This window comes from Nuphar pumila, chromosome 11 (assembly GCF_984573655.1).
Source record: "Nuphar pumila chromosome 11, dmNupPumi1.hap1.1, whole genome shotgun sequence".
Taxonomy (NCBI): Eukaryota; Viridiplantae; Streptophyta; class Magnoliopsida; order Nymphaeales; family Nymphaeaceae; genus Nuphar; species Nuphar pumila.
The window spans coordinates 105,220,946-105,293,034 of record NC_143259.1 but is presented as its reverse complement, the minus strand read 5'-3'; the positions used below and the strand labels follow the sequence as shown (position 1 = coordinate 105,293,034).

Here is a 72,089-nt window from a genome sequence, read left to right as displayed (position 1 = left end):
TTTGGATTTGGGCTCTAAGATTTTCCTGGTTTGGTTGATTCCCTTCTAATGTTAATAGCATGCCTCGTTAATCAGTTTGGGTCAATTGAATACCTTGGTGTATGCTGATCAGTTAATAGAATTGTATACCCTGTGACATTCTGATTATCATACCCCCTTATACTAGCATACCCTGTTATCCTCTGATTAGATACAGTTGAACTTTATTGCAACAATATGGCCTGCTTTCGCCATATTCATTTTTATTGCACCATTATGAATTGCTTTCACAGCTCTGATTTTCTTGAAACAGTAGGAATTGACTTCACTTGATTAACGTAACATTGACTATTGGTTTTTGTATTAGGTTACACCAGATCGTTTACTTTTCCCTAATTATGAATATTTGAGATACCTTCTCTTGAATGTCTTGTTCTGTTAATATGTTATTGCAAAGTTTGTTTGGTGGAGGTGCATACATGATATGAATGCGTGCAGTGATGTCTTCTTTTAAATTGTTGTAATTTTGAAAAGATTTTTATATGTAAAACATGTGAAAACCAGACATCAAATAATAAAAACCGGTTCTCACTAGTGGATGAGACCGGGTCAAACTCAGGGAACGGGAATATTTCGTATTCAAACACACAATTCTAAACTATTCTTTATTGCCGAATTATTAAATGGAAAATGTTTGAGAAAAGTAAAAACAACTATCTATTACAACAAATGAATACCCTTCGCAGAGGGCGTAAAATGCAATATTTACAAACCCAGAATCAAATTCCTAATTCTAAACTGAAAAGTAAAAAGAAGCTTTTATTCTTGCACCATTCTGTCACATAATCGCTTTCGCTCCAGTCCTGTGCTATCCTGCACAAATCAAATGAACACGAGCAGTACCAGAGATAGAAGTAAAAAAACAATATTAAACTAGCTCAACACTAAAAACATTGAAAGATATCATCAACAGAATGCAATGACAATTAAAACTATATTAACTAAAACAATTAACTAAATTTCAATTCACTAATACTTAACTACATGAGATCTAACCATTTCAATTAACTAAAAGTGAAAACAATTAACCACTAACACTTCATTAACACAACATGAACATAAACTATTAAAAAACACAGGAAATTAGTGATTTGACAAGAAAACAAGAAAATGAACTGCAAAACAATATGTAAAACAGGAATTTAATTGAATGAAGAAGACAAGAAATCAATGTATTAAAAAAAACAGTATATGAATGTACTAAAAAAATAGAAAAATGAAATGTAAAAAACAGGAAATGAAGGAAATAATAAAAACTGGAAAATGACTAAAAAGCATCATGAACTACAAAACAGGAAATGGAAAAAAAACTAGAAAACAGGAAATGAATTTCAGAAAATAAAAAAAACAGAAATTTAACAAATCAAATTTTAATGCAATGCAAGACATTTATGAATGAAAAAAACAGAAACTTAATGCAATAAAAAAACTGTAAAATTACTAAAAATTCATAATAAAACAAAACATGAAATGGAAAACAAGGAATTGGAAATGGAAGAAACATGAATTGAACTAAAAACTGGAAAATGAATTAAATGAAAGCATAGAATGAATGTAAAAGCAAAAACAGGAAATTACAGATTTCAGGAAAATAAGAACATGCTGCAAACAGGAAATTCAAAACAGGAAATTTTAGAAAACAGAAACAGACGATGAATGAAAGAGACAGAAATTAAAACAAGAATATGAAATAAGAAACATGAATGAAGAACAGAACATGTATGAAAGAAAAAAAAACAGTAACTCGATTGAATGAAATTATATCAGACAGAAATCAATCCGGCAATCAAATGATTTGAAGTTTAATCATCAAGCACAATTCCAACGATTCATTCCAGACTTACAACAGATCAGAATTTAAACACACAATCTGACATCACACCATCGATCACCAGATTCCATATAAAAAAAAACTCAGTAACAGGAAATAGAAATGAAAATCGACTGTATCTACGATATTATGATAAAAATGAAAATCAAAACACACAATTGCTGAATTAAAGCAAACTGAAAATCAAATCAACGGAAAAAAAATCAATAGAATACAAACAGGAAAACGGAGAATCAAGATTTGAATAAAAACTGGAAGATAGAGAAAAAAACAGGAAGACAGGAAATCAGCATCCGATGTATATTTTTTTCTTTCATTTTTTTTTTGAAACAAAAACACGACCGATTGATAAGACAAAGAAGAAGAAACAGATGATGAATTTGAAGAATAAGAAGAAGAAGAAGATACAAACTTACCAGAGGGATTAGAAGAGAAATTGGTTTCCAGCTTTCACGCCGTCGCCGGACTGAAGAGTGTCCACCACCACCGCCGGCTGGAGATTGAACAGAGAAAGAGGGAGAAGGGGAAGGGGAAGGAAGGGCAAGAAATGGCCGACGATGGTGGAGAAGGGTGAGAAGAGAGGGAAGAGAGGGAAAGAAGAAAGGCTTCAGACGAAAATGGGTGAAGACGAGTTGTTATTTCGTTTTTTCTTGGTTTTAAAAAGCCCAAACCGGCTTGAACCGGTTTGTAACAATTTTTTCAGTTTTTTTCAAAAGACCCAAACCGTGTAAACCAGTTTGTTTTATTTTTTTCAAAAATCTAAAAAACTATTTAAAGAGTTTTTATTTGCTAAAAACCTCAAAACGAAATTAGTTTATTCTAACCTAATTCTAATTATTATTATTATTATTTTTTTATTTTTTATTAAAAGCTAAAACTACTACGTAAATACAAACATTAAAATATGTACTAAAATGCAAAATAAAACTACTTTTTCAAGCATTTTCTAATTTTCAATCCTTTTAGCTCATTTACTGAAAACTAACATAAAATCGGGTTTTTGAAACATTTTTTTATAAAATCATGCATATTTTAATGTTAATTAACTCTGAAATATATGCATGATCAAATACCCCCGTGCTTATATTTTGCTAGTCCTCGAGCAAACTAGAAAAATGCAAGAAATCAAACTATCACCTAACTCACTTTCGTAGGAATCACGGTTGCATTTAGCTCATGCAATAAGCCCTTTCAACCCCTGGGTTACCCCAGTGGACGAGTAAGGTCTCGTGAGGGTTAGCAGTGATGCTACCCACAAACATCTCTGTCCTGTATGCAAAATATTACACATCCTCATAAGTAGTAGGTAATTAAAGACTTTGTTTTCACAAATATTTTATGTTACAAAAAAAATCAAAACATAATTAGAGTCTTTCATATACCACCACAGAAAAAGAATTTCTTTCACTTTTCTAAATATCACAATTATTTATGTTTTATTCTTAGAAAATCCAATAAAAACATATTATTATTTACTTATCCTCACTCATATGTTTTCTGCACAGGTTTTCTCAATCACACTTCTAAGCATTGAACTTTCCTTTCTTTTTAAGCTCTTTTCTTGAATTTTTATTTTTTTCACACTTATTCATTTTGCGTATTCATTCTTCTCTTATAGCTTGCGTGTGGTCTGCTTTTATGTCTTGTGCAATGTCAATATCTTCTATACTTTTTCAATGCATACCAAAAGATATCAACTAAGACATAAAAGTGACTTCCTTCATTCACCTTTGCAACGTGAGAGTCAAACATTTCAACTTGTATCTGTTCTCAGCTACTTAGGATCATGAAGTTTTCCACTATCCTTTTCGAAATGGAATCCAAAAGTTTCAACTTACATCTAAGTCTCATCTACTCAGGATTGTGAAATTATCCAAACAACCTAACGCATGCTCTTTTTTCACTTTTTGAGCTCATTTTTTACGCTTTTGTTCATTTGCTTAGTTTTTCAAAAATAAAACTGTGCATATTCATATTTGCGATTCAAAATAAATTCTAACATGTATCTATCATCATTTCTTCGAAATTCGCATAAACAACCATAATTTTTAGATCTATGTCAGAAAAATTTTTCGTGGGGCTTAAAAATCCTCTAAAAACATCAGATTTGAAATAACATTCATATAAGTTCAAACTCTTTCTTTAAAAACCTACTTTTCATGAGAGATGTGTAAACATGTGCAAGAACGTAAACAGAAATATCAAGGTGTGCAAACTACACCCTCCCCCATGCTTGAATGACACTGTCCCAGTGGCACTCCCCTATGCTTATATGAAACTACGTGAATGCACATGAGAGGAAATAAATGAGGGGAAAGAGTAGAAACGACTTAATATGAATTTAAAATGCATGTTCTATGAATGTAATGAATGCAATGTGTACATGACAAAACATGAAACTCATAGAAAAAGATAGAAAACGAAAAATAAAACCAAAGAAAATCTACAAATCCTAACAACGAATGTAATACTGTACAAAATATGGGTGGCCTCCCATAAAGCGCTAAGTTTCACGTCCCCAGCCAGACGGATCCCTGGAAAAACCTTCATCGTCCATGAGATCAATGGACATGAAGTCAGGCTCTATAAAGAAAAGAGTGTCATCTGTGACACTACGCACTGTGTTTCCATCCCGTCTACCTCTAAATGTGGTATCCTGACTCTGTAGACAAGAAGGATGAAGATTAGTCTCATCTGAGATACTGGTCAAGAAATGAGAGTCTAGGACCGACCGACTATCAATTAATGCAACTTCAGACAAGTGGTGAATATGATCTAGCTTGACTTAGTCAAGCACCTTCTGCATCTGTACCTTTTGCTTACTAAAAACAATCGGTGATCCTAAAGGTTGAGAGAACGGGGCTTTATATGAAGACTGTAACAACTGAGGGCCTTGCCCCTTTTGCTGAGGTATAATGGAAATCGAGTCGTCAGTGGAAATGATATGAGTCTCATGAGTCGATTCCTGAATGAGATGATACCCCTTCCCGCTCTGAAGGGATGTAACAGATTTGACTTGCACAAGGTGTGAAGCAGTGGGTTGCAAGTCAAACGACACGGAATCCTCTCCCTTGGATGTGACAACAGACTGACTATGAAGGTTTCCCTGGCTTTGTCTACTCAATGTCTGAGCTAACTGTCCCATTTGAGTCTCTAGCTTCGCTATTGACTGCGTATGGGAGCAAAGAGTGGCCTTGATATCAGAAAAGGCCTCTAACATCTTCTCCTGAAATGATGAACTCGGAATGGGCTCCTGAGGAGAAGGTAGACTAGACTGGGAATGAACCTATGGAAATATGGGATGCGAGTAACCTTGTGAAGGGTTACTGCGTCTATACTGTGTCTGGGAGGGCTGATGGGATGAGGGTATGGACTGGTTTCGCCAACCTGGGTTATATGATGGTGCAAATGAAGCAGGCATGGGTTTAGCGAAACCTTGGGCAGCATTCACCTGCTCCTGAACGAATTGGGGATATAGCGGCGCTGCCGGACAATCCGAAACACAATGTGCAGGGCTAGCACATAGCTCACACACTCTTCCTACTGGACTTCGCGAAGAATTGGCTAGGAGTTGATCTAACTTCCTAGTCAACTGGTCACCCTTGGTACGCAAATCTAACTCGGACCCTACTTCGAAAATCCCTATTTTCCTAGGACCACTAGACAGAGATGTAGTCCTATCGAGCCGTGAAGACAAAGCAAGATGCATCGTGTTTTCACTCAAGGTCTCGAATAGAGACCACGCCTCATCTTCACTCTTGAGCATAAAAGTGCCCCCACAAGATGAATCAACCATTTGACGGTGCTTCTCAGTAAGCCCGTCATAGAAATACTGCACCAACTGCCAACGAGGCACCTGGTGATGGGGACACTTGCGAAGAAGATCTTTTAATCTCTCCCAAGACTCATGAAATTGTTCTCCCTTAATTTGAGAAAAACTGGTTATAGCTTTACGAAACTGATTCGTTTTACCAATTGGGAAGTACTTTTTGAGAAATTCGCACTGCATTCCTTCCCAAGTGGTAATCTGAACCGTCTCAAGAGCTTTTAGCCAGTGCTTGGCTTTATCCTTGAGAGAGAACGGAAACAAAGTTAACTTCATAGCATCATCTCCAATGTTATTGATTCGCACTGTCGAGCAAATCTCAAGGAATTTATCGAGATGACGATACAGGTCCTCATTGCTAAGGCCATAAAACGAAGGTAACATTTGAATCACACTGGCCTTTATCTCAAAATGGCTCGCTCCTACATCAGGTCTCGTGATGCAGGAGGCGGGAGTATACGTATTTGGCATGAAGTACTCCCTCAAAGGACGGATCAAATGATGATCGTCAGCCATTGCGTACACCTTGGAGTAGACCGGTGTAGCACATGTCCTAACTTTGGGTTTTCTAACTAACTAACGCACTAAGCGGCCAAACCACGCAAACCACAAAGCGAGTGAACTAAAAACAACAAAAACTAAACAAACACCACGCAGTTACACATAACAGAGATTATGCATTAAAAATATGAAATCTATGTGTACGGTACCAATCGTATACAGTCACCTCTAAGGGAATCCTAGTAGGTAGGCTGTGCAGAAAAGTAAGCTCGTCTCTACGATATGCACACACGTGGTTCTAAACCTAAATGCAAACAAACACTAGGCAATAAAGTGAATACTAATATTACGCAGTTCCCCGGCAACGACGCCAAGAATTTGATGTTTTCTTTTAAATCGTTGTAATTTTGAAAAGATTTTTATATGTAAAACATGTGAAAACCAGACATCAAATAATAAAAACCGGTTCTCACTAGTGGATGAGACCGGGTCGAACTCAGGGAACGGGAATATTTCGTATTCAAACACACAATTCTAAACTATTCTTTATTGCCGAATTATTAAATGGAAAATGTTCGAGAAAAGTAAAAACAACTATCTATTACAACAAATGAATACCCTTCGTAGAGGGCGTAAAATGCAATATTTACAAACCCATAATCAAATTCCTAATTCTAAACTGAAAAGTAAAAAGAAGCTTCTATTCTTACACCATTCTGTGTCACGTAATCGCTTCAGCTCCAGTCCTGTGCTATCCTGCACAAATCAAATGAACACGAGCAGTACCAGAGATAGAAGTAAAAAAACAATATTAAACTAGCTCAACACTAAAAACACTGAAAGATATCATCAACAGAATGCAATGACAATTAAAACTATATTAACTAAAACAATTAACTAAATTTCAATTCACTAATATTTAACCACATGAGATCTAACCATTTCAATTAACTAAAAGTGAAAACAATTAACCACTAACACTTCATTAACACAACATGAACATAAACTATTGAAAAACACAGGAAATTAGTGATTTGACAAGAAAACAAGAAAATGAACTGCAAAACAATATGTAAAACAGGAATTTAATTGAATGAAGAAGACAAGAAATCAATGTATTAAAAAAACAGTATATGAATGTACTAAAAAAATAGAAAAATGAAATGTAAAAAACAGGAAATGAAGGAAATAATAAAAACTGGAAAATGACTAAAAAGCATCATGAACTACAAAACATGAAATGGAAAAAAAACTGGAAAACAGGAAATGAATTTCAGAAAATAAAAAAAAATAGAAATTTAACAAATCGAATTTTAATGCAATGCAAGACATTTATGAATGAAAAAAACAGAAACTTAATGCAATAAAAAAACTGTAAAATTACTAAAAATTCAGGAAAAAACAAAACATGAAATGGAAAACTGGAAAACAAGGAATTGGAAATGGAAGAAACAAGAATTGAACTAAAAACTGGAAAATGAATTAAATGAAAGCATAGAATGAATGTAAAAGCAAAAACAGGAAATTACAGATTTCAGGAAAATAAGAACATGCTGCAAACAGGAAATTCAAAATAGGAAATTTTAGAAAACAGAAACAGACGATGAATGAAAGAGACAGAAATTAAAACAAGAATATGAAATAAGAAACAGGAATGAAGAACAAAACATGTATGAAAGAAAAAAAAAACAGTAACTCGATTGAATGAAATTATATCAGACAGAAATCAATCCGGCAATCAAATGATTTGAAGTTTAATCATCAAGCACAATTCCAGCGATTCATTCCAGACTTACAATAGATCAGAATTTAAACACACAATCTGACATCACACCATCGATCACCAGATTCCATATAAAAAAAAAACTCAGTAACAGGAAATAGAAATGAAAATCGACTGTATCTATGATATTATGATAAAAATGAAAATCAAAACACACAATTGCTGAATTAAAGCAAACTGAAAATCAAATCAACGGAAAAAAAAATCAATAGAATACAAACAGGAAAACGAAGAATCAAGATTTGAATAAAAACTGGAAGATAGAGAAAAAAACAGGAAGACAGGAAATCAGCATCCGATGTATATTTTTTTCTTTTATTTTTTTTTTTAAACAAAAACACGACCGATTGATAAGACAAAGAAGAAGAAACAGATGATGAATTTGAAGAATAAGAAGAAGAAGATACAAACTTACCAGAGGGATTAAAAGAGAAATTGGCCTCCACCTTTCACGTCGTCGCCGGACTGAAGAGTGTCCATCACCACCGTCGGCTGGAGATTGAACAGAGAAAGAGTGAGAAGGGGAAGGAAGGGCAAGAAATGGCCGGCGATGGTGGAGAAGGGTGAGAAGAGAGGGAAAGAAGAAAGGCTTCAGACGAAAATGGGTGAAGACGAGTTGTTATTTCGTTTTTTCTTGGTTTTAAAAAGCCCAAACCGGCTTGAACCGGTTTGTAACAATTTTTTCAGTTTTTTTCAAAAGACCCAAACTGTGTAAACCGGTTTGTTTTAGTTTTTTCAAAAATCTAAAAAACTATTTAAAGAGTTTTTATTTGCTAAAAACCTCAAAACGAAATTAGTTTATTCTAACCTAATTCTAATTATTATTATTATTTTTTTTTTATTATTAAAAGCTAAAACTACTATGTAAATACAAACATTAAAATATGTACTAAAATGCAAAATAAAACTACTTTTTCAAGCATTTTCTAATTTTCAATCATTTTAGCTCATTTACTGAAAACTAACATAAAATTGGGTTTTTGAAACATTTTTTCATAAAATCATGCATATTTTAATGTTAATTAACTCTGAAATATATGCATGATCATGCAACCCTTAAATATCAATTTCTAGATCCGGTTTATGTGCATGTGTGTGGATGATAACTCATGTTATGAATGGAAGGTTTCATGTATCTATATTATGGGACATGTTTAATTATCATGCATGTATGATTTGGTTTCAAGTGCATGTGCATATATGGGATCAAAGTGTATTGGCATGTATAATCATGCATAAATATTCTCATGTACTTATGAAATTTTGGATGAATGCGAGTGCGTTAAGTGAATACATGAAAGCACTTGCACATGGATGTTGAACACATGTATTTGGCAATTTGGCCCAGTGTTAGGAATAAAACACTATTTTGGTTTTGTTATGGGATGCATCAATGGCCTAAATGGACCATCATCGGCCTGGAGAGCCGTGGGTTTGGTTTCCTTTCACACATGTTTTTAACTGCATCACTTAAACCACATAAGATGGTTTAACACATAACTACACTATTCTAGTTGTTTATATAGGCTGGAGTCCCGTAAGGGTCCCCGCAAGGGAGGATGCGGGTTTTCACTTTACTTTTGCATATGGTGTTGCAAACTTAAAGAATTAACAGTAATAAAAATATAATAAATAAGAACAGTGTAATATACATTCTGGGATATCTCATCTGGAGTATGAGAATCTTAGAGATCCGGTCTTGGGGAGACTGTGAGGATACAAAAACTCTGTGTGCTATAATTTTGTCCCCTGAACCCGATATTGAGGTTCTTTCTCGTGCCCACGGTTTTAGGGAGAGTCCGCCACTTTACCCGGGAGTGGTGTGTTTAACACAACTGTTGTTTATGGTACCAAGGAAGTGGCACTTGTGGGCGTGTGGTGTCCCTTGTGTCCCCGACATTAGATGTGAAGGTCTAATGTTCCGAAGGTGATTCAGTCAAGGGCTAAGTTGGAACCCAGTAATAAAATACAAATTGTGTGTTAAGCTACCGTGGGAACCTACTTGACCTCGGGGATTGTACCCGTTTTGGTGTATCCGCGGGCCACAGTAATTAAAAAGAGGAACTTAAAGTTGTGTGCATTTAATAGGGCATGCATATAGAAAGATGGAACTTAAATGAAAGATAACAAAAAGGAATCATGCATTGCACATAATCATGCATCTTCCTGCTATGCACTAGATCATGCATAATTGAATTGTTCTCTAATTCATGGTAGAATGGTGGGTGTATGTTAATTACTTCCTTTCGAGCATACTGAAAGATCTTATTACTTAGTTCTTGTCTATGCTCATGCCTTACTGTTTCTTTCTGCTTAGCATATGTAACTGGTTGCATGAATGATTATTTAAATTCTGTAAATTTTTATATCTGCACTCACTCAAATCATTATATGAAATCTTATCCATGTTCTTTGTCTCACCTGGTTTCTTTAGAAGTAGCCGTGCTAAGAATTTCGGTTCTGACACCCTACTTTGTTGGTTTTTCACAAGATATGGTGAACAATGAGGTTGGACTAGCTACTGGGGATGGATGAGAGTCATACTTGGGTTTGACAGCTTCAGCAGGGGACAGAATGACTCTTTCTTCAATCCTTCTTGCTTTTTCAATTGTTGCTTTATTTCCAGTCGAAAAAAAACATTGTCTCAACAATTTACTTTTATTCATAAATAAAGAAATTGTTTTAGTTCTTATGGATGATGGTTGCAAGTTCGTTTGTGGTGTTTGGGCTATCTAGTGGAAATTGGAACTGTGAGGACCCCGGATCTCTGAGGAGGTTTCCACATTGAAAAAAAAATATTCCGCATTTTTAAAGGGTATAATTTGGGGTCGTTACACTGCGCCCTTTTCTCTCTTTTGGCAAGGGCATCGCCCCTGCCTTCACTATTTTTTGACAGGCAGGGGCTTCGCCCCCTACCTGTTTGTGTATTCATCAGGCAGGGGCAAAGCCGCTGCCTCTTTTCATGTTTATCAGGTAGGGGCGAAGCCCCTGCCTCCTCTTCGTTGTTGACAGGCAGGGGCTTTGCCCCTGCCTCTCTTTTACTTTGTCATGCAGGGGTGCAACCCTACCTGCCCTCGCTTTTTTAGGGCAGGGGTGCAACCCCGTGCCTCCTTGTAATTTGCTGAAAGCAGGTCAGCAGGGGCTCGCAGCCTCTGCCCCTGCTTTTTGAGCTGATAGCAGGTGCGCAAGGGCACAATGCATCTGCTTCCTTCACATCAGGTCAGCAGTAGTGCCCCTGATCTTCTATTTTTGGTGTTAGCTTGCTAAGACTGTCGCTTTTGTAGCTTGTACGACGGATCCCGCTCGCGCTCCGCGATCCGAGCCATCAATCGTTTACATCGGTAGGAGCCAACAAGCTTGCAACTCCCCAAGGTAGGGGAAGATTGCACGGAGGACTTGGATAATTGAATTGAGTTCAATTAACTAAAAAGGATAATTAAATAAATAAATAAATAAATAAATATATATATATATATATACGAGTACCCATTTAACTCAAGGACGCGGTTTTGCGATCCTTGTCCTTTACTTTCTGTCATGTCTTTCCTTTGTCATCGCACTTTGTGCCCAGGCTCTTGCTTTTACAAATGTTTTGTTACTGCCTTGCTATTGCAGATGGCGCTCAGGTTTTCGTTGATTGCATGTGTGTGAACACTCCAAATTTGCAATGATCACAATGTGCTATAAAAGAATCCTCGTGGAGGATGCAAGAGGCATTTACCACTCTTCCTCTTGCGGCAAGAGTTGAGTCGGGAGCTAGCGATACATTCTCGTCTAAGGAGAGGGATCCCTAAAAGGGATCTTGACTTTTTGAGTGAGCAGTTCTGCGTAGTAGACTTGAGATTTTAGAAAGCTATGCAAAAGCATAAAAGACTACCCAAATCGAAGTATTTGAAAGAATGTCATTGGTTGGTTCTGTTCGTCTATCCGATATATCTCGGGTAACCCCGAATTGGGGCTTGAGCAAGCTTCTTAGCGGGGGTTTTGTTGAGAATCATATCCCATCTATCGAGGCTGGTATCGAGTCATACGAGGCATGTAGATACCATGATAGCGAATGAGATTCTAGAAAATCACATGCCAAATATGGCACAAGCTGTTGGTTGTTTTAAAAGATAAAGAATGTCAAAAGTAAAGTTTGAGAAATATTACATCTTTGTGAAACACTTCTGTTGAGGCTCCTATTGAGGAGCTATACCCATTTCATCCTAGAGTATTTGTAGTCATGCACTACACACTAGTACTGCGATGATCGATTGAGACGGTCGTGCGACCTCGAATAGTGCTAAATGCATAATGCTGTAAACATATAAAGATGGCATCGCCTTCACAGGTAAGATGCTCATTAGGTCAAAAGACCAGAGCATATAGAATGAGTCGTCAGTTAATTTACCCCTGATGCACTAATTCGCCCTTGTGTTTCTGTCAAGGGAGAGGATGTATCGGTACAAAACTCCAATAGACAGGCTGTTAACAACCACCCCACGGACAAAGATCCGGTCTTCTCAGTCATTGGAGTTAGGGGAAGGGACTACCAGACATTATCCTAGGTGGTAGATCTCATGGACTTCTGAAGAAGTTGGATGTATTCGTTGCCAAAGTACCTGCCTTTGGGGAATCCTCTCTCGGCTAAAGTCATCCCCTTAGGAGCGGACTCAACTAGCTATTCGGGTTATTAAAAATACATAGAATAACATACGCCCAAACTAGTCTCAGTTGTTTCTACGTTTTGCTTGTGCGTACCCACAGGCCAGTAATATCGAAACATAAAGTCTGTTCACACTGGTTGATGGGTCATGAGATTTGCTTATTGCGTGATAGTTCACAGCTTACGATCAAATGAATCGTCATGTTGCGTTTGACAGTTGCACTGCTTACTTGCTTTGAACTGCTTACCTGCTCTGAACTGCCTACCTGTTTTAAACAGCTTACCTGTTTAACTGCATATCTACTTTAAACTGCTTAGCATATTGAATTAAATATACTTAATTTAGTTTCCTATAGTCTCTCTTGTGCACCTACTAGTTTTTTGCGAAACTAACTCATTCTATGGGTATAGGTGATGATTAGGTACACTACGGACGATGGCAAGATGACTTCAAGATTTCTTCTTCCTGCTCTTAGCTCGCATCCTGGATGTTTTTGGGGTTTTGTAACGGATTTTCCTTGGGATATTCAAATTTTGTACTATTTGGGAACTTCTTTTAATGGAAGTGGCTTTTCCAAGTGTTTTGCAAGTAGCATGGATTGTGAGTTTTGGTTCTTTTAGCTAACATGCTCAAAGTTGTCAGCTTGTCTTTCTGAATTTAACAAAAGAATAGTCTTCCGCTGATTTCATAAAAAACTCTGAAAAGAAATTTTTTCTAGTCTCTAGCCTGTTTTCTGAAAGGTTCGCAAATTTAAAATTTTGGGGCGTTACATTTATCGAGTATGGGTTCTTTTTTTTCTATTACTTAACACATGGGGTGTGCGAGGCGTGGATCGACCGTGTCTGTGACCCGTGATCCAGCTGCAGTTTGGATCCGCGACTCAACAGTTGTTTGGGTCTGCAAGTTGGATCCATATGGGTCCAACTGTGGATCCAAATATATTTTATTGTTATATTATTTATTATTTTATTTTAATTTTCTAATACATGTGTATGATATTATATATATATGGACCCCCAATTGATATGGATCCTGGATCCAAAAATTTTCTCTTTATTGCACGATTGAAAGTATGGATCCAAATGATGTAATTTGGATCTAAACCTTCAGTAGATGAATATGGCTCCAAAGTAAACTATTATGGATTCTAATTGAGGTTTTTCTTAAGACCCATTTTAAAATTCGTGGATCCCTACATTTCATCCAGGATCCAATATCAATTCTAACCCGGATATTGAGGATCCAAAATCAGAGGTCCAAACAAGAGATTGAATTTTACTGTTAGATATCCACATGATATATTTGTGATCCAATATCTACGATTCAAATAGAATATTAGGGATTTGACATTGAAGATCCAAACAGGATATCCGAAATTCAAATACAAATAAGCAAATAAACAATAAAAATAACCTCGTACCAACTTAACGACCTAAATTTCAAGTTTATTTATCTGATAAAATTCATGGGTATTACAAAAGCACTCACGTCAAACAAGGTATTAGCTTAGTTTTCCACCTAGGGTCGTATGACTAAGACCTCTCTGCCTATATAGAAAGGCATTACCCTCATATGAAGCTACGTACATGCTTTAAGCTAAGAAATGCATATTCGGTCCTCATGTCATTATCTTTCACTGGACTTTTTTGAAAAACTTAATGTCAGAGTCAATCTTTTGTATTTTAAAATCAGTGTGTCTGCTTCTTTGTTATCGATCAAGCTTCACACACTTAACAATAAAGAGGGGGCATCTGTTGATACACTAATTTTGACAAATCATTTTTTGAAAACAAGGTGTTTCATGTCATTTTTAAATCAAAATAAGGTTTAAGTAAATTTTTGACCTCCAAAATGATATACTCAAGGGTTTTAGCCAAAAGATGAATTAAACTAGAGAATCTTAACTTTCAAATGAGATAAAAATTAGGTTGATCCCACATTGGAGTAAAGAGTTATGATAAAAAACAATGTGACATGTCTGACCAAAATTCTGTTTTTAGATAGACCCCATTTAGGTCCCTTTTTTACCATAAAAACTATATAATTTATTTTTTCACTTAAAATATGAAATAGAGTTGATGATGTTAGCTTTTTAATGCATCAAACCATGTCTCGATTTGTCTCTCAAATAGAAAGTTATGAACAAAGCAATTTAACATGTCATAATGGATCTGAAGTACGACACAATTTGAAATGTAAAGATCTAAAATTCTTATATCTAATACATAGGAAGCCTCTAGAAGCCCTATTCATGCCCTTAGATTAATATATTCTTAGAAAACCCTAGAACTCACCTAGACGCTTTCTTCCTTATCTTAGAGATAAGCCTTCTTAATCTTTTAGGGGTTGCTATCACCATAGATTCATTGAACTTGATCATTTTCAGGTTGCTTAGCCCATAAGCTAGGTAATTGAAATCAATAGGATTCAACCTATTAGCAAGAGCCAATCAGAAAGAGACTTCAAAACTTTCAACTGATAGAATTTTCATATCATTAAAATCTGAATCTAGATCTTTGGACAAAAAAACTCTAGGATCAAGACTTAAATTCATTTCAAAATCTATAAATAGGGACTCACTAATCTATTCCAACCATCTGTAAGTAGAGTAAGAAAGCCCTATTGCATTGACAACCAAACTCAACCTGGGCGTCCTCACCCTGTTAAACCTACTTTCCAACATAGATCTAGATCACCTATCTTAGAATCCATTGTGCTAGATTCGAACCTTCCTGAGCCCATGCCTTGTGGAGGTGGTGTTGAATTCATCTCTCATCGGAGTCAATGTCTTAGGAGGGCTACCTAAGCCCGTGGTGAGTCCACTTTTTTCTCATTTTTAATTAATTTATTTAGAGTATGTTTGTCTCTAATTTTGTATATTTGTCTTTGTTTCATGTTTTTTTTAGTGTTAGCAGTGAACCACACCATCAACCTTATATTTTTCATAGAATTCAAGTATGAGGTAAGGGCCACCTTGCAAGACATGGCCCAACTATCAAGGATTTCACATCCCTAGTGTAGTTGATCCTTGCTCAGTGGATAAACAAACTGAGGTTGTTAATCACACATTGGGTAATTTGCTTTGGAGTTTAGTAGAGGACTATGGGATCTTTTTTTTACTGCAAGCTGAATTTGCTTATAATAATGTTGTGAACCCGTCCATTAGAAGGTTCAACCTTCTAAATTGTTTGAGTGTTTCCCTCACCCATATTTTGGATCTGGCTCATTTGCCTAGGTTGTGCAATCCTGTACTTGTGACTTCAGACATTGTGGGTTACTTGCAGGAGATTCACTCCCAATGCAAAGCAACGAGAAGAGTTATGCTCAACAAAAATCCCATGTGGATAAGGGTCAATGATATGTTAGTTTTGAAGTTGATGATTTAGTCTTAGACTTATGAGCAGAAAAAATTCTTGTAAGAACATAAAGAAAATTGAGTCCATGTAAGTATGGTTCTTTTAAAATCCTCCAAAAATTAGGGAACAATGCATATGTACTTGAGTTGCCTGATGATTGGTATATCTCGCCAATATTTAATGTTTCTGATATGTATTCCTACCATGACCCAATTGATCAATCGAATATGAATTCCTTCTAGCAAGGGGAGAATGACGCATAGTGGACCTGCGATATTGGTGACCCTGATTCTATAGTTTTGGGTTCGAACTATAACTTTATTGATTTGATCCCCAAAGTGGATCCTTCTATGGATGTAGAGCCTAGTGATGGTGAGTGTCTTGTGCGTAGATCCAATAGGTTGACAAAGGGGCAAAGAAATAGAGCATTTAGTCTTTCACCTCTCTAGTTGGATCTAAACCTAGCATGGTTAAATGGGCTCATGCAAAGTGTCCATCAAGTGATCCAGATTTTCATATGTTCTTCCGATCCGGATCTAGTTCTACTATAGAGAAGAACTATTTATTTGTTCTTTTGAGATGGGAGAATAGTTTAGAGATAGAAAAAACCTTATTTGTTGCTTTCTTGCATCTCTCATATTACAATATGAATCTTACAAAACTAATCAGACCCATACCCATATGCATCAAGATGTAGATTATGTAATTACACCTGATCCACTTACGTTATGTCCATTAGGAGATCCATTGCGTAGCAAAATGAGAAGCTTCACAACTTGTTCCGATTCAAGTATATTTGACAAATTAAAAACGACAAAAACCATAATGTTTTCAAAGAGATTATACTGGAATACCCAATCGAAGATAAGGAATTCTGGATTTTATATGCCTCTTTTTTTTTTCCCCTTAATTCATACCATCCCAATCAAACAAAAATGGAACTAGATACCGGTCCATTTAGGACTCCCCTTTCCAACCCATGCTGGATCCAATATGATCTGGTTTGGTAATAACGAAGGAGGTCCTTTTTAAGAGTTAGGATCAGATTAGTTATATGGAGTCGGGTATGGCTTATGGGATTTCAAACTAGACCGTGAACGACCATAAGGAGGTCCTTTTTAAGAGTTCGGATCAGATTCAATGTAAAAAACATAAAGCGAAACCGCCCTTCTTCCTCCCTAAAAACTGGCAGTTCGTGCTGTCCTTGACCGACAGAGAGAAGGACAGTTTTGTAATTTAATCGCATAAGAAACGATGCCATCAGATTCAGGTCTCTCTCTCTCTCTCTCTAGGGTTTCCATCTCCACCAAAATCGTCAGGTCTCTCTCTCTCTCTCTCTGATTTAATGATGTGGTTTTTCTCCCATTTGTAAAATGTCTTTTTTTGGGCGTTGTTGTGTGAATCGATCGCTCACTGGTACTCATGAATCTCCTTATTTTCATTGATTTCTGAAACGGGCAGGTGGGTTTCTCTTATTATTTTTTCAGTTGGGCAGGACGAAGTGCACTGAATTAGATTCAGAGTTTCATCCGATTTGTGTTTTTGCTATTAGAAGTATACCATATTTACTGTTTTGTACTTTTGGTGTTTTTTAACTAATGATTGTGTATGTGATATCGCATTAAATGGTATTCTATTGAGAAAATTGAAAGAATATATCGAATTGGGTGGTTATCTTGGCAACCCATTTAGAATCCAGACCTCGGGGGATGCAAAGTGAGAAAGTTATAGGGTCTAGGATTAGTATGTGGGAAAAATTTAAAGGGGGAATCCAACTGGGGAGTGGGATCTTGGCATGTTTCTCAGGTTAGGTAAAGCCGATGACAGAGAACTCGGCTGGAGTGGTCTCAATCACAACTGCAAAACTTGTATTGGGCTTTAGTTGGCTCTAGTTGCATGTCTTGCACATGTTCTCTGATTGACGGATGTACATTGAAGGTCAATGCCCAAGAGAGAATGTTTGATTAGAGTTTTCAGTAATTCGGTTTACATTATCAAATAGTGAATTCTGATAATTTGTAAAGAAAATGTTTTGCAATGTGCGCTCATGCTTGTTCATTTGCAGAAGCACATTCTGCCCATATCGAGTTTGACAGGCTTGACAAGAGTTGGGTGGTTGACGATCAGTTACCTTAAGTCATAAGTTGTTGTGCAGATAATTTTCCATATGTTTAGTTGAAATGATCATGTTCTTAAATTGATGCAGCTTCATGGATGTACTTATCGTGGTCCTTGGTCTTGTCGAGAACTTTACTTATTAGAAAGCTGAACGTTTGTGAATACTAGGCAAATTCATGCGCTGAACAGCTTTTGGTAAAAAGAGATTAGTTGTGCTACGAAGGGCGTTATTTCATTTACTATTGGATAAGAGGTTAACCAGAAACTCAACATTGTTAACTGGCCGTGTCAAATTCTAATGGAATCAAGAATTTAAGGGTTTCACAGGAGACTGCTTTGGATAGATAGAACCATTGCTTCATCCATCTTGCCTTTAGAAACTGTCTCAAGTGAAATGAAGAAACATGTAGGGCAATAGTAGTTGAATGACATGATAAGTAATATTGCTGCCATATATGCATTTGCACATGAAGACACATACATGCATCACAATAAATGGCATCATAGATATGGTTAAGATAGTTCATGAAAGATTGGGGAGAAAGGACTATGAAAGCCAAAATGAAATTCATGTCATGTTTGGCTTGTTGAATGCGTTTTTATTACAATGGCTGCATTGAGTTTCATAATTTTTTACGAAGATCCTTACAAAATACTGAGAATCCTATAAACCACCTGGAAAGATTGAGGAATACTTAATTTTTCCAATTATTACCTGTTTTTCCATAGTGGCATGAAATATGTAAGTGAATGTTCGAAAAAAAAAAGAATACAAGATGATTACATATTCCTTTAAAATAATAGCATACTTAAAATGACATGATGTAATTATCATACACTGGGGAATGAGACATGGTGGTAGGATCACCTATAATTGTATGCTGATGATGAACCTGGTGACTAACATTGGATTTGAAGAACTGGAGTTTCACAAGCTTGAGCTTTGATACAGTATAACTTGGAAAGAATTTTGCGAAAGTGAAACTGGTTATCTTTTCATGTATTACAGTTTATAAGTGGTATATATAGTGCATGCCCATTGCTGCAATATTCCATGATGAAATGGATGGTAAATGACTGAATGCATGTTGGTATGTAAATAATCAGCAGCAGCAAATAGTCAAACAAGCAAACATTTCCAGATTTGTTTCTTAATGTATCAGTAGGAAAAAACAGGAATCATAAGAATAAGCATATATGTTTACTGGTCCAATTTAACTTAATCAATTAGTTGACATGTTGGTTAACTATATTCTGAAACAAAAAAATTCATTTCAGTCAAATGCAATTATTCAACATTTGGAATGCAAGTTTCACATTTCATCGCAAAAGAATCATAATTGATTATGGCATGCTACTCAATGAAAACAATCTACGAAATGAATGTATTCACTAGCAAAATTGATTGCATGACATTAACTTCGATTTGGATTGTCAATCAGGTCGTATGTCACCTGAATTTCACCTAACATTTTTCTGTTTTTAGCCAGAAATGCTCTGGTCATCTGGCCTTCTTAGATTAGATAGCCAAATTTAATTAGGTTCAACCAATAATTATGCGTTTAGAAGTTTCTTATGAGCGTATGTTCCTTGCTCTGATTTGGAACCATCCTAAGTAGAGCTTTAATGAATTGTTGGGTCCACCGTCACACCTGGATCTGCCAAATGCTTGCCCTGATTTGCTCCCTAATTTTGTTGCAGTTATTTATAAATTTCATACAGGAAACTGCATTCATGACCTTCAAAATTTTAGATTAATATCTGGTATAAGCAAACCTCATTAGTCCCCTGCAGTTTTTGACCCTATTATGCGTGAATGCCAACCAAATCATCCTTGCATAGGATTTTGCATCATCTTCCTCATATATTTTCTCCTTGTCATCTATCATCTTATGCCTTTTCTTTTGCTTTAATTAACACTGTTTTCTCTATTTGCAACACAATATTTTAAACCTAAAAGCTGGTTCATTTTTGCATGTATTAAATATTTTGAGATTTGACTTAACTTTTAGACATGTGATGTTCTATAGTTGATATCTTTTTGCAAGCCTATGAAATCATTAGTGTTTTTCATCTCATAATAATCAACCTGCTTATTATCATAACTGCATCTAGTTTATCTGAAATTTACATTACTTTCCTTCTTCACTGGCCTAAAGTTATGCATGATGGGTACCAATCTGTTGAGCAACAACCCCCCATTGGTGTGGACCAAATAAAAATATAAAATGATATATTTGTATCGCATGGTGATACATTTTATAAGATCCAATGATATAGCAACTTAAGTTTGTTCAGCTAAAATATTTAGTTAATGGTACTTATCGCACAATGTAAATAATGGCTATAGCTGCTCCGATTACACAATAATTGGAATTGATTTTATATTGGTCTCACCCTACAACACAAAGGGAATTCTATTTTCTTACAAAATTATGGGATTCTATATTGCAAGTTTAGGTTACAAGCAAGACCCAAACATTCTTGTTATAATGCAGTAACTTAGAAGTGTCACCACTATATCATTCCTTCCAGACTTTGTACAAGGAACCAAAATTGTTAATAAAACAAGAATTATGGTCCATGCTTATTCACTGATTGGGCTACATGCTTAATAGAAAGATGTAATTTAATGATTTGGCAGGACCAACATATAATCAAGTGTTATTTACATCAACTTGTACTTTTTCCAGATAAAGAGAAAATCACACCTTTAAAGTTTGCCCTTCTCCTTCACTTAGCAACGACAAATTGTTTTTTCATTCTGGGCTTTATGAATGCCAAGTTTGTCGCTGTCCACTTCATTATGCCAAGTTTGTCGCTGTCCCTCCGACGCCTCACGCAGCCACGCTACATCGGAAAACCGCACCGCCAATCGCTAGGGTTCCGTCGTTGAGAGGCACAGAAAGGAGAAAGGGAAAGGTAAAGTCGGGTAGGGGGGGGTGCAGGGTGTCTTGTTAAAAACCTCCAAAAAAAAAAGACAAAGCATAAAACAAAAGTTAATTTTGCGAGAATTTAAAAATAACGCGATTTTTTTGCGATAAATAGTGGCAAAAGATATTTTTGCGAGAAATTTAAATTCTCGCAAAACAACGAAGTTTTTATCGCTTCCTTAATTTCTCACGATTTTTTCACAAAAAAATCATATTTCTCGCATTATTTGTCACTGTGGTTCGGATTCTGGTTTCATCTTCACATTGGACTTGGATTCAATTTACATTATAACCTAATCCAAGTCACAGTCCGAGTCTGATTCCAACTCCAAATCCAACTTGTTTACATCCCTACTTAACCTATTTTAATTGGGATCTCATTTTTTTTTCGTTTGCAAAGATTATGTTAGTTGATATTTTAGCTCATTGTTGTTAGTATCGTTATGAATCGGCTGATTCAGGTCAACTCATATCATATCCGCCCAAAATCGATTCTCTATCAGCTGATTCGGCTTATTTTTTAATATTTATAGAAGTGTTTAAAATAGTTATATATATAATTTTATTGACATGTGGCATCTGCTAGTCAAAATTGGTTAATTTAGCTCCATTCGGTCCACAGTCTGAATCGGCCAATTCTCTAAATCGTTTTGAAAATCGATTCAAGCTCAACACCGATTCTGACAACATTGATTTCGATTCAAACTCATAACATGTTTAGAAATATGAAACGGGGGCTTTGAGAGATGCAAGCCGCCATTTTTCAATTTTTCATTATATATGGGTTGAACCTTCTCTAGCCCATTTCTCTCCATCATCTCGAGGCATGAAACTCTGTTGGCCAATGTTATCAGTATCGGTGTATCGACAGAACTTTGATATGCTACAGTCCTGAATCAGTTATTTTTTAATAAATATAAAAAATACCAAAATATTTTTTAATATTATTTTAATGTTTTAACACATATCACATTATAATTGACACATAATATTTTATTATTATTTTTGGGCTGATACAGAATGATTCAGTTGAATATCGGTATCAGCCCATACACCTGAATCTGTGGCCTAACCATTCAGGGCCGATACTGACAACATTGGTGCTGGCTATAGTTCTTTTCTCTTTTTATACCTGGATTACGAATAGGGTTGTCAATTGGTTGTACTCAGACCAGATCTTAGGATCTTAGTCTTAGTCCAACTTTGCAGAGATAGTCTTGAGTTATTTCATAGGCACCTGTCATGGATAGACATTGTAAATAATATTTTAATATTATTTTAATGTCAGGCATATTACTGTTTTTTATGCAGATCATTTCTTCTCTTGAGTAAATGATTGAGGCCAAACCGTCTCCTCTACAATCTCTATTTAGTTTTCCATGGCATGAAACTCTTTGAAGTATTCCTTTCATACCTGCAGTTCAATGTTTGGGGTGAACACTTATAAAGTGTTCGCCCCTTAATAGGGTGGGGGCCATCACTATGCGGTGGCCTCTGTCGCTTTTGGCCCTGAACATTGGATCTACTTCGACACCCCTCCCATTTTGGCCGCATGCCAAGGGATAAACAACTCAAACATTGAATTCATGCCATCCTTGAGCTTGAAGGCCTTAAGGGTATGTTTGATGGCTTGTCCAGGGTTGGACGAAATGAACAAAAAGAACGAAACAGAACATTAGTTTTGTTTGTTCCGTAACAACTGTTCAAAGTTCAACGTTTGTTTGGACCGTACTCAAATAATATGTTTCAAATGTCCGTTGTTTGATGACGATGTGCGAACAACTTGGACAGTCATATAATATGAGTTGACCTGAATCAGCCGATTCATAACGATACTGACAACAATGAGCTAGAATATCAACTAACATAATCTTTGCAAACGAAAAAAAATGAGATCCCAATTAAAACAGGTTAAGTAGGGATGTAAACAAGTTGGATTTGGAGTTGGACTCGGACTCGGACTCGGACTCGGACTCGGACTGTGACTTGGATTAGGTTATAATGTAAACTGAATCCAAGTCCAATGTGAAGATGAAACCAGAATCCGAACCACTGTGACAAATAATGCGAGAAATATGATTTTTTTGTGAAAAAATTGTGAGAAATTAAGGAAGCGATAAAAACTTCGTTGTTTTGCGAGAATTTAAATTTCTCGCAAAAATATCTTTTGCCACTATTTATCGCAAAAAATTCGCGCTATTTTTTAAATTCTCGCGAAATTAACTTTTGCTTTATGCTTTGTCTTTTTTTTGGGGGTTTTTAACAAGACACCCTGCACCCCCCCCTACCCGACTTTCCCTTTCCCTTTCTCCTTTCTGTGCCTCTCAACGACGGAACCCTAGCGGTTGGCGGTGCGGTTTTCCGGTGTAGCGTGGCTGCGTGAGGCGTCAGAGGGTGGAAGCGGTGCGGTAACTGATGAGTAAGTCCCAACTCTCTCTCTCTCTCTCTCTCTTTCTCTCTGTTATTACTGTCATTAATTTGGTGAAGAACCACCAGAAACAAAGCATTATCTCATTTAAGTTGTTAGTTAGTATGAGAATGATGGGGCCTTCGCCCTTTATGGATCTTCAGTTCATGACCAGTTTTAGTTTTGCCTAGAAGGATACGATAGGAACGAAAACATTGGTGATTTTCTTGCTATTGTTAAAGGCTATTTTCTTTTCCAAAAAAAATGGGATGATTTGGATCATAGTATTATGCAGAAAAACGTTTTTTGACGCACCTACTTGTCCACAAAAACAAGATGAGTTGTGAAAATTTACATAACATGAAGAAGAGTTATGATATGACAGGTTTTGGGTAAATGTAGGTGGCTCTTGCCTTGCTAGTTGCAACCATGGTTTGCAATTTGAAAAGACTCAACCACTTGCAAAAGTTTTGTGGAAGACTTGCATGAATGGGACAAGATGTTAATCTCTCTCTCTCTCTCTTTAGCTTAAGTGGGGCTTTCAAAATTGTGAATGGTTGCTTCCTATTTTGCTTCTAATTTGTGTGGGTTTTGTTCTAACATTTTGGTCATTTCTTTTTATCGTTTTTCCTTTGCCCACTGTCATTTTGATGGTTGTTATTTGATGTTTAATGGTTGATAGTTGATACTTAGATATGATATTGGAATTGAAAATATCAAGGTTTTAAAACCCGTGACTCGGGACTCGACTCGTTCTTTATTGACTCGTGACTCGGCGGGTCAACTCGGTGACTCGGACCGGGTTTTGTTAACTTTTGATTTTAAAAGAAAAACAGTATATAATTTGTCTCAAACCATGTTTTTCAGTAAACAAGAGATGATAAACTCATATATAGGCTCTATGATGCAACATTATGGTGGGCTTGATGAAGATATTACTAGTAAGATGAGTTCGATGGATTAAATATTGACAAGCTAGTGGAGTGTTATGTGATGGACGAGCACTTTTATGATTGCAAGAATGTTTCCAAGATTGTTGTAATACCAACATTCTTACATGGTGCCCAGTTTTGAGAGAATTCCTGTTATAGAGATGTGTATAGTAGGATGAATGTATAAAATAACAAAGGACAGAAATGAATGCATTAGAAGACACTTAAGAGTACTGTCAATAACAGAAAAAGAAGGTTGTTGCTTAGGATGGTTTGGACATGTTCCACAGAGACTTGTCACAACATTGGAAGAAATGGAGAAACAAACCTCCTAAAGCCAATCTTCCAGTGTTACTCTATGCATAATATCTATTGTTAGCATGCATTTAATTCTCAAGTTTGCATTTCTAAGTTATCTTTTCAGACTAGTCATCTTATCTTATTCTTAATGCTTATACTAATTAGGGCCAGTTTATATGATTTGAATCATCAAACTTAGTAAACTAGTCAGAATGATGTACGTAGTTTTTCTTCCACAAGAATTACACAATTTTACAATCTAAATGTAGGAGATGCTATTTCTGAGGGGATTTGGTTATGCAAAATTGAAGATGATTGAGCAGAACTCCCATAATACCATTAGCTCGGTATCATTTTTTTATTCTGAAATACCCAAAAAATCAAATTTCAAACATCCCAGAACTCGCCCGAGTCAGCCCCGAGTCTTGGCAAACCGAGTTTGCCTTGCCGGGTTGACTCGCTGGAGGGCCGAGCCGAGCTGAGTCAGCCGAGTCAGCCGAGTTGACTCGACGAGTTTTAAAACCTTGGAAAATATAATTTATATTTCTTTATATGTAAAATTTAATAGTGTAATCAATTTGTTTTCATTTTATTTTGATTTTTTTTTGAGAAGTTATGTATTTTTTCCCGATAAAAACTTGAGAAAAATATTTTTTTTGAAAATCTCACGAGAAATTCATAGTTGAAAAATTGCCGTTTTAAATTTTTGTCACTATGATCCGAACCGATGTCCGATCAAATATGTTGTTTGGAAATATTCGACACTATTCAGTCTCCCAAAACCCTAGGCGCAACCTGGTCTCTGCCCTGCTTTCTCTCTCTCTCTCTAAAACACCAATTCTGCAGCTTCGCTCCTGGGCAGGGCCTCCAACGCATCCCTTGCCATTGGCTTGGGTCAGGTCCTCTCTCTCTCTTTCTGTGCTCAGGTCGGATCAGGGCCTCAGGCATGCCACTGCGCATTGCGTCCGCCATCCGAAGTTCGGTGTCCTTCTTCTTGTGCTTTTTAAGGGTTTGGGGTTTATTTGTGTTCTCTTTTTTCCAATTAGCATTTAGATTTTTTATTTTGGTTTTTCAAATGAGATGAATGTTTAATTAGGCATTTCTGAGTTTTTTCTTTTCAATCATCATTAAACATTATTTCATTTTAGTTAAAAACTTAGAATTTTAGTTTTCTTTTTTCAATTAGCATATATGTGAATGATGTTTGTTAGAACTTGGGAGTTAGGTTTTTGATTTATTTATGTTTTAAATAGCATGAATATTTAACTAGGTTTTAGGATTTTTTGCGTTCTTTTCCAATTACCATTTAGGTTTTTTAAATGAGATAAATATTTAATTAGGTATTTTTGTTTTTTTTTCCAGCCATTAAGCATTGGTTCCACATGCTTGATTTTAGTTATAACTTTAGTTTTTTTTCAATTAGCCTACGTACTAATGATGTTTGTTAGGATTTAGTTTTTTGATTTAGTTTTTTTTAAATAGCATGAATGTTTAATTAGGTTTTAGGATTTTTTGTGTTTTTTTTTCAATTAGTATTTAAATTTTTTATTTTGGTTTTTTAAATGAGATGAATATTTAATTAGGTATTTTTGTGTTCTTTTAATCAAAATTAAACATGATTCTGCATGCTTGATTTTAGTTAGAATTTTAAGGGTTTTATGTTTTCTATATTAGCCTATATATAAATGATGTTTGTTAGGATTTAAGGTTCTGATTTGGTTTTTGTAAAATGGAATAAATGTTTAGTTATGATTTTAGTTTTTTTTTTGTTTTTCAATTACTATTAGGCATGCATTCACGAATAATCAATAATGAATGCTTGATTTTTGGTTAAAATATTATTTTTTAATAATTAGCATAAATGGATAATTTATGATGTCTGTAAGTGTAAAGCCCGTTAAAAAAAAATCGTGCCGGACTCGTGTCAGACACGCGTCGAGGCTTGGTCCGCCGTGTCAGGCCCGGTTATGAGTCTGACCCGGACCCGAGCTTGACCCGGACCTGGGTTCTCGAAGCTTTGAGAACCTGCGTCTTTTAAAAGACGCAGGCGCCTCAGGCGAGGGGCAAAAGCCCTCGCCCCTTCTCTCTCCTCTTCGCCACTCCCGCCTGCGACCGACGCCGTCGACGGCCTCCAAGCTCCGGTGACCACCCACCTTCGCCGACCCCTTCCGTTCCCGACCTGTTCGGCCGCCACTGTCGCTGCTCTTCTTCCGTCCAGTCGTCGGCTGCGCCAGAGCCCCCTCCGTCTGTCGGCGACCGTCGCCACCATCTCCCTCGCTCTCCAGAAGCCTCCATCTGCCGACGGCCTTGTTTCCCTGCGACCATCGACGGCTGCCGTCGGCGACAGCCTCGTCGGTCTTCCCTCTTTTCTCTCGTGTTGGGCCGGCACCACCCAACATCGGAGCAGCCTCGACGCCGGCTACGCCTTGTCGGAACCCTGTCCTAGGCTCCCCTTCTTCTACGGCCTCCGACGACGGTGTTGTCGGCATCCTCACCCCGATCGTCGTCCATCACACCGGAAACCCCCGACTCTCAGGTAAACCCTCCCCTCTTCTTCTTCTCCTTTGTGAGGGGTTGACCGACAGGAGGGGCTGAGCCCCCTGTCATCGCCTGTCGTCGGCAGGGGGTTACCCCCCTGCCTTTTGGAGTCGGTCGACAGGGGGGTTGAGCCCCCTGTCGTCGCCTCTTGTCCACAGGGGGTTAACCCGCCTGCCTTCCTTTTGGAGTCGGTCGACGGGGGGGGGGGGGGGGGGGGGCTGAGCCCCCTGTCGTCGCCTCTTGTCGGCAGGGGGTTAACCCCCCTACATTCCTTTTGGAGTCGGTCGACAGGGGGGCTGAGTCCCCTGTCACCGCCTCTCTTATGTCGGCAGGGGATTCCACCCCCTGCCTCCTGTGTTATGTCGTCTGGGGGCGAAGCTTTTCCCCCTGCCTCCTTTGGTTTCCCGGCAGGGGGCAAAGCCCCCTACATCTTGTTTGTTTCCCGGTAGGGGGCTTCGCCCCCTGCCTTGATCTTTCTGCTGGTAGGGGCAAAACCCCTGCCTGTCTCCTTCCCAACAAGCGGCTGCGCCCCCTGTCCCGATGTGTGTTCCGACAGGGGGTGTCACCCCCCCTGTCTTGTTGTGGCAGGTTCGGTAGGGAGCCTCTGCTCCCTCCCCTACCTTCTCTGTCCTGGCAGGCAGGGAGCCCCTGCTCCCTGCCTCTGCTGCTTTTTGCTAGGCAGGGGTGAGGCCCCTGCCTCTGGCACCCTTGTTGGCAGGATATAGAGTTTCTACCTCTACAGCTTGCAGGAGGCCTTGCTGCCTCTGTTGCTTTTCTGCACGGAGCCGAGCTCCCTGCCTACCCTTGTGGTCCGGTACTACTGCAGGTCTTACCAGACCCGCTTCTCGTTTATATTATGGCATATTACTAACGTTCTAAGCATCGCAGGTTGAACGGTGGATTCAGCTCGCCTTAGTGGCTCGAGCTCGTGCTTACCTATGCCGTAGGCGTACGAGGACCCGCAACCCCTCAAGGTAAGGGATTCTTGCGTAAATGGACAATGAATGGATAAATGCTAAAATAAGGAAAGATAACTAAAAATGAAAGAGGACGATGATATATGTATACGTATAAAATATATACGTATGTCTTTTAATTCAAGGACGCGGTTTTGCGATCCTTGTCCTCTTTACTTTCTTGCACTTTTCTTTTCTGTTGCTGCCGCGCTATATGTGCTCAGGCTTTTAATTCATGTCTTTACAGTTCATGTCATTTTAACTCAAGGACGCGGTTTTGCGATCTTTGTCCTCTTTAATTTTTCGTACTTTAGTTTCCTGCTGCCCCGCGCTTTGCACCATGGCATTTACTTGTATATGTATGCCTTTTTACTCCAGGATGCAATTCTGGTCCTCCTTTACGTTCTCGCACTTTACTTTCTGCATTTACTTTTGCTGCCCCGCACTTTATGCGCCATAGCCTTACTACTTACTACCTTACTTTCCTGTTGTAGTCGTGCTTGCTTTTGCACTTACTTTTTGTATGTGTTGTTCGTCCTTACTTTGCTGTCGCATTTCGTGCATATGCTTTGCTCGTGCATATATTCTTATCTCTGTCGTATGCTCCTTTACTTGCTTACGCTTATCGTTTAATCGAGATACGACTTTGTGTCTCGTGAGTCATCTTTGGTACTTGCTTAGGGTATGAGTTCGTACCTTGCTAGTTGCTTACATATTTGTCTGCTTGTGTGTTTCGATGGTCGAGGTATGATTTCATACCTCATGTGTGGTTTGTGCGTTTTACGCTCAGGGTGCAGTTTCGCAGATCGAGTGTTGCTCCTCGATTTGCCACGACGCTATAATGTGCACGGGTTTGCCTCTTGTAAGCTTGCACTCCCTGAGTGCAGTTTCGAGTGTATAGTGTATACCGTTTCACTTATTTGTCCTAAAAGCCACGACACACACTTATGCACTTCGGTTCTCCAAAAATGATGGTTTTTAGGTGCAAACCTATTTTCAAAAATGTATAGCTTAGTAAAGCAGATTTCGAAAGCTTTTTGCGAGATAGCAGCTGGATCTCCCAAATCGATGTATTTGGGAGAAGTGTGTTGCAACTTCAGTTCGCGTATCCGATACGACTCAGATAAGCTTGTTTAGGAGCCTGTGCACGAGTAGGGCGAGAGTCCTATTGAGATACTTGCGCCATCGCTAAGATCGACGCTATATCACCTCTGATGCGAGACTTAGTTTCTAGGCTTTCTGGTCAAACCAAGATAGTTGGCGCACTTCCTTCTTTCGCGAGATTATCGCAAGATTATTGTTGATGGATTTTCTTTGAGAAATCCATTCCCCTCTCATCGTGGTTGTACTTTTGAACATGTACCTTGCGTACTACGATGAGTAGGATGAGAGGTCTATGTTTACCTCGAACGTGCAGTGACACGTGTTTGAGATTACAAAAGAGTGATGTTTTTACCCTCACTATGAGTTGACCCCTTTCATCATGGTTGTACTTTTGAACAAGTACGGTACGTACTGCGGTGAGTAGGATGAGAGATGTGTGGTTGCCTTGAACGTGCAATGGCGCGTGTAATTCACATAATGATAATTATGCGCCTTCATAGGCAAGATGCTCAAGTGGGTCGAAAGACCAGAGCATGTAGAATGGGCCGACAGTTAAGAAACCCCCGTTGTACTCGTTCGATATGGTTCATCAAGAGAGAGGATGGATGGGTACAAAACTCCGATGGACAGGCCATTAATGGCTATTACGGGCAAAGGTCCGACTTTCCCAGTCATCGGAGGTAGGGAAAATTGGGGCTACCATAATTATCCTAGGTGGTAGTCGCTTGACACTTCTGAAGAAGTTGGATGCATCTGTAGGCCCTGTTCGCCTTTGGGGACTTACTCTCTTGGCCACTGGTCGTCCCCTTAAGATGCGGACTCAGTCAGTCATTCGGGGTATAATAAAATACATAGCATAATGGACCCCCGAATCGATCTCGTCTGTTTCTACATTTTTGCCTTGTGCGTACCCACAATGACCAGCTCATAATGAGAACAAGATATAACCTACGCACATGATTATGAGATATGCGTGCTGTGACGTGAATTGATTGCTTGCCTACTCGGTAGTTCAGTATGCTACTTGTTGAGCTATGCACGCCTGTCGAGGCGTTACACTAGTTGGTTAAACTGCTTACACAGTTCTTTGCTAAGTAATAACTAGTTTCTTATACTAGTTAAATGCTTATAATAATAGCATTATACTAGTTGCTACATATTAGCATGTGACTTGCTTTACCTCTTGGTCGAACTGCTTGGTGCTTAGTGTAAGGTAACACTTGTTGGCTTGCGTCTCTTATGATTAATGTGATTGCTTACAACTCGTAATTTACGAACTGTTTACCACTTGGATGAATGTAGTTGCTTGTCTTATAAGCTACCTACATTCTGTGATAACTGCTGTTGTGTGATTGCTTATTGCGTGTAGCTTATAAATTGCTTGTGATGTACTGACTTTGTTTGACTGTTGAATAGAGTTAGTTACTCTTCACCTATAGAATCAGTTGGACTGCTATAGTTGTTTGTTTAACACTATAGTCTTCACCGCTCTTGTATTTAGCTGTTTGCTTTACTAGAGTTTTGCTTACTCCACAACACGTTTGGTTAGTTCTGCTAGTCTTGCTTTTTTCCGCTTGATCTAGCGAGTATCTTGCTTATTGCAGCCTTTGTTCTTTCTTGTCTTTTGTACCCTTACTAGTTTCTCGCGAAACTAACCCATTTCATGGGCAGGTGGTGTACAGGTTGATACAGCTTGCGATGGCACGATGACGTGATGCGTTTAAGGCGAGACCCTTTCCCTGACGTTATGCTCCTGAGGACATTTTGGTAAAAATATGGTATAGAGTTTCTTTGAAAGCATCTCTTTTGATTAAAACTCTGAATTATTAAAACTATATTACCAAAACTTTGTTCTTCTTTCCATTTCAATAAAATATATATTCGAATTGCAAATCAGTTTGTAAAGGGAAGTTTGCGCTGTAATGCGCCCAAGGTCTAGGGACTTGCTATTTCAAACATGATTTTCCGCTGAACTTCTGTTTCAAACTCTGATAAGTAATCGATTTCAAAGCTTTCAACCTTTTTCATAAAAGGTTTCAAGTCCACGATTTTGGGGCGTTACAGTAAGAATTAGGTTTTTGATTTGGTGTTTTTTAAAATGTCATGAATGTTGAATTATGGTTTTACGGTTTTATGTGTTTTTACTTTTCAATTAGCATTAAACATGAATCCATGAAAAATCAATACTTGGTTTTGGTTAGAACTTAGAATATTAGTTTTTGTTTTGTTTTTTTATCAATTAGCATAAATGAGAGATCTATGATTTTTGTTAGGATTTAGGTTTTTGATTTGCATCATTTCAAATGACATGAACATTTAATTAGGGATTTAGGGGCTTTTCGTGCTTTTATTTTTTCTTTTTAATTATAATTTCAATTAATAATAATCATGATTCTATATTTGATTTCTATTAGGATTAGGGGTTTCTTTGTGTTTTTCAAATAGCAATAATCTTATTCCATCTTTCATTTATGTTATGATTTTAGTTTTTTTTCCTTGATTTGTTTTAGTATTTGATATAGCAATATTTTGTCGAGGTTTTAACCATTCAAATATTTTTTCAATGTAGACATTGGATTAGTATTTCATACTTGGGGCTTCATTTATCAAAATGAGGGGAGACTATATCAACTGACTTCATTGGTGTGTTTACAAATTTCATTTTTTTCATTTTACATATCTTGAATATTTGAATTGATTCAAGTTCTTATTCTTATGTTAAATACTTGTTAGTAATCATTAGTATATGATCTTTTTAGGAGTATTTTGAAAAACTTTGGTTGGTTGGTGATTTGATTAGAGAAATAATCAAATAGGTTTAGTTGTGCCCACCCTAGTTTAGACTCTTGGATCTGCCGTTGCTCTGCCTACTCCTGGCATTTATCATTGTTTTTCGGCTAGCACAAGTGTTTCTCTCTCTCTCTCTCTCTGTATGTGTGTGTGTGCCCGGAAAAAGGTCAGTAGGGCCCTATTCCGGAAATCCTCTCTTTCTTTCTCTGTTTCTTAAATAGTTGGCAAACCCTGCGAGTCGACTCGGGAATCGCTCGAGTCGACCCGGATTGGACCCCAACTCGATCGATTCAGGACTGCCGATCCAACCCATTAAATAAAATTTTTTGTTATGTATTTTATTATTTTTATTCATAATTCTTATATAAAGTCACTTGTTATGAAGAATCTAATATTGTTCAATGAAAAAAGTTAATAATCATGTATAATTATATGTTTTTGTAACTTAACTATTGACATGTTAGCTTGAAGTTTAGTTATTTCCGTGTCTTATTCATGTGCTTACACTATAAAATATATTCCTGACTCGTCTGAGTCACCGAGTCAACCAGCAGACTCGGTGACCCAGTAGGGGTCCTGTCCGAGCCCGAGTCACGAGTTTGCCAACTATGGTCTCCTACTGGAAAATAACCCTTTTCTGGTCATGATCCCTCACGTTTCTTTGGCTGGAAAAGTGCCCCTGTTGGCCCATTTCCAGCTAGGACCTCTGTGTTTCCATTTTTGGCTGGAAAAGGGCCCATTGGCTGGCCTTTTGGCCATGGTCTCTCTCTCTCTCTCCCACACACACACACACCATCTAACTGGCCCTTTTCTGGCCAGGGTTTCTTCACGTCTTACAATATTAGTGGCCAGAAAAGGGCCTCATCTGGTCCTTCTCCGGCCAGGATCTCCTCTCTCTCTCTCTCACTCTCCATCTAATTGCCCAGAAAAGGGCCTTTGCTGGCCCTTTTTCAGGCAGGGTTTCTCTAGAAATGCAAGGGTGGAGAATGCAGATTTGCTTGATATTTGGTTCATTGGCATTGTGGTGTTAGCTTTCTCAAATGGAAATAGATTATATTGTCATAAAGATATTGGAGGTTTGATTTTTAGTGTCAATGTGCTTGTTTCATTAGAATTTGTAGTGTCAAGTTTAGAATATGAATCCAAATCAATGCGTATTTCATCTAGTATTAGAACTTCAGATATCGGTTAAATTCATGCATGTATATTTCATATAAATCAAATAATCAAGTACTGTTCAATACCCATTATTTTGAGGGGTTCTGATGCAGTTTTTTGAAGAATTTGAGGGGTTGGAATGAAATGAAAATTATTTGCTAGTAGTGTGGTTTAGTTGAAGAATGTTTGTTGTGCGGATGTTTTACGATATGATTGGTTATGTTTGTTATAGGTCATTCACCGAGGTGATTCAATTGGGTGGGTAGTTATAGATTATTTTTGCACAACTTAAAATCGTCAAACATTCAAAAGTTGTAATATATGTTTGTGTATGGCTTGCAATTAGATGGAGGCCCATGTTTACGCTAGGATTTCAGCCTTGTGCATGGGCCTGGCTTTCAACTTCCTTTAACAATATGTATTATGTGAGGAGATATTTTACTTGGAAATTAAGTCCCTTTTGCTCCTCTGCTGAAGTATAGTGAAAGCTCCTGGAAGACTTTCCTTTAACAATATATATTATGTGAGGAAATATTTAACTTGGAAATTAAGTCCCCTTTGCTCCTCTCCTAAACTATATGAAAGCTCTTGGGAAACGTCCATGAGAAATACTTTCAAGTGAGGGTAATCTAAAGCTGTTGAAGCCTTTCAATTAGCATAGTGCATGTTGTTTAGGAGTGGCTGAAGTTGGATTTATCAAGAAATAATCTGAGCATGAAAGAAAGGAGGATTGCTTGCAAGGTTCTTTTAAGTTGGCTCTTCTCTTAAGGCCTTTGGAGGATAAAGTTGTTGCTACATGACATCTGAAGGTTGTTTGTGGTTCAAACTACTGTCAATTGGTGAGGGAGGTGTAAGGAAACTTTATAGTTATTGCATAATGGCATCCTAGAGGAGTTGAACTGGTGCCTTTTTGGACCTTTGGCAACCCAAGTTGTGCAATATTACTGGGTCAACATAGATATTTCTAGATGCAGAAGTAATCTGATCTGCTCCGTGGAAGTAGAGTATCAATGTTTCCTAATGAAGGGGACCATCATTTAGGTGGCAGGCATTTTCCAAGGCAAGCGAGGATGGTGACTTGGCTTGAAATGAGTTGCTATTTCCTATCAATTACTGCAAGTATTGTAATATCTACGAATTTTAAGGTTTTGGGTTTAGGATCCGTTACCCGGATCCAAAAGGACGTAATAACCCGGATTGTTGGCTTTAGCTGTTTAAATTTATTTGAAAATAATAAGATTTTTTTTCTTTTCTTTCTAAAAAAAAAAATAATTGGGCATGAGAACCGCATTTCGGATCCAAGATCCGTATTGCATGGGTGGTTTTATACATATTGGGCCCAGATCCGTTACCTCGATCCAAAAGAAATATATATGGGTATTAAAGGCATAAATGTAATAATAATGTTTAATAAATAAATAATTAAAAATTATTATAATAAAAGAATTAGTTTATGTGGGATTGGATCCACGGTTGGACCCAAACAGATCCAACATTTTGGATCCACATCCTTTTTCTGACTCGGATCCACATTCAAACCGGACCCGGAACCACTTTACTATTGGATCCCGAGTCATGGGTTGCGGGGCTCAGAACTGGACCCGACCCGTACTGTATAAAGTGAAAAAAAAGAAAGAAAGAAAGAAATGTAAGGGCGCTACAGGGCTGCCCGATGAGAAAGTGCGTTAGGGTTCTCAGAACCCTAACGCAGGAAATAGCATTGGCTCAGGGGAGGGCTATTGCGCAGCCGCCGAAAAGGGATACTCCTTCCTTTTCGGGGGTCGCCCTCTTCAAAAAGGGGTCCCCGAACCCCTGTTTATCTCATCCCTCATCTCTCTCTCTCTCACTCTCTCTCTTCCTCTCTCTCTCTCGTCTCCCTCTGTGCAAGCCATCGGCGATGCCCTGGAGTTCGCTGGAGCCTCGCCGCCGTGGTCGACCATCGCGGTTGGCCCTCCTCAGCCTCTCTCGCCGGCACCCTCGCTACGTGTGACTGGGTCGACGCCGCCGGCCCTGCCGAGCCCTTCTCTCCCTCTCGGTCTTCACCTCCTCTCGTTGTAGCAGCAACCATCTCGCCGGAAAAAGGTAGGTTTTCCTGTTTGTTTTTCTTTTGGGTATTCTGTGGGTCAAGCATACGATGCGGGTGCAGTGAATCCCAAAATCCGAAAGGGTTTTTTGGGTATTTGGGTTTTTAAGCCACCGGAAATGCCAAATCTCTGATTTGGGGATTATGGATTATCGATAGTAGGAGTTATTATGTTTGGTGTGGGTTTAGGTTTCGGCTGCTGTGAAAAATCTAGATGCTACAGGGGTGTTCGAATAATAGAGGGGTTTTCAGATTTCTGTTAAGGGCATATACCCTGATTCTTGATAACCGTGACCTCCCTATTTTATTTCCCTAATTGATTCCTGAATGTCCATTTTATTCTGTTAAATCACTGAAACTATCCACTATTAGTTACAATGTTATGTTACTCCTACGAGAGGGATCACGTTATTCTAATTTCACGGTTGGAGTGTTGTAAATCCAAGTCGATTAACCTCTGTTAATATCAAGAAAGGGATGTTGTGTAAACACAAAACCCCTCCTTGTGTGAAAAAGAAATATATATAGGACACCTGATCAGTGTGTTACAACTATGGAACCTATATTAAACTATCTAAAATGAATTCAAGTTCAAATTAATTTTTGTCTGAATTAGTGTATGTTTTGAAAATTTAATACTTAGAATGTCTTAATGTTGTGATTCGTTTATATGCATAAATTTTTAGTTGAGTTAAATGCCTTTAATTAGCCTTGACATCTATTATGTGATAGTAAGGTTTATCTGTCAACTGTTGGAGTTATTTACATTTCAGTTTGTATTCAAGTCTTATAAGTATCCTTGTCTGTATTTCTGCAGCACACTTACGTACCTAGTTCATGACAATTTTTGTTATGCACATTATTGTACACGTACATGCACACATGGGAATATTACTTGTAGAATTTTCTTTCACCACTTTCTTGTTCACACATGAAAAGAACTTCCATAGCGTGTACATCTGCATTTGGGTGCTGGAGCGTATTCAGTGCTACTTACAGTGTTATGCTGTTAGACCCAGCCGGGTGTTCGGTTGGGTATGAGCTGGATGGTTTAGTAGAGAAAAACATGGAGATAAGTAACCACACCAAGATACATGGTGTGCATGTATGTTGATTTAAAATTCTTTCACAGGTTTTTTTAATTTATATATGTAAAATTTTCTCCTGTGTAGGTGTGTAACTGTTTCTTAATTGTTGAATGTTTTAGCTGCATACTTGCTCAATAATCATGCTTCCTATCAGATATATGACCGTGTAATTGTTCCTATAATATGTATATATATATATATATACATTAATGGGTGGGTAACTGTCCAGCCTCGACAGCACACACAGGCTGGGCTGGGCCAGTGCAGGTGCTGTCAGGCCCCAGCCGACGGGGTCGGCTGGGCTGGCTTAGTTATCCAGCCTGTTTGCCAGACCCGACCCAGCTGACTGGTGTCGGCTGAGCCTGGTTGGGACCTCAGTCGACTGGGTCGGCTGGATGTGAACCTCTTGATGAAGAGAGACCTTCGTACTTTAAATACATTTGTAAATATATATAAATATATGTGTTAAGAATCGGTATTTGCATGTTGTCTGTACTTGACCAAATTATGCAGAAGTTAGGCACGCACTTAATAAAATTTTGAGTTGACAATCAGGTAGAGCTTGATAGAAATTTGTGTTGATGGGCATATGACATTTCCAAACCGAACCAGTGCCTTGATAGTTACACACATTTGAAAGAAAATGTGCATTTGACGTTTATTTCAATGAAAAACATGTATTGACAAGTATGTGTGCACATGATGGGAATATATAGTGATATGCTTATGCAATTGTTGTTAAGATCATGGAATCGACATGAGCATGCACACTTGATGAGAATATGCATTTTATGTACGCACACATACCCTCAAGGGAGTATGCGTTGACATAGATGCATGTATGTTGATGCAAGGATACACATGGCAAAGATGCATTGATGGCTTAAATGGACCATCACCGGCCTGAAGAGCCATGAGCTGGGTTGCTTTTCATATATGTTTAATTGCATCACCTAAACCACACAGGTTAATACTCAGATCACAGTGTATGTTGAGAAACTTTGGGTTTTGGCACAGGGCAGTGTCTAAGCATGTGCAGGGCATACATAAGTTATTCAATGTTAACAAATTTGTGCTGATAACTCTATTTGTTATTATGTACGTAAAGTTGAGTTTTTGAATGTAAAGTTGAGTTTTGAATATTTAATGACACGTGTTAGCATGCTTTATAGTTTGTAACATGTGAGATATTTGATTTCTGCAAAGTTTGTTTGGTACGAGTGCGTACATGGCATCAATGGTATTGGCATATACAATCTTGCATAAATGTCCTCATGTACTTATGAAATTTTGGATGAATGCATGTGTGTTAAGTGATTTCATGAAAGCACTTGCACATGGATGGTGAACACATGCATATGGTTGTGGTAGATCATGCATATTGTTAAATTGGTATGAGTGAATGTGCATTTGGAATCATGTTGGTATCATTCATAAATTGCATTTGTTATGATTCTTGCATACAATGCAGCGATGGTTTAAATGAATCATCACAGGCTTGGAGAGCCTTGAGCTTGGGTTCACTCTTTCTTTAATTGTTTAAATGCATCGCAATAATCATATTTACATGATGGTTTTAATTGTGTTGTTCTATAGTTGTCACGGGTGGTAGGCCGTGAAGAGCTACGCATTGGTGATTTGCGAGCTTATGTGGTATGTTGATTTGCAAGCCTATGATTAACTTTGCATGATTTGTAAATGTGATTTTATTGCTCAATATTGCACTGTTCGATGTGTTTCCACGGGCTGGAGTCTCGTGATGGTTCTCGCAGGGGTTGATGCGAGCTTTTGCCTTGTTTTTTTCATGCTGAAGTGCAAGACTCAATAATTGGCTCTTAATAAAAAGATAATGAATAAGAACAGTGTAATATACATTCTAGGATCATCCATCTGGAGAATTGAGATCTTAGAGTCCCGATCTTGGGGAGACTGTGAGGATACAAAAACTCTGTGTGCGTAAATTTGGTCTCCTGAACCCGATATTGAGGTTCCTTCTCCTGGCCACGGTTTTAGGGAGACTCTGTCACTTTACCCGGGAGTGGTGTGTTGGTCACAACTGTGAGTTTGTTTTGGTACTAAGGAAGTGACACTTGTGGGCGTGGGGTGTTCCTTGTGTCCCCGACATTAGATGTGGAGGTCTAATGTTCCGATGGATGGTGCGGTTTCCTGATATCGGTCTATGGCTAAGTTGGAACCCAGTAATAAAATACAAATTGTGTGCTAAGCTACCCTGAGAACCTACTTGACCTCGGGGATTTTACTCGTTTGGTGTATCCGCGGGCGATGAAAATTAAAAAGAGGAACTTAAAGATATATGCATTAAATAGGGCATGCATGTGGAAAGGAAAAGAAAACTTAAAGGTAAGATAATAAAAGAATTCATGCATTGAAAGTGGTATCATGCATTTTCCTGCTATGCATTAGATCATGCATATGTTATCTGCTCTCTTAATTGTTATCTGTTTGGTGGATGCTTGCTGTTTAATTTCTAGTGTGTGTTAAATGCTCTGTTCTACTTGAACTTTAATTCATGGTATTGATTTATGTTCTTTTTGGCATAATGGATGCACCAAGTTATAAGAACACTTACCTGAATTATGTAATTGTCATAATTGCATTCCTCTGAATCATTGTATGAATTCGTATCTGTGGTCATGGGATATTTAAATGATTGCTATTGATGATACTTGCCAGATTGCTTTTGATAAATTGTTGACTGTTGTAGTGTAGTTCTTTACTTATTCTTGTATGGGTTGAAATTCACATTCGGCACCCATATCACATACTTGACACATGATATACCTGAAAGAAGAATTACAGTAATTCCTACTTAGACAGTTGTAGTCTAATTCCTATAAATTTTCAGGTGAAGAGTTGGAGTTAGGAGCGACTGCGGGAGGAGGCTTCGATCGGGATTTTGGATTTACTGTTCCAGGGATAGTGTGAAAAACTCTGATATTAATTTTCACTGATATTGAAATGAAAAGAATGTTTTGGTCTTGCTCCACCTGTAATGTTCTGGAATGCTTAGCCCTATGGTATGATTGGTTTCCGCTGTATATATATATATATAAAAAAATCTCAAAAATTTTGGGTTAAGATTTTGGGGTGTTACAAGTATGCATCTTTTCTGGAGGATCTTTATTGCATAATATTGTATCTTGTGATTCACATGTATGTGATTCACATGTATGTGATCTTTTTGTAGTTATTGTATTTTGTTGTCATGGATGAACCATGGTTTCCACTACAACTCTGTTGAAATGTCATGTATACTCAACATGATGTATAATCCATACTCAACATGATGTATAATCCATACAATATACTTGGGCTTGAACCCCAAGCATGGATTCATGCTGAGCTGGAGTTCATGCTTTTAATGAGCTGAGCTTGAACATCAACATTAAAACTTGATACATGCTTCTTGGGTCAACCTCGAATTGGCTAGTCTAGGTTCTATTTGGCTGGACTCATGCACAGGCCCACTCAGAAGCAAAGACTATATAACTATGTGTGTGTTGTGTAGTGAAATTTTAAAGGAAAAGCTATGACAAGAGGCTATAGTTAAGACAGAATACATTATGGTGTCAAAGGTGCAATAATATGGGGTGATTAGGCTCTATTGTGCGGCTAAATGGCGTATTTGGACAAAGAAATGACTGACATGATCACAGATGGATTAAGAAAAGTAAGACATGTAGTGGTCTAATGAGAGATATATAACTAATTATCTAGCTAAAGGTACATATGCGCAAGACCATCTTAGGAATTACAATGTCGTAGGTGCAAACTCTAAGGTATTAATGAGTTTCTGCAATCAAATGTGTATGTTAAGGTGGATTTCTAAAACAACAAAGAAGGATGGGGTCATGATTAAGTGTATTGAGCTGGCTTAGAAAACACTGCTGTTCATGAAGGTTTTGGCATGTTTAAAACTTGCACTACCACCAATATGTGAGGGTGACATGATAAAAACTAAGAGGGAGATGGTGAACATGACATTAATGGTTGTGGGACAACTAAGGTTTTAGATTAAAGCATTGTAATTCATTAGGAGGTCACTTGTCTTAGTTCCCACCTATGTCACCTGGGTATGGGTGTGGGTACGGGTACGGAGGGTACGACACGACAATTCCAAACAATGTGGGTACGGGGACACGGCTATATATATATATATATCTATATATATATATATATATATATATCTATATATATATATATTAAATATCACATAAATACAAAATAAATTCAATATAAACTGAATATAATCTAAATGTATATGCTATATACTGAAAATATAATTATAAATTGAATACAAACTTGTATGTACGGAGGGTAAAATGGTGTGTCCAGGTGTCGACACGGGTATGGAGGGCAAAATGGAGTGTTCATGTGTCAAGTTTCCACCATGTTTTCACTTGAATTGATGCAAAAACTAGGTCAGCTTTATCAAGTGAATGGCTCTTGTTTTTTTGGTGCAGAAGTTGGATTAGATTTTGTCTAGGCTATTGGGGTCTGATCTGTTTTCCAAGTTCCATGTGAAATTAGAAATCTTCTGAATCTATGCGTTATATAATGTACTGTACTAATATGCACAGTGGGATGACAATAAATATCTTGTACATGTACTCAACATTACTTGATTGAATGTAGATACTAGATACTGTTAAATTGACCAGATAATACTTTTAAAATTTGTAGGCCATGTCAGTTAAAACAACATATGCCTTTCTCCAGTATAAAATGATTGTATATCCATTCATATCCATTTTCTTGTTTGGAAATTCTTAACATATTTCCTAATGGATTTTTTTTCCACATTTATGCTGCTCTTGGATCATTAGATGTCTCAAGATATGGAAAAAATTGACCTTTTGTGGAACCCTAGATTGCCTGATTTCTCATCTTCTACATCGAAAGAGAAAAATCACAATGTAGGCCATACATCATCCTTTTGGATGCCTGATAAGATGCTTTTAGATGGACTCTTTGTTCCTCCTAGAGACCCCAAAAAGATGAATAAATTGCAGAGGAAGCAACTAAAGGATACTGCCGGTAAGAAGTGGTATGTAGTCTTAACCCTAGTTTTATTTTTTTATGATTTACAACACTGGCATACTGGATTCAATTGCATCCTTTCTGTATAGGTTTGACATAGCTGCCCCAACCATCACTCCCGAATTAAAGAAGGATCTTGAAATACTTAAGGTTTGTTCTTTCAGTTCTCATTTATTTATTTTCTTCTATTCAATTATTTTTTATCTTCTACTTTCTTGTCCTTATGTTTGTGGATTTCTGTTTGTTGAGTCAATAGTAAAGGGGATTCTAAAAAATTTTGCCCTCCATTCTTTGATGAAGAAAATCCAGTGGAAAAATTTTGGTTTCTTGAACAGCAGTTGTCTCAAATTTGTATCATTAATTTCAGTTTCTGTTGTAACTAACCTGAAGTAGGATAACAATGGTTTTAAGTTTAGCTTATGTTTTTTGGAGGATTTTAAGTTGCCAGTTGAGTAGTGTGGTACCTTTTCACAGTTTCATATAACTGTATATAATCTGATATTTATTCCTTTTCTATATTGTCTATTAGGAATTTTCTTTTTGCTGGATTTGGTTTTATTTTGCATTTTGGGAGATAAATGTGTTCTTGACTTTGTCGATGATGGAATTTTGTAAGCTGACTTGTAGAATGATGAAATTGCCACCAAGTGCCTTTCACTTCAAATATTATTTAGTTCTTGAGACACATTACTGTGGAGTGTGGATTTTCTCATTCTGGGTCATCTTTCAAGAGTTCAGTTAAGTTTTTCTCTGCAACATGTAGGCAAGAGTTTTTGTTCATTCAAGTCCTACTTCCTCAAGTTGTAGCATGCTATCTGGCAATCATTAGGGCCTTTTGTTTAGCTAATTAACCTATTAAAAGTTTAACTTTAATTGGTTCCTCGTAATGAACCTACATGTGTCATGATTGTGCTGGCTCTGCCATCTAGTCTTGCTTTAGACGAGATGTGCAGCTTGCATAAACTTGTCTTGATCTAGGCATAATTTAACCAAACATGTTCTGATTTTGGAAACAGGTGCACTGTCAAAGTGACACATCAACATTATGCATCTACTTTAAGATTTCATCACATGACCTTTTTAAGTTTAATTGCAACCAACACTGTATTTGACGTTTCTTCTTTATGTATATATTTTAGTGGAGCCGATGTTCCATTAATATGACTATCAAGTTTGAGGTATCTGATGCAAGGGACCATTATCCCCTTCCATACGAATATGTTAGAAGGCATTAGTTATTTCCCAACCATGGAAAAAGTCCGATTAGGCTGCTTAGTGCAGAAATTGATGGGGAGGGATCCATCTTTAATGAGAAAAGAGTTGATTTTTACAAAATAAAACAAGATTAACACAAAATAAGGCTTCTGGCTGTTGGGATCAAGTAAAAATCAACCTAAATATAACAAAATTTGCAAAAGCTACCATTGATTATGGAATAAACTGCATCTCAAAAGGTGGCAATCTCTTTCTGTCATGTTCCAATCAACATTGATGTACTATGGGACATTACACAATCAAATACTTAATGCTTTAAAGATGCCTGCCCAATGTCTTACTAAGCATCTTAGGAAAGTACTTGATGTTTTAGGAAGCTCTTATTGATGTATTTATGTATGGGTATAGTTTTCATAGTGGTTTTCTTGTGTGTGTTATTACATCCCAGGGTTACCTCTTGCTTTTGCTCTTTTATTTCTCTTCTTAATGCTTCATTTTTCAGAATAAAAAAGTAGAAAATGTTGCAAGTCTATGTTATATAGGTGCAGTGCGACCAAAGTTACTGGAAGCTTCTTCGATAGGTAGGAAGCTCGCTTCCCGGAAACTTGCTTCGAAAGCGCGATACTCGTCGCTTCCGAAACTTGATGAGAACCTCAATTCCCCCACGCTTCTCCTATGCTTTTCACACACTTCATCTATTCTTCTTATATGTTCTCTTACTCAACTTTTCATGTTTTTTATGTGTTTTCTCAAACTCTTCTCACTCACTTCCATGTGCTTTCTCTAAATTGGTAGTCATCATTTTTAGATTTTTCTAAAAATGTAATTTTTACACTAAAAAATCATGAAATTTAATATTAGCCACTTTTATTTTAGTTTTTATTTGTGTTTCATTTTGATTCCCATTCAATTCTTATATTTATTTTTTTTATTCCTCGCTTCTCGCTTCCTATACATTTTAAAATGCATCACTTCGCTTCTACTTCCCGTATCGTTTCCCACTTCCGCTTCCTAGTATGGCAACCTTGAGTGCGACACCACAATTTCAAAAAACTTGGGTGTATGTATGTATGTATGTATGTATGTATGTATGTATGTATGTATGTATGTATGTGAGATAATATTGGCTACACTCGTGGGTAAGGTACCCCCTAGCTGTAACTTATAGTAGCAAGTTGTTTTGTCCAAATCAGTGTTGTGAAAAGCGTTGAGGCATAGCGAGGCGCTCCACCAAAAATCGAGGCGAGGTGTAAAGCGTAAGCCTTAAATATTTTTTTTGAAAACTTTAAAAAAATTATAAAAAAATATCTAAAAATACAAATAAATAAAGAAATGCTTTATTGATGAAATAACCACCAATAAGAAATAGAAAATCTCAAATAAGTACTAAAAAAATATGAGATTAACATATAACAGTAACTAAAAACTGATTACATAACTGGAAAATATATGAGATTAACCAATAAAAGTTAAAATATACTAAGAAACTGATTACATAACTGAAATAACTGGAAAATATATGAGATTAACCTACAAAAATTAAAATATATGAGATTATTCTAAAAAATATGAGATTAACATATAAAAGTAAGTTACTTTTATATGTTACTTTAAGTAACATATAAAAACTGATTACATAACTGGAAAAATATGAGATTAACCAACAAAAGTTAAAATATACTAAGAAACTGATTACATAACTGAAATAACTAGAAAATATATGAGATTAACCTACAAAAATCTTGTTGATTATGTCTTAGAAATCTTTTTTTTTTTTTTTGCGCCTCACGCCTCAGGCTTGTGCCTTGAGGCACAGAGGGCTGCGCCTCAAGGTGAGACACACCTTTTGCACCTCAAGGCGCGTTTTTGATAACACTGGTCTAAATTTAACCCTATGGATGTGTTCAACATGGTCAAAATAGTAGAAATAGACTCCTACACCATCATATTTCAGTTTGTGTCACTCATTTAAGGCAACTTCTAAAGTTATCATGAAGCTCAACCTCTGAAGTTTGCTTGTGTGCAGACAACATGCACAAATTATGCAACTGCAAAAAGCACCATAACAACTTATTGATTTTTTAGAAACAACACCTTGTGTACATGGAAAACCCAAAAACTGTTATGAACTAAAGATGAGAGCAATTCAAAACAAGGTGATAACAATTGATTCAATAGAAGAATCAAAGGCACAACAACTCATACTGCATCAACTACATACCTTGATGTCACCATGGACAACCGCTCTGGAATGGTGAAAACAAAACTCTCAGGCCAACCCTCCATTCTTGAGGGCAAGGCTGATTTGAAGTGGGTGGGATTGATAGCAGCTTGGTGCCACGTCATGATTTTCTTTTATTGTTGTATTTTCTGTTTAGGGCAGGTTTGGATATCTCTGTCATTAAGAACTTATGAATATGATGATCCAAGTGGGTGTATGGGGTACTAGGGGCAAGGTTGTCCGTTATGTATCATTACTATATAGAAAAATGATACGATATGCATTCGTATCGCGATATGAATGTGTATCGTACGATACAGGCTCAACGCACTTAAAAAGACCGAATACTATTTTTTTCTTTTTTGGGTTTCAAAGACCTCTTGAAGTCCGACTCCCTCATTTGTGTAAAGGCCATTAGAGAGGTATCCACACACCCTAGGACTCGTGAGAGCTATTTGAGGGCCGATCCATGTGCAAGGGAGAGGGATTTTGCGATTTCATCAAGTAAAAGTGCATTTCCACTCAAGGAAGTGGGTTAAGGTAAACAAACTCTATTCTTTGTTTTTTATTGAACTTTTCTTGGGGAAGATGGCATCAAATGATTCGGCATGGCAATGGGGCACTCGAATAATGAGTGAAAACCGGTTGAAAATCGAGTGCAACTATTGCCATACTGTTATTTCAAGTGGTATCTCTTGGTTGAGGCATCATTTAGCTGTGACACATCTTAATGTTGTGGCCTTCACATCAAGAAAATTGTCGGATACTGTGAAATGACAATCTCAACAATTACTTAATGGTTTGAGAGAAAAAAGACAAGCAAAAGAGATGATTGAGGCAAAAATGGGGTAGGCGGAGCCCTGGAAGGACGAAGATGAATTCCTTACTTTTGATCCTACAACCCCTAGCGTAGCATCAAAAGTAAGAAGTTCTGCAGCGAAATGGGAAAGGTGTGGTTGGGTCTGGGTTACTTGAAGCGCCATAGGACATGTGGAAACACGCTTTCCTGAAGTGCATTTCGGAAGTGCGAAACATGGCACTTCCGAAACGTGCTGGGAAGCACCAAAAAAATTTGGGAAGCGTGCTTCCCCCTCGCTTCCCCTTTCTTTTTCTTTTTTTTTGTGTTTTTATTTTTATTTATTTTTCTTTTTTTCTCTTTTTTTGCTTCCCTCTCGCTTCTTAGGTCGCTTTCGGTTCGCTTTCTAGGTCGTCCTGCACTTCCCGCTTCCTAAAATTTTGGAAGTGCTTCGGTTCTTGCTTCTGCTTCCCGAATCACTTTCTGCTCCCGCTTCTCCGACTGGCAACTCTTGGTTGGGTCAAGGAGTAGAAGAAGATGAAGATGAAGATGAAGAACAAGAAGATAATGATGATAATGATGATAATGATTATTGATGGTATACTTTTAAAAACTTGGTTATTATTGTAATTTGTAACTGTTAAGTATTCATAAATTTGTTTTTTTTTTGTTTTTTGATGAATCTTGGGGCATGTTCTTAATTGAAGATATTACTATTTTGCATTGTTCTTGTAAGATTTGATGATTGATGTTGTGTTATGTAGCTCATAGAGACACAAATGCTTCACATGTGTTTTTATGGTTGCATTTTGTGCATTTCATCATTGTTTTGTGTGTTATGATTTTTTAGAATTTTTGCTATTTTTTGACTTTTTACAAATTTTTTAGAATTTTTAAGTTTTTTTTTTTCAAAATTTACATTTTTTTATGATACGATACATATCTTATTTTGGGCTCGAATGACACAGATTACTATAGGATATATACTGTTAAAATGTAACTCCAAATTTCATTACATGTATATATATATATATTTTATTATAATACCTGAAAGGGTATTTCTGTAATTTTCCCTTTTATGTATATTCCCTTTGGAATTATGCTTGTAATTTTTTCTTAAACATTTTCTTTTATTATTTTTTTATCTTTTATTTTTGTTTTTTGAACCACATTGGGGGCCTCCCAATAGAGTCGTTGGGGGCCCCCAACGGTCACAAATGTGACCATTGGGGGCTCCCAACGACTCTTTTGAGAGGCCCCATGTTGGCTCCTCTTGTGTGGATGTGTATATATAGGGGTGCTCCCCTTTTGTAAAAATAAGCTTGAGAGTCTCAAGCATTTCCTTTTTGATTAATGCATTCATCGCATGCCTTTGTGCATGTTTGATTATTTTACACTTGTATGCGTATTTGTTCAAGTGTTGTTTGAGTGCATTTGAGCACATCTTTTATAAAGTATTAGTGCTTGGATGTGGATTGTCTCTTCGTGAACATTTTTACATGGTATCAGAGCTTGGTTGAAGATAGAAGATCGTGGGATTCTTCATTTTTCGAGTGCCTCGAAAAGCATGCCTTTGGTGTTTTGAAGATTGAAGTGGTGGATTCTCTTCTTCCAATATTGTAGAAGAGCTTTGGGACAAGTAAGATCTAAAAACCTTTCTTTGGTACGTATTTCTTCTTCCATCTCTCCTCTCTAATGGGTGATAAAGAGTCTCATTTTGCTCTCGGTTTTAAACTAAATGGCTCCAACTATCACGTTTGGGCCGGGAACATGGAGGCTCATATAAAAGGGAAGGGTCTTTGGGGTCATGTGCAAGGCACAATCCCGGAACCGGAACCAAAAATCACCATGATAACGGAAGGTGAAATCAAGATCCTTGAAGGAGACGAAAGAACCAAAGCTCTTGAGGATTATTCTAAGAAGCACAGTGAATGGGAAATGAAAAATTTCAAGATTCTTTCTTGGATTTTTTCATCGGTTGAAACTAAGATTAATTTCAATATTATTAAGTTCAAGAAAGCTTCGGAAGCTTGGCATTATCTTGAAAAAATATATACATCAAGGGATTTATCCCATAAATACTACCTTCAAAAGAAGACTCTTACTCTTCTCCAAAGTGACATAACCATTAGAGAATACTTCGTTGATCTTTCTTCCATTTGGGACGAGTTTGCCATGCTCGAACCAAAATGGAGTGGAGAAGCGATTGAACTTCGTCACAAACAACTAGAAGAAGATTGATTCTTCAATTTTTTGAATGGGCTAAGGCCCGAATTTGAGCAAATAAGGTCTTCTCTTTTGTCATATTTCACTCCTTCTCTTGAGGATGTTCTCACCAAATTAAGTGGTGAAGAAACCCGTATGGGTATAAGTAAGCAAGGGTCAAATGTGCTTGCAGTCCCCTCTAACTATGAAGACAATGATGGGGTCAATGCGGTGTCTAAGCCCAGAAATAATGTAAGAACCTATCGTCCTCCTCATTTTAAAACTCAAAATCAAGGGGGAAATTGTGGATAAGGAGGAAGGAAGGACTATAGCAAGATTATTTGCTATTTTTGTAAAGAACCGGGGCATATCAAACCCATATGCCCTAAGTGAAAGAAACTTTTAGCCATGGCGACTACTGGTATACCGCAAAAGGAGGAGACGTCTTCAAATGGATCTCTTTCACTAAATCAAATAGTGGAAGCTCTCCAACCTCTCCTCAAGGGAGCCACCTCCGGTGCCGCCGTGTCTACCATTTCCCCTCCAGGTAAAGTTTCTTGGCTTTTGGATTCGGGTGCGTCTTTTCATATGTCCCCAAACATGTATTCTCTTTTTTATTATTCGAAAAATATTTCCCCATCTTTTGTTTCTACTGCAGATGGGACTTCTCTTGAAATTAAAGGCATAGGTAATTTTGAAACTCAAGATTTTTGTATTCCAAAAATTAGATTTATACCTAAATTAAACTTGAACCTTCTCTCTGTCAACTCTCGGACCATGGATGCGATATTAAATTTTCTTCTGATAAATGTTTAATACAGGATCGTCGGTCCGGGAAATTGATTGGGGAAGGCTCTAGGAAGGGAGACTTATACTATATGGACTCTCTTCAAGTTCCACAAAATTCTTTTTGTAATGTTGTCAGCCATAAGGATATAAATATTTGGCACAAAAGACTTGGTCATCCTAACATCACCAAGTTATCTTATTTACATTTTGCTAAAAATCTTTGTAAAAATACATTTTCTTGTAATGATTGTATTCTTGGAAAAATGAGAAGTATGCCTTTTGAACAAAAATCTATGTTTACTTCTAAATCTTTCGAAATCGTTCATTCCGATGTTTGGGGACCGACACCAATTGTTTCGAAAGTAGGATTTTCCTACTATGTGATTTTTGTGGATGACTTTTCTAGGTATTCTTGGATTTATTTTCTTAGACATAAGCATGAAGTTTTTTCATGTTTTAAATCATTTCATGTGATGATTAAGAATCAATTTAACAGTAATCTTAAGATATTCAGAAGTGATTCTGGAGGAGAATATCTCTCCAATGAATTCAAGAAGTATCTTGAAGATAGTGGTATTGTTCACCAAAGGTTTTGTCCTAAAACCCTTCAACAAAATGGGTTGGCCGAAAGAAAACATAGGCATATCATTGAAACCACTCGAACACTTCTTATATCCCAAAATATTCCTAAAAACTTTTGGGTCGAGGCGGCTCTTGCTTATGTGTATCTTAAAAATCGTTTACCATCTAGGAATTTGGGTAAAATTTCTCCTTTTGAAGTTTTATATAAAATGGAACCTGATTATAACAGGTTACGAGTCTTTGGTTGCAAAAGTTTTATTCTTACAGATAAAAATGATGAACTTTCCCCTAAGGCTATTCCCTGCACCTTTCTTGGATATTCCGAAACTCAAAAAGGGTTTCGATGTTACGATCCTAGAAATGATAAGTTATACGTCTCAAGAAATGTGACATTCTTGGAAAATGAGAGTGGCTTTGAAAAAAATATTTTTCACCACGAAAATGTTGATTATTCTTTCTTATTTGACTTACTGTCTACTAATGATGATATGTCTAGTGATGAAATATCATCAAACCATGATGATGAAAATGAAGTAGATATTGAAGAATTTAATGCACCCAATATTCAAGGAGATAGAATCTCAAATGACCCAATAACTTATTCTTGCAGAAATCGAGATACTTTCAGAAGTGCTATTGAGCAATATGATGAGTCTGTTCCTGCTTATGATCACAGACGATCTAAAAGAAATAGGAGACCTCCAACATGATTTGTCTCTTTTGACTCTTTTTCACCCAGATATAGGGCTTGTCTTAGTGCCATTCATTTTTACTTTGAACCAAGAAACTTCGAGAAAGCCAAAAAATGTGTAGAATGGCAAGAAGCTATGAAAAATGAACTCAAAGCTCTTAGGAAAGCTGAGACATGAGAATTCCAAACTCTACCTGTTGGAAAGAAAACTATAGGTTGTCGTTGGGTATTTAAAGTTAAGACTAAGAACGATGGATCTCTAGAGATATATAAGGCTCGCTTAGTCGCAAAAGGGTATGGCCAAGAATATGGCATTGACCATGAAGAAACCTTTGCTCCCGTAGCCCGAATGGTTACAGTCAGATGTCTTATCACTATTGCGTCTATTAAAAAATAGAACATTTTTCAAATGGATGTAAAAAATGCCTTTTTAAATGGTGATCTTAATGAAGAAGTTTATATGAATGCCCCACTAGCCATGAAAATTCCTAAAGATAAAGTTCTTCGCCTTCGGAAAGCCCTCTATGGTTTGAAACAGGCTCTGAAAGCCTGGTATGACAGATTTAACAATGTAATGTTAGAAAATGGTATTTCTTCCTGTTATACTGATACTGCATTATTCATTAGAAAATCTGATGCAGGGATTGTGATATTATTACTTTATGTAGACGATATGTTAATCGTAGGTGATGATGTTCAAGGAGTCAAGGATATTAAATCCGTCTTGACTTCGAAATTTGAAAGTCAGACTTAGGTTTTCTGACATATTTCCTTGGAATTGAGGTTGCTTACTCTCAACGTGGTTATTTTCTATCTCAATCTAAACTTGCTTATGAGATTATTGACAGGTCAGGAGTTTCCGATGACAAAATTTGCGAAACTCCTGGAACAGTGGGATAAAAATGAAGATTGATGACGGGATTCCTCTGACCGACCCCACTCCTTACAGGCAACTGGTAGGCTCGTTGATGTATCTTAGCATCACTCAGCCTGATTTGTCACATGTGATCCACATTGTCAGTCAGTTCCAGCATGCTCCCACAACGATTCACATGAGTGCTGTTCTTCGCATCATCAGATATCTTAAGGGAACCGTAAATAAGGGAGTTTTTTTGTCTTCTTCTTTTGAACATTTTTTCAATATACAACCTTGATTAAGGGTTACTGGGTGGGATATAATAGTCTTTTAGGGTCAATAAGGGCGGCGTGGGCATTATTTAAAGTGTGAGGGGGCAAGAAAGTTCTTCCTTCAGACTCGACGCCCTACCATGGGCAATGTGTTCATTTTACTAGGCTCGTCCCCTAGGGGCATTGTTGTCATTGTGTCTGAGGAGACAATCTCTCTCGGGGTTCCTCCCAAGATGGAACATTCAGGAGGATGGGAAGTCTATAAATACCTATGTAAGGCAATGTAGAAGATGCTATTCTGAATTCAATTTCAATTGAGAATTTCTCAAATTGGCCTACTAAATATTATAGTAGGATTGACTCTTCTTTTTTTGAAGCAGGGCTATCTGACCTCTTTGATATTTGAGGCCACAACCTCAAATGGAAAAAAATATAACGCTTATATTTCACATGCTGTGGGCCTCCTATGAAACATGGCACATGCATGTGCCTCATGCTAAGGGCCTCCAATAAAAAAATTTATAGAGAAATATGGTCCTCCAATGAAATATGCATAGGGCCTCAACTTCTCTTGAGCGGGCCTTGATTGGAAGAGTTTGGCTCTCTTGGGTTTCCAAAGGAGATTCCTTCCTTCCATTCCCCTTTCCAAATTCATGAACCTCTCTCTCTCTTTCACCTCAATTTTATGAGGGTTGAAAATTTGGTACGTTATAGGCCGTTGATTTTTCAACCCTTGCAAAATCTTACATACATGGTGGAATAACATGATCGAAGAATCTGTTTCTACTAACCCAACCATCTAGAACACATTTGGAGGGTTAGATATGCAAACAACATTGAAAAATAAATGATTTTTCAGTTTCCATTTCAAACTAGGGGTTCCTTACCCACAAGTGTAGTCAATATATATACTATGTCACATGGGTACGGGTACAAGTACATGTACAACATGCTTAGTTGTTAAAAGAGGCACCTAGGCGAAGCCCCACCGCCTGAGCGACTAGGCTTGGATGATTGGTGTAATGAAATATGCGGAAGCACGAAAAACACTAGCCACTAAGGACTCCCAAGATCATAATCATAAGTGCACATGCACAGGTCCACTATGGGACAATACAAAGATCAATAAGGCAAAAAGAAAAATACACAAGAATGTAAAATATAAGCCTTTATTGATCAAATACTTAATACAAGCCTAAGAAAAATAAGAGGGGGTCGACCCCTATTTATACACAAAAGGCCCTTTTTAGGGGAGACCACATGGGAGCTCCAAAGAGCTGTTGGGAGCTCATAAATATGACTGTTGAGCAGCTCCCAAGAGCTCTTTGGTCAAAGACCAAAGAGCCTAGGCCTTTTTGGTCAAGGTCAAAAAAAGAAAAATAAAAAATAAGAAAAGGGAAAAAGGGCTACATGCAATCTCTAAATATTATTTTATTACAAGAAAAAAGGCCAAAATACCCTTGACTCGAAAAGCAAATTACATGGCATAAATAGTGTATATATATACACTATCATAACACCCCTCCTCAAACTTACAATGTAAACATCGAAAGTTTGTTGAGAAGGAACATGAAACGTCGAGCAGCAAGAGCTTTAGTAAAGAAGTTTGCAAGTTGGAATTCTGAAGTGACAAAAGGCAACTCAATAGTTCCTCTCAAGAATTCATCACGAACATAATGACAGACCATCTCAATGTGCTTGGTGCACTCATGGAAGGTGTGGTTGCTGGCAATGTAAATTGCTCTTTTATTATCGCAACACATCTTCGAAGGTTTGGAGACGTCAACACCCATATCTCTGAGGAGATTTATTAACCATACAAGTTCTATAGTTGTAGTTGCCATGTCTCTGTATTCTGCTTCAGTAGAGGATAATGAGACATTTTGTTGCTTCTTGCATATCCAGGCAATCAAAGAATCTCCTAAAAAGACACAAAAACCAGTAGTTGAGATTTTATCATTAGGATTTTCTCTTCAATCAACATCAGTATAAGCAAGTAAATCTAAAGATGAGGATGAGGATAGAAAGAGCCCTTTAGTTATGGTATTCTTGATATATCTGACGATCCTTAATACAACACTCATGTGAACCGTTGTGGGAGCATGTTGAAACTGACTAGCAGATTGAACTGCATGAGCTATATTTGGTCTGGTGATAGACAGATAAGTGAGAGACCCAATTAGCTGTCTGTAAGGTGTGGGGTCTTCAAGAAGAGTCCCATATTCAAATCTTAATTTAGCATTCACCACTTCAGGAATTTCCACTTTCTTATCATCTGAAACACAAGATTTGACACTTATATCTGAAGGAAGTTTTATTTGAGAAAGTATGTACCCTCTAGGAGAGTATGCAACTTTAATTTCTAAAAAATATCTTAAGAATCTTAAGTCTGACATATCAAAATTATCTTTTAAAACATTTTTAATATTACTAACTCCCTTTTTGTCGTTCCCTGTTATAATCATATCATCTACGTAAAGTAGAAGGATAACTATGCCAGTACCTATACTTTTCACAAAGCGAGCAGTGTCAGTATAGTATGAATGAAAACCTAAATTAATCATAACATTACTGAATCTATCATACCAGGCTTAAGACCATACGAAACTTTTCAGAGTTTAAGAATTTTTCCTTTTTCAATATCAAATCGCGGCGGAAGATCCATATAAACTTCTTCATTTAGTTCTCCATTAAGAAAAACATTTTTAACATCTAATTGGTACATAGGCTATTTTTTTAGTTGATGCAATGACTATTAGAGTCTTAACACTAATCATTCTAGTTATGGGTGCAAAAGTCTCCTCATAGTCAATTACATATTCTTGGGAGTACCCTTTGTTAGAAAATAATACATATATGTATATACTTGAATATATATATATATATATACATACTCTTCTTAATACAAGAGTATATATATGTATAAGTATATGTATATAAATACATATTTAAAATATATACGTATATTCTTGTAATTTTTATTTTCTTATTTCTATAATTTCGCATTTTATTTATTTTGCTTTTTCAGTTTTTGTTCTCTTTCTGTACATAGTAGCTGACTGTGTACAGTGTACAACAGTCAGCCACTAACTGTGTACACAGTCTGTCAAATAAGAGTCGTTGGGCTGATTCCCAACCGCTCTAATTAGAGCTGTTGGGAATAGCCCAACGGCTCTTTCAAACTGTAATGCATTATAAATAAGGGCAATGAGCCCATTGTATGTACATATGAATGAAAGGATTTTATCCCCTCATTACAATAACACAGTGCATTTGAAGCACTTGTTCTTTCTTGTGGTGTGAAGCTTTTTAATGCTATTTTGTATTGGCATATGTCTTGAATATCAAGTTATTTGGAAACTTGATTGTGTGTGAGACTTTTCACACCCTTTAGCTACTAACCTTGCTTTACATCTCTTTAGAGTTCTATTACTCTTGGTTTTAACTTTAAAGACCCATCTGCATCCAATGGGTTTCTTGTTTGAAGGTAACTCAACTACTTCCTAAGTTTCTGCTTTTCTAAGGGCATCTAGTTCTATGTTCATGACTTCAATCTAATGAGGAATATTTTTAGCTTCATTATAATGTGAAGGCTCATGCTATGAATATAAAGCTATTAGGCAAGTCTTATAATTGGGAGATAATGACTTATAAGAGACAAACCTATTTGGTGGAATAGATTCTTTATCAGACCTTTTAAGAGGAGTTTCTTCTATAGGTTCACCATATTGAGAAAATTTTTCTAAGGCTAGTAGTAGTTTTATTTTGTTCACGTCGGGTATAAACTTGAATATTTTTTGGAGATCTATTAATGATGTCATCACTACTCTGTGATGTCCTAATATTAGAGTATTCATGATTGATATCATCTATAATTTTATGATAATTTAAAGAGTCATCATTAGCATGTGTATCTTCTTTTGTTGAGAGATCATATAAAAACATATAGTCTATTTCCTTCATTTTATCATACTCTTTAAAACCATTTTCATCTTCTAAGAATGTCACATCTTTGAAAACATAAAGTTTGTTATTTTTAAAATTAAACATCTATATCCTTTTTTTATGTTCACTATATCCAATGAAAACACATTCAATTGCTTTTGGTGATAACTTGTCTTTTGTGCAAAAGCACAAAACATTTACTACAAAAAATTTGTAAATGATTGAAATCGGGTGTTATTTTTAGAAGTTTTTCATAAGGAGAAACATTTTTTAAAGTGGATTATGACATTCGATTTATCAAATAAGTGGAAGTTAAAACGACTTTGACCTAAAAGTTTTGCGAATATTTTTAAAAATAAGGAAAGTTCTAACAATTTCTATTATATGCCTATGTTTTCTTTCTGCTAGCCCATGTTGTTGTGGTGACTCAGGGCAAGATGTTTGATGGCAAACCCCATTTTGTTTTAGATAGTTTTGAAATTCATTGGATAGATATTTCCCACCCGAATCCAATCTAAGAATAGATACATTGCTTTGAAATTGATTCTTAACTTTTATGTGAAACTGTTTAAAGGAAAAAGCTTTCGACTTAATATTAAGTAAACCCATACATATCTAGTAAAATCATCATTAAAAGTCACATAATACAAGTAACCACCTTTAGATATGACCGGAGAAGGACCCCATACATCCGAGTGCACCAATTCAAAAGGTCTTGCAGATACAAAGGTTCTATTTGGAAATGGGATAAATTTCAAATTTTCAAGAATACAATCTTTACAAGTCATATCTTTTTCATTACAAAATTTGTTCCCAAAAGGAAAAAGATACATTTTAGAATAGCTTGGATGTCCAAGTCTTTTATGCCAAGTTTATCTTGGACATAAGAACAAAATGATTTTAATGGAAGAGACAAAGAGTCAATAAAGTAAAGATCTCCCTTCCTATTGCCTTGCCTATTCCGCTTTTCGGATCGGAGATCCTGCACAAAGCAACCCTTAGATGAAAAAGATGGGTCAGCAATTTGAGAAACCGAAAAAGATTTAAATTTAGTTTGGGAACAACTCAAACTTTTAGAACAAGAAAAGTTTGAAATTTTTTGGAATCTAATGTTCCTATACTCATAATTTTCAAAATGGTTTCATAAGCCGAAGAAACACAAGATAAGTTTGAATTGGTGCATATATTGGATAAGACATTCTCATGAGAAATCATTTGAAAAGATGCTCTCGAATCTAGAATCCAAGAGTATGTACCGGGTGAAGATGAGGAGGCGATGGCATCACCCGATGTAAAAGATGTGTTAATAATTTGTTGAAGTGCCACGGATATTTGACCAAGAGTGTCTTTATGATCTGCTGCACTTTTGCCTTCTTTCTTCTTGATTATAGATTCTTCAACAGAAGCAACCTTATAGTTAAATATTTCATTCAACTTAGGACAAACAGGTTTAATGTGACTCGGCTAATTACAATGATGACAAATAATCATTTTTCTTCCACCATTATAGTTATTATTATTACTATAGTTATTTTGCCTCCTAAAGTGTGGAGGCTTATAGGTCTTGACATGCTTGCCTGGTTTAGATACTGCCAAGACTTCATCACAACTTTTACTCATACCAGAACGAGTTTCTTCTTAGATGATTTCGGCAATAGCATCTTCTAGAGGTAGAGGAGTATATCTATGTAGGAGAGAAGATCTAAATTGTTCAAATTCGGGATGAAGCCCATATAAGAATTGAAAAAATCTCTCTTGTTCTATTTGTTTTTGCCTAAGTTTTACGTCTTCAATAGCAACCCACTTGGGCTCTAAAAGTGCTAGTTCATCCCATAGGGGATTCAAATCACTATAATAGTCTTGTATACTCATTTCATCTTTCTTGGTGGTCCTAACTTTTTCTTGCAAAAAATATGCTCTTGCAAGATCCTTTTGAGTATAGATACCCTTCATAAAAAAACAAACTTCATTAGCTTTTCGAAATTTTGTAATGTTTGCACATACCTTAAGTTCGACGTTCATAAAAGAATTTTTGCATGGTTGCTCTCCCAATCTTCCAGTTGTTTATGATGATCTTCAATAGCCTTGGTACGAACATCTCCCTCTAAGGCTTTCTCTTGACCTCCTTCTAGTTTTGTGAGCTTGAGTTGAAGTTCGGGGATAGTGCCCATCACATAATCCTAAAGTTTTTTTCCTTTTAGATTGTTTTCCATGGCGGAAGCCTACATCATGTAATTTTTTTCATTGAGTTTGAAGGAGGAAATAATCTTGGTCTCTATTGTGTGAGCAAGAAAGGAAGAAAGTGAAAATGAGAAGAGGAGAGCACGATCCCTTAGGAGACTGTGACAAACACAATCACTTGATGGCAACCTTCCACAAGTCTAAGAATACTATGGAAGATAAATCAATCTTGGTCTCCATTGCGTGAGCAAGAAAGGAAGAAAGTGAAAATGAGAAGAGGAGAGCACGATCCCTTAGGAGACTGTGACGAACACAATCACTTGATGGCAACCTTCCACAAGTCCAAGAATACTATGGCTCTGGTACCATGTAATGAAATATGCGGAAGCACGAAAAACACTAGCCACTAAGGGCTTACAAGATCATAATCATACAAATGCACATGCACATGCACAAGTCCACTATGGGACAATACAAAGATCAATAAGGCAAAAAGAAAAACACACAAGAATGTAAAATGTAAGCCTTTATTGCCAAGCCTAATTAAAATAAGAGGGAGTCTACCCCTATTTATACACAAAAGGCCCTTTTTAGGGGAGACCACATGGGAGCTCACAAGAGCTGTTGAGAGCTCGTAAACATGACCGTTGGGCAGCTCCCAACAGCTCTTTGGTCTTTGACCAAAAAAAAGGGCTACATGTATTCCCTAAATATTATTTTATTACAAGGGAAAACAGACCAAAATACCCCTAACTCGAAAAGCAAATTACATGGCATAAATAGTGTATATATATATATATACATATACACACACTATCTTAACAATGGGGCGCTAATTTTGCGCTTAAACGCCACCTAGGCTGGGACCGACTAGGCACAAGCCTAAATCAGTCCTTTTTTTATTGACCCATATGGGTCATATAAAAGGAAAAAAGGGGGCCCTAATTGCCCCCTTTTCTCCCTTTTCGCAAACTCTCCCTCTCTTCTCTCTCAGCTGCACCCTTTTCACACTCTCTCCCTCTCTCCTCTATCGGTTTTTGCAAGAAGAAGAAGAGGACAACCCAACCAGGGTATGCCCTCTCTCTCTCTCTCTCGTTCTCTCACTCATTTTTTATACCAGTTTTTGTTTTTTGCAAGAGGGCGGCCCAACCAAGGTACGTCCTCTCTCTTTCTTTCTTTATCTCTCTCTTTCTCTCATTCTTTCTCTGCTCTCTCTATGAGTCTCACTGTCTTTCTCTCACTCTCTCATTATCGCTCTCTCTCATTTCGTAAATTCTTGTGCGACAATCAGTGGGATTCCAGATTTCTTTCCTTTTTTGTTGTTGGTTGTTGGTTTCTGTGCATGTTTGATTTGAAAATTATCCATAAATGAGCTCTCACCCAAATACACATGCACACTTACAGTTATCTACATATATGTGTGTGTTACTGTGCTTCTGTGAAATGCTGATTTTTTATATATATACTGATTTAGTATTATATTTTTTGTGAAATGCTGAATTAGTATTATATTTGTTTCTGTGAATTCATATTTTGTTGATTATACTGATACATTATGAGTAATTGAATATATATATATAGTTGAATTTTTTTTTTCTGTGAAAGCATGCATAGTTAATTTTGTTGATTTTCTTTCTGTATTTTACAGCCCGAAAGCATGTTAATTTTGTTGATATATGTATATTACTGTCTGAATTTTTGTTTGTTTCTGTGATTTTTTCTATAAAGGCCCAAAGCATGTTTAGACTATTACTTATGTAATATATTATATATTTATATATATGTGTCAATGTGTGTTTATGTGAAGGGCTGAATTCATATTTTGCTGATTATAATGATACATTTTGGGTAATTGAATATATATGTATTTCAGCATATTATGTGCTGCAGGATATATATAATATTATATATTATATATACTATTACTGTATTTCAGCATATATATTAATATATGAGCTTATGTTATTTGTTGCTTACTCCTTTTAATCTAACAAATTTACATGTTATTTTGTTTAGATTCTTTAGAACAATAATGGAAGGGACTTCTTCCTCAAGTGCTCGTAGGTCCACTCCAAGTACGACATTTCGAGAATTAGAAGGGGAATTGAAGTGGAAATCTAATGATCCAACATGGAATTGGGTCTATTGTAAGGATTAAAAAGATTTGAATTTTGTGACATGCGATAAATATGGATCAACTTATAAAGGAGGCATATACAAAATAAAGCAGCTTCTACTTGGGATTGAAAGCAACACGAAGGCTTGTGATAAAACAAATGCAAAAATCAAGTACTTTCTAAGTACATGGATGAATCGAAGAAGAAGAAAGATGAAAGAAATAATAAATAGATAATTAATATATATGAAAGATCTGAATACACGTTCTCAACTTCTGATTTTGTTGAAAAACCTGCTGCAGTTTCACAGATGGAGGGGCAACCGAGTAGTACATTCGGCTTGAGACCACCACAGGTAAAAGGGCCTATGGATCTGTACTTTTGAAGTGATCCAGTGAAAGGAAGGCAAGTAAACAAACATACCACGTTAAAGAATCACTTCAAAAAGGAAGAAAAACAGTGTGTTAGTACATTAGTAGGTGGTTTTATAACGCTAGAATACCTTTTAATATAGCGAAGTTGCCTTCATTTGACAGTATGATTGAAGCTATAGGCCAATTTGGGCCACAAATGAAGCCTCCATCATATCACAAGCTGCGAAAACCACTTTTGAAGATTGAAATGGAGAAAACGAAGGAGTTCATGGTCCAATACAAAGTAAATTGGTCCAAATATGGATGCAGTATAATGTCAAATGGTTTGACTGATATGAAAGGACGTACACTCATTAATTTTTTGGTTAATTACCCTTTCAGAACAATGTTTTTGAAATCAGTTGATGCATCTGATGAAGTAAAAGATGGAAATTTGCTTTTTGCATTGTTGAATAATATTGTTGAAAAAGTTGGGGAGGAGAATGTGGTTCAAGTTGTTACTGATAATGCCTCCAACTACGTCAAAGTGGGTAAATTGTTGATGGATAAGAGAAAACATTTATTTTGGACTCTTTGTGTTGCACATTGTATATATTTGATGTTGGAAGATATAGTAGAATTGAAAGAGTTGAAGACATTTTTTGAAAAACAACACAATTGAACTGTCAGTGAGCCTTTCGGGATGGAGTTAGCAAAGAAGAAGAGAAAAGTGCAAACGCCAGGTAAGATGATTAAATTTCATATAACTCGCTTTACATTATTTTTATAACTTATATACTTTAATTAGATCTAATTTGATTTTTTTTAGTGGATTGGTGGATTTCTTTTGCCATTGGTTGTCCCTAGCTCCAAACTTTTGTTGTTCGAATCTTAGACCTCACATGCAGTGCATCCAATTGCGAACGTAATTAAATTACTTTTGAAGCGGTAAATTATTACTTACTACTAATTACTAAATAATATTTGTTAGTTTGTATATATTTTAACTTTATGTATATATTTTTAGATTCATACCAGGAAAGGAAACAAACTTTTGTACAAGAAGTTGAATACTTTGGTTTTTGTGCAATATAATCGAAGATTGAAGCGAAGGTATGATGAGCGAATGAACAAAGGAGATCTTGACCCCATCATCTTAAGAGAAGTCGATGACAAGGATTTGTAGCCAAGTGAAGATGAGGCGGTCTTCGAAGATGACATGTCATTTACATGGGATTGTGTTGATAAGGCATCTGGAGTGTCGAGGCACAAGGCAGAGGCAATAACGCGGAGCATCGAGGCACAAGGCGGAGGCAATAACGCGTGCTACTAAAGACCTAAGAAAAAAAAGGTCCTACAAAAAAAAGGTGGCAAGGGTGGAAGAAGAATAGGAAGAAGCTAGCTTTGCAGAAATAGAAGAAGGGCAATATATCGATGAAGATGATTCAGATGATGATGGACGTTGAAGTTCATCATCTAAGGATTAAATTCTTGTTGTTATTGTAAACCTATTATAAACTTATTGGGGTTCTTTATGATTTGGATGTGAACTTAATATTGTTAAGGCTTTAATTGTGTTTAAATTATGTACTTGCCTACTTATCTTTATTTATATTGAGTATGTTATCAGTTGCATGGTTTATTTATTCAATTGTTCATTTCTTCTTCTTATTTGTCTATTGCTTATATTATGGCTATTGTTGTTAATTTTTTTGTATACATGATTTTATTTTTTGTATATTGTTTATTCACATTGTCAGTTGTATGGTTTGGTTATTCAATTTCTCATTTATTCTTATTTTTTGAGGAGGTTATCACTTGCATGGTTTGTTTATTCAATTGTTCATTTTTTCTTCTTATTTGTCTACTGCTTATTTTGTGTCTATTGTTGTTAATTTGTTTGCATACATGATTTTATTTTTTGTATATTGTTCATTCACATTGTTAGTTGTATGGTCTATTTATTTAATATAATTGCTTTATAGTGTTCGACGGCATGTTATGTTTTGTCTATTGCTTATTGTTGATTGATTTTATGTTGTATACATGTTTGTTTATATATTTTGTGTGTTTTTTTATTTCTTTTATTTAGGGTACCACCTAGTTCCCGCCTAGTCTTTTTAGGGCCTCACTGCCTAGTTTTCGCCTAGCACCTTTGACAACTAAGATGTCGCTGCGATTTTAAAAATTGGGTGTGTGGAGACACAACTAGCTATATATATCATTTGTTTGGACTTTGGATCGGGTTGAACCCAATCCATTTTGTATATATATATATATATATATATATATATATATATATATATATATATATATTGGGGAGATTGGGGGTGTGGATGATTTTTTTTTTAAAGAAAGATAGGGGGCATGAAATTTTATAAAATACAATATAAAAGGGATTATCCCTTTTTCTTTTTGTCTCGAGGCTTCGACAAGAAGATCAAGGAGAAGAAGACGAGGCCCAGGCACACGCCTCCCTCCTCCTCTCTCTCTTCCTCCTCCGTTTCTCCTTCTTTTTCTCTCTCACCATTTCTTCATCTCCTTCCTTCTCTTCCTCCTCCTCCTCCTCTCTCTCTCTCTCTCTAGGTAAAAAAAAGCTGGATTTTGGGTTGGGTCCTAGTTGGACCTGACCCAAACTGTCCTGCAACGTACCTGTACCCAAGCGTGTCGACATAGGTATGGTGGGTCATTTGTCGTGTCTATGTTACGTAGTGTGTGTGTGTGTGTGTATATATATATATATATATATATATATAGATATATATATATAGGGCACTTACGCTGCAGTTGCTTGTCATTGCCATCCATTTGATGCCTTCTTGAGATAGGCAGAGGTGAACAAGGAGACTTGGAAGATTTTTCTGGTAACCAATAAAAAAACGTCCCTTGCCTCTCTCTCTCTCTCTCTCTCTTTGGGACGTTTCTCTTTTTGCCGCTAGAAGCTCCCAAGCCTCAATGATGGTGATGACAATCTATTGGACTCTACATCCTTTTGCCAGTCAAACAACTCAATCCAGGCGCCATTCGTGAGATGGGAGGGGTCCAGGAGATCCATGATGAGTGCAAGAAATGGTCCCTGAGCTTAACCTTCCGGCTTCTCTGCTTGAGTGGCTCTGAAGCACTGTCACCAATATCGGCGATATTTTGAAAATATCACGAGAAATACCGATATTTTAAGGAAGCCAATATTAAAGGGAATATCTTGCAATATTTTCAAAATATCGCCTGAAGACAAAATATTGCGATATTATCACTATAATATCTTGATATTTTTGGGAAAAACTTTTTTTTTTTTTAAGTTTGTATTTCCTATTTATTTGTTTCTTTTATATTTTAAAACCTTTAAAACATTATTCATTATATTTTTGGAAGAAAAATAATAGCAAACTTATTATTTTCTTATCTTTTTTGTTGTTATATTTTTTTTCAATTTTTTAAACTGCCGAGATTTTTCAACGTTTGAAAATCTCTCTGAGAAATATCCTCGCCGAGATAATACCTGCAACGATATAGGTGACTACCTAACTTAGTTGCTCATTTGTCAATTTATCTTGTCTATTTTAAGGTCTTTATCGTAGTTTTCTTTTATTTTTTATTTTCTGTATTTTTACTTGTTTTTTAAAATATTTATTTATTTTTTATATACTGCCGAGATATTCCTGAGATTTATCAACTTCTGAAAATCTCTCTGAGAAATACCCTCGCCAAGAAATTACCTTTAACGATACAGGTGACTGCTCTTAAGACATTAGTCAATGCACCTAATGTGAAAAATGTGCTTGCACTTGGGCAGAAGGCTCTCTGACAACGTTCTTTGTTTCCCTGCAAAGAAAGTAAAACGCTCTGGCAATATCGATTGAAGGGAATCAGTTTATGCATATGTAAAATTTTAGGGAGGGATGGTGCAGTTTTTTCTAATATTCTAACAGCAATCCCTTCACCGTATTAATGGGCATATGAAGAATTTCTTTTAATAAGGTTTTCCTCTTTCAAAAGACATCATTTTTCCAGCTTAGCTCAGACTCCATTCCTATGATGGTCTCCCTATGGCCTTGTATACATATTTTTTGCTCTTTTTTCTTTTTCTTTTACTTGCTTTGCCCCAATTTTTTGTTGACGATTCACCTACTCTTTCTGCTATGGTTTTTTTCGTTATTGTGTGATGACTTGTTACCCTTCCTGTTCTTTGTTTCCTTTCCTCCTTGATATGAATGAATATGATATTTTCTTAAAAAAAGTTTGTGCAAATGTTCTAACAAAGGTTTAAGATCTGTTTTCTACATGGATATCTCACCCAACTTAAACCTGAAACTGGATCAAGCCCAACTGCACATTGTTTGACTGATATCCATTTTCTAAATAGATATCTAACCCAACCTAAACCTGAAACTGGATCCAAGCCCAACTGCCCATTGTTTGATTGTATTTTGTTAAAGTCTCAAACAGGTCGACTATCCAACTGTTGGCATCTGTATTCAAGTTTTAGATACAACTAACCGATTGATTTCAGTCCTCTAAATGAGGACGACTTTGTGGTCCAAGGTCTCCAAGCGATAGGGTGGGGCAGAAGTCATAAACAGCACAAAACCGAGGTGTTCTTTAATCTCCATATTGAGGGAAGACCTTTTCAATCTTTGAAACAGGGACAGGGTCTTGAATAGATTGGGAGTAAGCAATCTGCCATGTATGTGATCATCAGGACTCACAAGGATGGCTCTCTTGCTTGCCAAAACCCACCAAACGATGTAAGATGATTCCCCAGCTGTTCTGCCACTGCCCAGAGAGAGAGAGAGAGAGCTTTCTTATTTCCCCTTTTTAATTTGTTTATCTGTTAATCTGGTTTATGGTTAAAAGCTGTCAGGCCTCCTGTGACCTCCACCGTCTTAATAAGGCAATGAGTTGGGTGGTGACAGTGAAGCTGCAAGCTCGGCCTGCAGCGATGTTCTATAAAAAGTGCCCTCTCTCTCTCTCTCTTTATATATATATATATATAATGTGTTTACAATTATATTATTGTAAGTTTTTATGGTTTTTAAGAATTTTTAACGTGACAATTTTTTACTTGGTCAAAGTTTACCAAATCGAAAATTGGACAAAAATAATGGGTGTGGTTTGACCGTAACCAACATATGTTGACCTGCACTCTGCCTCGTCGAGTGCCGCATCTGCATCTGCACCCATATTGACTCGGGTGCTTTGAGGGTATAGAAGCATGTATGTTACATAGTTGCTTAGCATTTTTAATTAACTCTTATATGTTTAGTCAAAATGTTAGTGTTGGAATCTACCGATAAACTTTTATTGCTTTATGAATTATGATGCATATTTCAATCTAGAACAAAGGTTATTCAATCAGGGTACTATGATGTCATAGTTTTTTTTGTTATATTATTAAAGGCTGAACAATGCATGTTTGGTTGATATGTATTAACTATTAACAACTACGTAAATATTTCCTAGTTGGGTTGCAGAACAAGTTTAAAATTTGCTACCAACGGGGGCTCTGCTTGTCTGGCAGGAGCAGTTAGTGCACGTCCCCTTGTGTTGGAACATTGCAAGTTCGAACCCCAATGGTATATGGTTGTATAACTGGTAGGGGTCTGCCTAACCCCAGCTTTCTCTGTCGAAAAAGAAAAAGAAAAAGAAGTTTAAAATTTGCTTGTAACTGCTATGTTTAAATCTGGAGTTATGGCTATCATCTGTTATTATTTTAAAGTTTCCAAATCAAACTTCTGTGGGTGTTTTCTGCTGATCGTTTGATCTTTTTTGCAGTTGAGAAGCATTATTGATCCAAAGAGACACTACAAGAAGAGTGACTCTAAAACACTTCCCAAGTATTTCCAGGCAAGTGATCGTCCATCTTAGTGCTTTTCCCCTGCCCTCAACGCAGTTTTTCCCTCTATAGCAAGCTCGAATGTTCCTTTTCTCGTATCATCTTTCTGAAAGAAAAGTTTGGTCGATGATCAGGTGGGTACAGTGGTCGAGCCCGCATCAGAATTTTTCTCAAGCCGCCTTACTCGGAGGCAAAGGAGAGCAACTCTTGCTGATGAGCTACTATCTAACCCAAAACTTCACCAGTATAGGTAACAACCTTGCCATGAAGCGTGTTTCTTTATTGCTACAACAGAATGATATTAGGTTATTACAAGGCTCCTGTTGTAAAATATCATCCCTTTGGTTGCCAGAAAACGTAAGGTCTCAGAGATTGAGGATGAGCGACGTTCTGCCAATGGGGTATCGAAGTGGAGGGAGAAGAAGAGGCACAAATCTCACAAATCTAAAGAATGATTAATGAAGTTGGTAGATGAAGATGATGTTCAGTGTCACATGATCCAACAAAAGGCCAGTTATTTATTATCTTTCTTTTGGGTGTTATTTGTGCGCATCACTTGAAATCCTGCATTTGCATCAACAAGATGTTCTCATGCAATGAATTTCTTCCCCATCATGCTTCTACTAAAGTGTGCGTGTGTAGTGGGGAGATGCTCTCATTGATGAACCTGATAAACTCTCTAGAGCTATCAAAAATTTTTGAATGACAATTTGATTGCTTTTAGGTGACATGGTATTTGTTGCTAGTCTCATAAGTTCTTTCGTTAAACTTACCTGATGAACACATGGTATCTGTTGCTCTTTCCCTGGTCGGAGATTCAAGAAACCTGTGGTGTCAAAACCATAAGAATATCGTAAAGGAGATATTCACATGCCATGAAAAATCTTGATAGTATTTGCAAGAATGACAACAATTTCTCTTATTTTCTACGTATATTATTTTGATTGTATCGTTATTCTTTTTTTTACAGTTTTTAGTACTTTTATCAAGGTCTACATGTTTTTTCTCATATTTGGTCAAGAAAAACACAATTTTTACTTCATTGCGAGATTTTTTTATCCTTCCCAAGAACCAGATCTGAATTTGCAACAAATGACTTTGATTTAGCCTGGCGGACAAGGAATTAACCAAAAGGTGGTGATGACATGCTCGGACAAAACTTTTTTATCCTAATTTCTACTGCATTTAAAATAGGGATGCAAATTGATCGGATTCGGTTGAAGTTATGACACGAATGTGGTAACGGTATTCTTCGCCAGTCTTAAAACAAGGCCGAATACTTATTTGGGTCAGATTGTATGATTAGATTTTTCTACATTCGGATTTACATTAGAACCGATAGTTACCACCGAGGTGGTATCCCATGTGGTAAGCGGGGACCTGTGTCAAGCTGAAGGCCCAGGATCGAATCCCTCTGCCACATGGGGCGGCTGTTGTTCTGGTAGGGGTCTGCCTAACCCCAGCTTGCTGTTAAAAAAAGAAGAAAAACCAATAGTTGCTATTGGGCTTTTATTGAGATTTGGAATTTTATTTTTACTACAGGGAGAAGTTAAGATTTGGAGTCATTCTCTTCCGTTTGTTATTTACCCGATTCAGTATTGCCATATAATGTTCGAATCAGAATTTGGATCGAGACCTGTTGCTTAAAATTCATATTCAAGTTCAAGGAGGAAGGGGGTGTCATTGTCGAAAACAAACACCTCATCGAGAAAAAGCTCAAGGGGGGCGTTTGAAAACCAAATTTTGTTGCTTGAGGTGGGATCTGGTATGGGGCCCACCTAAAATCAGACACTTCAGCAGATGAGGACCCTAAAACCCATCCAAAATTAAGGATTTGTAACCAGTTTGGTTCTTTTTTTTCTTGGGTGGGGTTTGTTGTAGCTCCATAGACCAGGGATATGAGATCCCTTAATCTCATATCTCTGGTTTTTTAACATGCCTTGGAATTGAGATTCAATGCGGTCCTAGATTTAGAGAACTCGTTATATCCGATGCTTCGGGATCTAGAAGCCACCTCAGTTGTGGAAGAGGGTATCCCAAGTTCAAGTGGGGCCCATAGAGGTGACAAGGCTGTTGAGATGATCCATACATAAGAGCGAGAAAGGTCATCCAGGCGGGGCCCACAAGGTGGTGCCAAATTAGAGGAAGAGGGTGGGACATCCCCACCTCCTCTAGATGCTTCTCCCTTCTTACAGGAAGGAGAGGATTGTGTAGAGTCCACTCCAGCTTTCTTTATTTGATTTTTTATTTTAAAGACTTTAGGCTTACGAAGAGTTCAATTCTGGATGGGACTCTTGTCTTCTCTATTCTAGTTTAGTTCTGGTTGTCTAGTATGATATATTTTTTGTCAAGTAGAGGGTGTTTTGAGTTTATTAAATAAATGTGGACTACACTCTAAACCTCTCATCTATATAAAGGGGGCTGGGAACTCTCCTTAAGCATTAAATAATAATTATTGGTTCTTAAAGCTCTCTCTCTAGTCGTCCCCTCTCTCTCTGGGCGTCTTATCTTCTCTCCCTCTCATCTCTCTCTGGTTTACGTAAGGACCAGACCCCCAAGGATTGATTGTTCTACCCTCAGAAGAGCCCAAGCTCCTCTGATGCCCCGGACCATGCATTTTTGCTTTTTCGATGAGCCAATCAGTATTGCCGCATTGCAAAACATGTGTATGAGTTTCAGAACATGTGTCCAAGTTTCAGAATGTGGGAGACTCTATCCCGGCCTACTACAGACTCCCAAGATACCTCTATAATCCCTCTATATTGTTAGACTGACCTTTACTAATTTCTGTGAACCTAAAATCCAAAACCTTATCTTGTCAGGTACCCGATTTACTTGATTTTTCGTAAACCAGTAACCCCTGCCCGTCAATACCATTTTTCTCTGTCCAAAACCTATACCAAACCCTTACACACATCCCTAGCTCACTCTAGAACCCCTGAACCTGGTCATTTCAAATTTAAACAAAAAATCTTACTTGAACCGCTTATTGAGCCCAAATCACACCTACTCGATTAGCTGTTTGACCATGTTTCTCACCGTTTTGCCCCAGTCGCAACTACGATAAACCTCAAACCTCTTCCCTACCATGTCAATAAGGGTTTAGCACCCCCGACATGTGTTCCATAGGTCCCACAACCCAAAAATCACAGGTTTGATCCTCTTGAGCACATCAGACTCAAATTGCAATATTCATCCATTATAAATCTAGACCTACCTTCTGGTCTTTCTTTTGAGCCTTCTACACCAAGGATATTGGATGGTGTAACAGGTTGGTATCAGAGCAAACTTGATCAAATGAGGTAACCACCTTCCTCCGACATTAATAAGACTGAAGATGTTCACAAGCATGCCGAACAAGCCCGAGCAATTACCAAATAGATGCAAGCCAAACTTTTTTGACAATGTCAAACGAGTGCAGAATAAGAAAACTACTTGGAGCGCATTGAGCAAGCAATTGCAGACCTTGTAGATCGCATTGAAGCCCTCATCCCAATGAATGCATGGAGAACTTGAATAACTCGATTCTCAAAGAGCCACCGTTTGAACACGCATGGAGTATGGGTAAGAAACCTTGCTTTTGTGTTCCTCTCTTTTTCGATGAAAACATGTGTGAGTAGGTATTCAAACTCAAACACTTTTCACTTGCCACAACGTGCCACAAGAAACACGTGTTGCCGAAGTGGTCGCCCACCTTGAGGGTGGCGCCCTTCGATGGTACAAATGGTTAAGACATCATACATGAGAAGTCCTCTTGGGATGATTTTGTTGATTGCATAATGAAGATATTCAAGCCTACGATGTTGGTCAATGACCATGTGGAGCTCAAGAATCTCAAGCAACATGGTAACTTACATGAGTACCAAGCAGAGTTTGAGAATACATGATTTTGGCCCAAGTCGACGAAGAGACCTTGCTCAAGTCATATGTTGGCAGGCTGTGTGAGGACTTTCATATTGAGGTCCTAGTTGCAGTCCTGAGGAGTCTAGAGGAGGCCTATAAGGTGGTCAAGCTTTATGACGAAAAGCAAAAGAGACTTCAAGCCAAGAAAAGGCTGAACCGGCCTACTGATGCTCGCACCCATTCCTCAGGTGGCCAAATCAGGCCTGGTCCAAGGGGGTGACATTAGCCCCTAAAGTGGAGTCCATCTCACACGCACATCGTGAGAAGCATATAAAAAATGAATTGTATTTTGAAAATCCACATAAGACAATGGAGGCTCTAGAAACATAGACCTAAGAAATAAGGATAAAGATAAAAAAATCATACACGAAGCAAGCATTGTCCCAAACAAAATGATTTTCTAACTTGTTAGAAGTTTGTATTTCCGTAAAAATTTATAAGTGATGCAATTTTTCAACAAAGTTTTCTATGTTATTTTCCTAGATGTATGGTAAGAAAGAAAAAAACAGTCTACCTATGGTATTTACCTAAAAAAAGTGATGGAAACAATCAAGAAAACATTGGTTTTGTATCTAAACCGATTTTTCATGAAAAAAATAAGATTTGGATAAGATTTTGGATCTGGATATGGATCTTATCTATAAGATCTAGCCAAGTTGAGACGTCATAGTGATCACTCAAAGATAGAATGTAGGCACAGGTCTTAGGAACCGAGGCTCCGAGACCTAAAGAAAATAGGATTTGATCCAATAAAAGATGTCTTATTGAATTATGTTTTGAGTCACAAATTAGTAGTAGAGATTGCTAGTAATTTTTGACCCAAAAGACTTCTGAATTTAGAAAAATACAAAATAGATAAAAGACAAAAAATTACAAGATCTTTCTGATGGTATATGTCACGCCAAAAGTGGCCAAGCGGGCACTGAGATACAACTATGAAAGCGCTCCTAAAAACAAGAGTTGAATAGGTGCTAGTGCATCTGTTCTGCCTGATACTATCTATTTTTCAACCTTTTACACGAGAAATAAAAAAATGCAGTAAAACTAACAAAATAAGACAAGATCATTGTCTTTGTAACTCCACTAAGATCACAACGATCTTACGACTGGTTGGGGAGATATGCCTTTTGGATGGTAAATAGGTCAGTTGTTTCAAATTGCATAACACTTACCTGGTTCTAGTTTTGAATCCCCATAAATGAGAACCTTAGAGGGGTTTTTGACTCTAGCTCAAAACTAGAAAGTCTTACATCTATTCTTTATCTTTCCAATAAATAAGAAAAGGTAAACTTTTGTTGATGGGTTGTAGAGTTATAGATATGAGAACAGGAGGTTTTCTGCAAAAAATAGTCACAATAGTTACTGTTTTCCCTGTTCAAGCGTATTTTCAGAGGTAGTAAGTTCAGAATCTTAGAATATGTTGAACATGTGAAATAAAGTGTTGTCATCTAATTTCCAATATGTTCTAGATCATTGAAAGAAGCGCTATGATTAGGGAGATATGGCCTTGTCACTTTGATAGTGCCAGAGAGATAAAACAAAAAATGTAGGATTTGGATCCGAGGTGGATCCAGATCCAAAAAATACAAAATGGTACTAAACTTGCAATGCTAAAAATTCCAACTCTGGTCTTCAGATCATGCAAACGGATCCCACCATGATCTCCATTCTATGAATTCTGAATTTTTAAAAGCTAAAAATAGAATTTTTTCACAAAAAAATTTATTTTAAAAAATGGATCCAAGACCCGAATCCAAATTTATGAAGAGTGTAGGGACCATTTTTCAAGAACTTGGACCTTCCCTCCTCTGTTGAGCAGGGATCAGCCGGATCAGACCCTATGCTACACTAGGCTAGTCTATGTAGGAATTTTGACAAAGTGAGGCTACTTGGATTGCAAATTTACAAAATAGGGAGGTCTCCCTATTCATAGGTTTTTAGTGGATCCAATATCCAAAGAAAAATCTATAGTTGTAATTCAAGGAATTCCAATAAAGGGTTGGGATTAGATCTAGAGGAGAGAATTTAGGATTAGGATCTTAGTTTTAATGAATGTAATTAAGAGGGGAGGAGATCAAGCTTAGTTTTGGAAGGCCGGCGTGCAGGTAAGGGCATGACATGTTTTCCAAGAAATGGTTAGAATATGATGACGACAAATGTGATAACGACACCTTTTGTGCGTTAACACATCTAATGATCACAAATCATGGAATTGAGAGGTGTTGACGACAAATCATGGGGGAGTGGCAACGTGCCATTTTTATAAGACAATACGGTTAATTTTTGTATGGACAATAGGTATTTGGCTTGACTCGGCTCGTATAAGCTCGTTAGGTATTAAAAATACATTTTAGATATATTTTACATGTATTTTTTTGTAATCTTATTTCTTTCAGCTTTAGCCCAATGTGTTTTTTCTAAAAACAAGTCAGATCGAACTTGGCTTGCGTAACTTGAGCTCATTATGAGCTCTAACTCGGCTCAACTCACCACTAAAATGAGCCAAGCTTGAACACTTCAAGCTCGACTCATTCAGCTGGTTTACCAGCCCTAGTTTTGGCCCGTTTCAACCCGTTTCCAATTTTACATATTACCTGATTCAAGCCAATAGTAAAAATATTTGAAAAATGGTGATCCTATCACTATATTTACAAAATCCGATTTACAAATAAATCAT

At 37.0% G+C, this 72,089-nt stretch overlaps 1 protein-coding gene across 1 annotated transcript; it reads left to right on the top strand.

Annotated features, from left to right (window-relative positions):
• Positions 1-17,282: 17,282 nt before the first annotated feature.
• Positions 17,283-66,235, top strand: LOC149822683 (rRNA-processing protein fcf2-like). Its single transcript, XM_089979987.1, has 6 exons — positions 17,283-17,304; positions 41,240-41,460; positions 41,543-41,603; positions 65,449-65,520; positions 65,644-65,759; positions 65,862-66,235. The coding sequence occupies exons 2-6, from the start codon at positions 41,240-41,242 to the stop codon at positions 65,962-65,964; spliced, it is 573 nt and encodes a 190-aa protein (XP_089836113.1). The 5' UTR covers positions 17,283-17,304; the 3' UTR covers positions 65,965-66,235.
• Positions 66,236-72,089: the final 5,854 nt, after the last annotated feature.

Excerpts from the sequence above, each read along its gene's own strand:
- LOC149822683 (XM_089979987.1), top strand. The coding sequence starts at position 41,240 with ATGTCTCAAGATATGGAAAAAATTGACCTTTTGTGGAACCCTAGATTG. Across the intron at positions 41,604-65,448 it reads AGGATCTTGAAATACTTAAG|TTGAGAAGCATTATTGATCC; the intron begins GTTTGTTCTTTC and ends TCTTTTTTGCAG. Across the intron at positions 65,521-65,643 it reads CACTTCCCAAGTATTTCCAG|GTGGGTACAGTGGTCGAGCC; the intron begins GCAAGTGATCGT and ends GTCGATGATCAG.